This window comes from Mesoplodon mirus (genome assembly GCF_964341445.2).
Source record: "Mesoplodon mirus genome assembly, chromosome: 5".
NCBI classification, from domain to species: Eukaryota; Metazoa; Chordata; class Mammalia; order Artiodactyla; family Ziphiidae; genus Mesoplodon; species Mesoplodon mirus.
The window spans coordinates 179,928,532-180,000,620 of record NC_138980.1 but is presented as its reverse complement, the minus strand read 5'-3'; positions in this window follow the sequence as shown (position 1 = coordinate 180,000,620).

The following is a 72,089-nucleotide window of genomic DNA, read 5'->3' as shown; positions in this document are numbered from 1 at the left end:
CAGAGGCTGATGTAACTTTGCAAAGAATGAGCGAAGGCTAAAGCCATTGGGGTCTCTGTCTGTCTCAGTCTGTGTGACTGTAATAAAACACCATAAACTGGGTGGCTTATACACAAGACATTTATTTCTCACAATTCTGGAGGCTGGTACCAGCAGATTCTGAGTCTGGTGAGAACCCACTTCCTGGTTCATAGACAACTCAACAATCTCCCCTGGTGGAAGGGATGAGGAAGCTTTCTGGGGTCTTTTACAACTGGGGTCCTCAACCCCCAGGCTGCAGACCAGCCAGTTAGGAACTGGGCTTCACAGCAGGAGGTGAGCGGCAGGTGAGCGAGCAAAGCTTCATCTGCCATTCCCCACCGCTCCTCATCGCTTGCATTACCTCCTGAACCATCCCCCCTACCCCTGTTCATGGAAAAATTGTCTTCCACGAAACTGATCCCTGGTACCAAAAAGGTTGGGGACCGCTGTTTTACAATGTAAGGGCACTGATCCTATCATAAAGTCACCACCCTCAAGATTGAATCACCTCCCAGAGACCCCCACACCCAAACACCATCACATTGGGGCTAGGATTTAGCATGATTTTTGTGGAGACACAAACATTCAGTCTACAGCTCTCTGGTAGAGCACCTGTCTCCAGATGATCCCTCTGGAAATGTCAGAACAAGTTGCCCTGGTGCTGGGTACTCCCTTCTTCCTGTGGACAACTTGTAAAATGCAGTATTTCTGAGCAGAGAGACAGTTTGGATGCCCCATCCTTGTTTCTTTCTTTACTGAGATGAGAGAGAAAAGCCTCTCTCTACTCTGGGTGCTAGGCTACTTCAGTTACCTCCTGGGCTTGGAGAGCTCACACATGTTCATTTGCTCAGCATCATATTTCCAGTTCTGAAGAATTTGGGAAAGAAGAGATCTGAACTGAATGCAGGGATCAGGAACTGCAGTCCTTCACTTCCCTCATATCTGCTTCCCACAATCTCTGTGTCCGTTTTATGACCAAGACACTGCGAAGGTGTAGGTTCTAGAGGTTGCAGCTTCCTTTCCCTCATGTGCTTCCCTTAGGAATGAGTATAATTATTTTTCTTTTCTTTTTCTTTTTTCAACTGAAGTATTGTTGATTTATAGCATTGTGTTAGTTTCAAGTATAGAGCATAGTGATTCAGGGTTTTTTTCAGATTATATTCCATTATAGGTTATTACAAGATATTAAATATAATTCCTGGTTCTAAACAGTAAATCCTCATTGCTTATCTACTCTATGTACAGTAGTTTTTATCTGTTAATTCTATACTCCTAATTTGTCATTTCTCCCCTCCCTTTCCCCTTTGGTAACCATAAGTTTGTTTTCTATGTCTGTGAGTCTATTTCTGTTTTGTATATAGATTTATTTTATTACTTTTTAAATTCCACATGCAAATGGAATATAGTATTTGTCTTTCTCTGTCTGACTTACTTCACTAAGCATAATATTCTGTAGGTCCATCCATGTTGCTGCAAATGGCATCATATCATTCTCTTTTATGGCCGAGTAATATTCCATTATATATATATATATATATATACCAAATGTTCTTTATCCATTCATCTGTTTATGGACATTTAGGTTGTTTCCATGTCTTGGCTATTGTAAATAGTGCTGCTATGAACATTGGGATGCATATACTTTTTTGGATTAGAGTTTTTGTCTTTTCCAGATATATGCCCAGGAGTATGATTGCTATTTCATATAGTAACTCCATTTTTAGTATCTTAAGGAACCTCCATACTGTTCTCCATAGTGGCTACACCAATGTTCATTCCCACCAACAGTGTAGGAGGGTTCCCTTTTCTCCATATCCTCTCCAGCATTTATTATTTTTAGACATTTTGGTGATAGCCATTCTGACAGGTGAAAAGTGATACCTCATTGTGGTTTTGATGTGCATTTCTCTACTATTTAGCAATATTGTACATCTTTTCATATGCCTGTTGGCCATCTCTATGTCTTCTTTAGAAAACCATCTATTTAGGTCTTCTGCCCATTTTTTGATAGGGTTGTTTGTTTTTTTCAATATTGAATTGTATGTGGTGTTCATATACAATACTTTGATATTAACCCCTTATTGGTCACAGCATTTGCAAATATTTTCTCCCATTCTGTAGTTTGTCTTTTCATTTTGTTGATGGTCTCCTTTGCTGTGCAAAAGCTTTCAAGTTTGATTAGGTTCCATTTATTTAGTTTTTCTTTTTTTCTTTTTATATTTTTTGCCTTGGGAGCCTGATCTAAGAAAATATTGCTATGATTTATGTCAAAAAATATTTTGCCTATCTTCTCTTCTAGGAGTAATATACTGTCATGTCTTACATTTAAGTCTTTAAACCATTTTGAGTTTATCTTTGTAAGTAGTGTGAAGGAATGTTCTCATTTCATTATTTTATATGTAGCTGTCAAGCTTTCCCAACACCACTGTTGAAGAGACTCTTCTCCATTTTATATCATCACATCATTTGTCATAGTTTAAAGGACTGTAGGTGGGTGGGTTTATTTCTGGGCTCTCTATTCTGTTCCATTGACCCATACATCTGTTTTTGTGCCAATACCATACTGTTTTGATTACTGTAGCTATGTAATATAGTCTGAAGTTTAGAAGAGTTATACAGTAAGTTCTCAAAATATGAACCTTCAAGTTGTGACCTTTCAAAGATGCCAACGTGCGTTCACATGTTTAATCATGTAAGTTAGTTCTATTTGAGGAAGCACTGTTAGTTTTTGAGGCACAGGACCTGAACATAGAATGGTACATGAAGGTTGAATCACCCATTCAGAATGCAGTTCAGTGCTACCGTGTCACCTATAATGGGGAAAAAAAGAACTACTACCCAGACATAACTGGATCTTTTTTTCAAGAGGGTAGAAAGAATTGAATCCAGCAAGAAACCAGAACCTGTGCCATCAACGTCAGGCATGAGTGAAGTTGCAGCCTGCCCTCCATCTCCTATTGCTGAGGATCCTTCACTCTCCCATGTCCCACCTCCTGTCCCTCCTCCAGTCAGTAACTCTTCTCACCTGTTCACATGATGCCAGCCCCTGTATGCCAGCTGTTGTACTGCACTACTGTACTTTTCAAGGTACTGTACTGTAAGATTAAAGATGTTTTCTTTATTTTTTTGTGTTTGTTTTCTCTGTATTATTTGTGTCAAAAGTATTATAAACCTTTACAGTACAATACTATATAGCTGATTGTGTTTGCTGGATACCTAAGCTAACTTTGTTAGACTTATGAACAAATTCGACTTATGAATGCACTCTTAGAACAGAATTCGTTCATACATAGTGGACTTACTGTACCTCCAGGGTTGTTCTTTTTTCTCAGGATTGTTTTAGCAATTCTGCATCTCTTGTGGTTCCATATAAATTTCAGGATTATTTGTTCTAGTTCTGTGAAAAATTTCATGGGTATTTTGATAGGAATTCCATTAAATCTGTAGATTACTTTGGGTATGGCCAAAGTATGGCCTTTTTAACAATATTAATTCTTCCAGTCAAGAGCATGGGTTATCTTTTAATTTTTTTGAATCATCTTCAGTTTTCTTTATCAATGTTTATAGTTTTCAGCATATAGGTCTTTCACCTCCTTAGTAAAGTTTATTCTAGGTATTTTATGCTTTTGATGCTATTTTAAATGGGATTTTTAAAACTTTTCTTTCTGATATTTCACTATAAGTGTAAAGAAATGCAACAGATTTCTGTATATTAATCTTGTATCCTGCTACCTTGCTGAATTCATTTATTAGTTCTAATAGTTTTTGTGTGGAGACTTTAGGGTTCTCTGTATAAAGTATCGTATCATCTGCAAATAGTGCTAGATGTACCTCTTTCCTTCCAATTTGGGTGCTTTTTCTTTCTTTTTCTTGTCTGGCTGCTGTGACTTCCAATACTATATTGAATAGAAGTGGTGAGAGTAGGCATCCTTGTCTTGTTCCTGATTTTAGTGGGAAGGCTTTCAGCTTTTCACCATTGAGGATTATGTTGGCTGTGGGTTTTTTTGTAAATGGTCTTTATTGTGTTGAGATATGTTCTCTTGATATGCACTTTGGTAAGAGTCTTTATCATGAATGGATGCTGAATTTTGTCAAATGCTGTTTCTGCCTCTATTGAAAAGATCATGTGTTTTTTTGTCTTTTCTTTTGCTGCTGTGGTGCAGCACATTGATTGATTTGCATATGTTGAACCATCCTTGTGACCCTGGGATGAATCCAACTTGATCATGGCGTGTGATTCTTTTTATATATTGTTGGATTCAGTTGGTAATATTTTGTTGAGGATTTTTGCAACAATATTCATCAAAGATATTGGCCTGTAATCATCTTTTTTGTAGTGTCTTTGTGTGATTTTGGTATCAGGGTGATGGTGGCCTCTTAGAATGAATTTGGGAGTGTTCCTTCCTCTTCAATTATTTGGAAGGGTTTGAGAAGGATAGGTATAAATTCTTCTTCATATGTTTGGTAGAATTCCCCAGTGAAGTTTGGTTTGTGGAAATTTTTTTTTGTTGTTGTTTTTGTTTTTGTTTTTACAGATTCTATTTCACTTCTAGTGATCAGCCAGTTCAAATTATCTGTTTCTTCTTGACTCAGTTCAGGTAGGCTGTATGTTTCTAGAAACTTGTCCATTTCTTCTAGGTTGTCCAATTTGTTGGCATATAACCAGAAATAGATGTTATTAAACAACTCCTCCTCTATCACGCAGGCCTTGCTGGTTAGCTGTGTCCTCATATTCCATGGTGAGGGGCTATAGACACAACACCAGCCTTCCATTGACTATGTGTGCTATCTGGGGGCTCTTTGGGAAAATCCATTTCCTTTCCTGCCTTTTCTGGAGTCTAGAGCTGCCTTCCTTGCATGCCTTGGTTCATGACCCTGCCCCATCTTCAAGGCCACCATAACATTTTCTCTCTCTCTGGTTTGCCTCCTCTCTGCTTCCATCATGTGGTCTTCTTCTCTTCTGTCTGTAGTCAAATCTTTCTTTTACACTCTTATATGCACCACTGATTACATTTACCACTCATCCAGATAATGCAGGATAATATCCCCATCCCCAAATCCTTAATCACATTTACAAAGAAGATTTTTCCATGAAAGTAACTTTCACAGGTTCCAGGGATGTGAACCAGGAAATATTTGGTGGGTACTTTACCCCTACCACATTGGGGCTCTGATTCTGATTCCCAGGAGCCCTGAACTCCAGTACAGGTTGTGAGAGTCCTATGACATCCTTGAATCTCTTGACATGACATGGACACTTGAAAGACCTGGAGTATATTTTGGTCTTTTTTTTTTTTTTTTTTTGCTTTATTTGTGCTCCTTTGGCTGCAAGAAAGAAAATAAGATTAAAAATTGAAGTGAAAAAAAGTGTTGTGATAAATATAATTGCATCCTTGAATTTTAAATATTTCTGTTAGGAAATTTTAGACCCAATAAAAATTGTATGGATTGGCAAGACATAAAGTAAATATACCTAAAATCAATTATATTCTTCCATACCAGGAGTAACTTGGACTAAATCATTTATAAGGAATTTCTATTTACTATAGAAACAAAAACATAAAATATTTAGAAACAAATTTAAGAAGAGACACATGACCTTTATACAGAAAATGACTAAAGTTTGTTGGGAAATATAAAAGCCTTGAATACAGCGATCAATAGCCCACTTTCTAGGTGGGAAGGCTAATTATGATATGTCGGTTTTTATCAGATTAATTAATGGATTCCACTTAGTTTGGGTATAATTTTTCACGGAACATTAGGGAAAGGTTTTAAAATTCACCAAGAAGATAAAACTAAAGAGTGCTTTGACAGAAAGAAGTAGAGAAACAGTAACAGGATGGCTTAGAATATGACCAGGAAGCAAGTCCATCATGTTGGAGCTTAACCCTGGGCAAGCTACCCCACTCTACGGAACTTAAGTTACCTTATCTGTAGAATGAAGGCATGCCAGCATCCATAAATGAATTCTTCAAGGCAGTATCACTGAGTATTTAAGTCGAGCTGAATACATTGTGTTCTGAAAATCTGTCTCCAGCGATACAGGAAGCATTTCCTGTGATGCTGGAAATGATGTTTCAATATGAATATTTGAAATAAAATTGTTCTTTGTCAACAGAGCGCAGGGAAAATTAACATTTTATATTAATCTTTTGGCTTCCTTCATGTAAAATTTAAATGTATGCAAAGTACATTTAATAAGTAAGAATCAATTTCAACCATGTCCCCCAAAACACTTAATGCATTCAATTTAGACAAAAGCAATTTTAAAATATTCTCCTTGGAAAAATGGCAAAATAGCATGATTTTGGGATCCTCATTATTCCAGCACTTTCTGTAACTTGTCTTTCAACAGGAAGTGGTTGGAGCCAGGGTGGGAAAGGAAGCATGTGGCGTCCCCATGCTTATCTAAGCTCAGAAACAGGTTTGCACATGACTGAAAGCAAGTAAGAGGGTAATAATGTGCACTGTTATTTGTAAGAATTTGAAGTATGATGACTAATCACAAGAAAATAATAAACTAATGAAGCAATAAGAAATAAGGTTTAACTAAGAGTTGTTACTGATATAAATAAATAATTAGGTCTCTTAGAAAAATCTCACTTTACAAAATTCACTGAAATAGAAAGCAAACTGCTCAGATGCCCTTGAATCCTTTTTATTCACCCTTGGACTCCTGAAGATGTGTGTCCTGCACATGCAGGTGGTTGAACATGCCTGGGCGTTTGTAGTTCTAAATCCCCACTTAAACTGCCAGGACTGTGGACGTTGGCTCCCTCGCTTTAGGGTCAGATGGCTCTGAGGTGTAGCTCCCTACAGAGCCCCCGGGGCATCCAAGAGCCAGACCTCACCTGAAATCACATCCATTCCCTGCTCTGTTTTCCCACGTCCTTACCTTTTCCACTGCAAGCAGGAGTCATAAACAAATTTGAAGAATAAATTAAAAGCAGTAAAAATTAGAAATAAAAGCTGCTTGATACATTGGGATATACTTGCAGTGTATGGTACAAAGGATCACAAAACTGAATCAACACAAACACTTAAGAAAAAGATAAGGAAGAAAATGGAAAGAACAAAGAAGTATATGAATTGGCAATTCAATTAAGGAGGAATACAAGTGGTCAACAAACAAACCTCTGGACCTATGATGCTCAACTGGGAAAAGTAAATAAAATGAAATTTATTTTTCCCATTATTTCAGAAAATCCAAAAAGTTTGATAATAATGAGTGTTCGTGGAGGTGGAGGGAAATTAATATCCTCAAACACTAAGTTTTGATAGCTACCTTGGGGGGCCCTTTGGACGTATTTGCTAAAATGTAAAATATGTATAACCTGTGGCCCAGAAGTTTTAACACCCTTATTCATTCATTCAAAAAAATATATATTTCTTAGCTATGTGAGATAATGTAGAAGGAAACTACAGGTGGATCAGGTTGGCTTGTGGTTGGAAAATGTCAAGTAATAAGATCGGACCCCACCTCTCTTGCCTACCCAGGAGGGATCCTCAGCAGCTCTCCCCTCCTCTCCCCTGCACGCTCACTTTCCTCCCCTCTCCTGAATCTTCCTCAACAGCAAATGCACATGCGCCTGCCATCTAAACACTATGCTCCTTGTCTCTGCCCCCTCATGCTCACACCACACTCCTCTGCTCGCCTGACCACTGAGACGCCCTCACCACATGCCATGCTCTACTTGTCCATCCTCAATGGCTTTCTTGACTCCAGAAGCCTAGGTCCTACCTTCCACTCAGCTCCTCCTCTTGGGTGTCTAATAAGCATCTCAGACTTGGCATCATTCAGAACAGGACTCTTTCCTTTCAGACTGCATCTTCCCATAGCCTAGACCATCTCAGTCATGAGAGCCCATTTAAAACACTTCTCAACAGGCAAACACACAAACGTATTGAAAACAATATTAGACACACATTTTCACATCCATGTTCATTCCTGCTTTCCTCACAGTAACCCCGAATGTCCTTTAACTGACAAATGGATAAACAAAATGTGGTACCTTCATAGAATAGTATCCAGCCATATAAAGGAATGAAGTACTGACTCAGGAACAACATGGATGAACCTTGAAAAAGTTATGCTGAGTGAAGAAAGCCACACACAAAAGGCCACTGATTGTATGAATGTATTTAAATGAAATATCTGGAATCGATAAATTCATTGAAACAGAATGTACATTTGTCCTGGGGCTGGAGGGAGGGGGATGGGTAGTGACTGCCTAATGGGGATACTGGCTTCCTTTTGGGGAAAATTTGGGGAACTAAATAGTGGTATGGTTGCACAGCACTGTGAATGTACTAAATGCCACTGAATTGTAAACTTAAACATGAGCACGTTCATGTTATTTAAATTTTAACTCACTTAAAAGAAAAAGACAAGACAAATAGCCCTAAAACAATTCTCAGTCCAACAGCCAGGAGTCAGCCTTGACTTTTCTTACTCTCTCATAGCCACATTCAGCTTGCAAGTAAGTCCTGTTGGCTGTTCCCTTGAAGAATATCCAGGACCTGACACTCACCTCCCCCCAGTTCCTGCCCTGTTCCTGCCCACGTGACCTCCTGGATGGTAGCAGGGCTCTGAGCTCATGCATGCGCCTGTGCCGTCTCTCTTCCACCCGCGTCAGAGTGGTGCTGGGACTCCCCACTCTCCCCATCACGGGGCCTCCTGTGGATTCCCCTTCTGAACAGAGTGAAACCTTAGCAACACCTTTACTCCTTTCCTGTCTCTCACTTCGCTTAGCTACACTGACCACCTGACCACTCCATGAACGTGTCAGTGAATCCTCTGCCACAGGGCCTTTGCACCTGCCATTCCTTTTGCCCAGAGACTTCTCCCTGTATCTCCACATGCTTTCCCTCTCTCCTCCCTCAGACGTCTGCTCAAATGTCACTTGTTTTCCATAACAAAGTAACGTCAAAGTTAACGCAGCATGAAACCCTAACCCTCCCTTCTGTAATGCACATCCCTCTTCTTTGCTCTGCTCTTCTCCCCCGCACTTATCTTCTGGAATACAGAGTGCTTTTGTCATTTGCTTATTTTCCTTCCCTCAGACGAAAGTGTAAGCTCTGTGAGGAGTGGCATCACTCCCCTCCACCCTCCAGAGGGAGCTGCTAAAGGGACAGTTAGCTGAAGCCTGGGAGGCGGGGGATTGTTGATGCCAGGATCCTCCTCCGTCAGGCTGCTCTCCTGAAGTGACAGAGCAGGGAGGAGAGCTGCAGTGGGACATTCCTGCCCTGACACCACGAGGGTCTGTCCTGAAGGTTAGTTTTTGCTCTGAGACGCCCATGGTGCTGGCTGGCACATTCTCAGGGATACCTGCCTCCTGAGGTTCCTCTTGCCTGGTCCCCCCTCCATCCCTCTCTCCTCTCACAGGTGCCAGACCTTATCAGGATGTGGCCTGAAGGCTCTCCATCTCTCTTGCTCCCTCTCCCTTCTAGCCTCATGGGCTTCTGCCTGTGTTGCCTTTGACCTCTAACTCCATCTTGACATCTGCTTCCCAGAGGATCCAGGTAGGAAAAATTTTATCAATGCTGCTCAATTGTATACTTCTCGTGCTCAGAATTAAAACCCCTCACCTATATAATTAGTAAAGCAACATACATAAAATATATTTAAACCAATGAACAATCAAAGAATGCAGAAGACAACATTGTAATATTTTGTTTCTCAAATTAACCAAATAAATAATGCTGTATTGACTGTGAAGCTGGTAAATCATACCCTGGTAGTATTGATAATTAGCATATCATTTTTCAAAGCTAGCTTGGCAACATGAAGAAGAGACTTTAAAACTTGATCCAGCACCCCCAAGGACTGGTATGAAATCATTTAAAATAAAGCAAAACTAGAAAACAACTGATATATACAAAGTTATCCATTGTGTCATTAAGTATAAAGGGAATAAAGTGCATTTCCAACTGAAACTGGTTACTTGAATGAGTTCTCATATCATTTAAAAGGGAGATGCTGAAATGGAATTGAACTCGAGTAACCTGTTTAAGACACAGAGGAAGGAAGAGAGCTGGATTTGCAGGATCCTGATCCTCTGGAATGGTATTACCGTATTGATGGAGAAGGATTGATGTTGCCCGCATTCTCCTCTGAAGTTGATGCAGTCTGTATTCCTAGATCAGGACACTGCACTTCTCCCCATTTGATGAGTGGGATTTCTATTATGTTCAAATTCATTTAATCTCCATGCTCGATGCTTGGGAAACACACGTAATTTTGTTGATTTTTCAGACGGCAATAATTCTGACACATTTTATGGACCTAACAATAGCTTTCCAGAGTACAAACAGAAGAGAACTACATTAAATGTACAAATCAGTTTTAAGATGCATCCTGCTTTCCAAAATGTTCAGAAGACTACAATTGTACATCTTTGAGTTGGGGACATAGTGTAAAGGCTAAGCCGCTGAGTTGAGAACTTGGTCTGCTCCAAACCGTTCACCTGGCTCTGCACTTCCATTGCTGTGTATCTCCTGACACCAGGTGCAAGAAATGTCCAGGTGGAGCCCAGCCCAGCACCTTCTCACAGCTCACGCACGCACATCATGCATGTGCACCACCAATGGAAGGCTTCCCCAAACCATCTTACCTTTATTATTTGTGATGGATTCTGATGTACTTTACTTTATAATTTATTTTTTAAAATATAGTCAAAGCTCCATCCACATGTGGGTCACCACCACAGCATGGAAACTCTGCTCAGAAGAAAGGCTGCAGATCTCAGAGTGGGGAGCAGTGCAGAGATTCCCACACGCCCTGTCACACAGGAGGGGCTGACTCAGTAAGCATCCTGCTGCCAAGATGCAGGACGCCTGGGTTCATTGGCACACTGGTACACACTTGTACACACGCACAGTGGGTGCTTTCTATCCAGGATGCCGGGTGTTCCCAAGTGGCCACAGAAGACCCAGATCTCTAAGGTGAGTTCAAAGGTTGTATTTAAGTACTACTCCTCCCTACTGTCTTGAATCTTGAATGCTTTTTATGGAATAGAGTTTGTTTGGTGATGGGAGTGGGTATAACTAGGAGTTTCTATATGATGTGGGGATAGATGTGTTTATCACTTCCTAGACACTCAAATCCCTTTAAGACACATCTGGAGGGGAGGTTCTCCTCCTAGTGAGGGTAAAGCCAGCAGGAACTGTCTCCTTGGGCTGGTTCCTTCCCTTCCCATTTTCTGACAGGCAGGCTGATGGGGAGCTGCAGGATTGGTATTGGTGGAGCCCGAGGTGTCCATCCAAATGTCCATCAGTTCACTTCTGTGAAACACTTAGACACCTACATATACCAGCAACTCTCAGCAGAGGTGTCAGAACTGAAGGGAGGCATGAGAACGTCTCACAGGAACTTAAACAAAGTAGAAGAAAGGCCAAGCTTTTCAATTTACCTCTCTCTGAGGGTAACTAAACCTGTGGTCAAGATGGAGAATTTTAAGAGTGGAATAAAAAAGGATGCAAGAGAACAGTGATCTTGCACTTTACATTGGACAAAGCATTTCCTACACTTCCTCTGATTTATCCTTCAGAACCTTCATGTGACGCATGTTTCTGCCTTAATTCATAGGAAACAAAGACCCAGAAAGGTCAGGGAACTTTCAAGTGTCACACAGCCCAAAAAAACATAAGAGGAAGGTTGTGAGATGCCTCTCTCAGGAACTTTGGGTTTGGTTTTGCCATCAGGAAAACCTTGAAAGTTAATTCAGGAAGCTATGTGAATTAGGATGTCACCATTGCCTTTTTTAAAATTAATTTTTATTGTAATATAGTCTATTTACAATATTGTGTTAGTTTCTGCTGTACAGCACAGTGCATATACATATATCCACTCTTTTTTAGATTCTTTTCCCATATAGGTCATTCCAGAGTATTGAGAGTTTTGAGTAGAGTTCCCTGTGCTATAAAGTAGGTCCTTATTTGTTATCTATTTTATATATAGTACTGTGTACATGTCAATCCCAATCTCCCAATTTATCTCCCGCCCTATCCCTTCAGTAATGGTAATTTTTTTTCTACATCTGTGGCTCTATTTCTGTTTTGTAAATAAGTTCACTTATACCATTTTTTAGATTCCACATATAAGGGATATCATACAATATTGTCTTTCTGTGTATGATTACTTCACTCAGTAAGACAATCTCTAGGTTCACCCATGTCACTGTAAATGGCATTTAATAGTGTTAGAGGAACAGTGGTTTCTCATCTATAGTTTACTTCAGGATCTCAGACTAAAGCAATTCTTGACTCATTCTCCATCTAATGAAGAGTTTACTCTGTGCCGTGTATTTATTCTAGCAAGTATGCTGGGCCTGAGGCATCTGGTGAGTAGATTCATGGCAGGTGCTGTGATGATGCCTGCATTTGACTCTCTTGCTTCTGTAATCAGTGGGATTCCACAGTGAACCTACTGCATGTGATTTTTTTAACATCTTTATTGGAGTATAATTGCTTTACAATGGTGTGTTAGTTTCTGCTTTATAACAAAGTGAATCAGTTATACATATACATATGTTCCCATATCTCTTCCCTCTTGCATCTCCCTCCCTCCCACCCTCCTTATGCATGTGATTTTAATTAAGAGACATGGGAAATTGTTTGGCATACGTGAGATGCCACTGTGAGTGTCTATGCAGTAAACAGAAGGAGTAAATGAGAAGCGGTTTTTGGGGTGGGCTCTTATGCAGACAGCCACGGCTCAAGTATAGCTTATCTGCTCACTAATGAATATGGTCTCACCCTGTTCATCATTAGTGTAACCCCCTCTTGGGAGAGAAAAATTACATTGGCTTGTTTTACAGTAAAATATGAAACACCCTATGTTTTATGTTGTGGGGGTTGTGTCATTTTAAATATTTTTGAAGTAAAGCGTCTTTGTAACTGAGCGGGACCCTGTGGGGTTTCCCAGAACAGGACTCCCCCATGTCCTCTGCCCGCCTCTTGTCTGTAGAAAAATTTTAGCCTCCTAGGTCTTCCCTGAGTTCCAAAGAGTAAATTTAATCAGAGAAGGGAGAAAATGCATAAACAAAGGAGAACAGTTAAGAAAGAAAAAATAATAATAGTTTAGCCATTAAACAAAGTCAAGGATCTTTAGTTCCCCCTCAAGAGCTATAGATAATACTCTGATCCATATCTTTTAGCTGTTTTGTAGATACTGAAACCCCCAGCAGGTGGGAGAATTTAACTGTATGCTGCCCACAAGCTTGTAGACCCCAGACTGGGTGGAACCAGAAGGTTGATGATGTTGACTCCCAATTACCTCACCACCAAAAAATCAGAAGAATGTCCATGAGCTGATCATGCACCCCAAAACATACCTCCCTCACTTTGCCTTTAAAAACCTTTTCCTGAGAGCCTTTGAGGAGTTTGGGCCTTTTAAGCACTAGCTACCTGGACTCCTTGCTTGGCGCCTGCAATAAACATGGCACTTTCCTTCACCACAATCTGGTGTCAGTAGATTGGCTTTACTGAGCATGTGCATGGGCAAGGGGACCCAAGTTTGCTTCATTAACATTTTGAGTATGAAATGAATTAATGCTGATCTGATGTCAGATTAAGGAGATTTGGAATATTTTGTTTACTCTTTTGACATAGAAATAGAATGTGGAAGAGATCACACGATATTGGGGTAGTCAGTGTATCATTAACAAGAGACTTAAAAACTAAGGAAGGAATGACATATTAGAAAAAGGAAGCTCCATTCATCTCAGAACAGAGTCAGCTGATTTTTAACTCAAAACTGTGCTGTAACATAGGCAGAGAAGATGAGGAGTGAAGAACAACATTATTAGGAGATTGCTCTGTGCTGTGGGCAAAATCCATGATAAAGGGGCTTTGTAACAACCTGCCCCATTGCCTTGATATTTATAAGAAGAACTGTTTCACACACACAAACACACATTCACAGGCTCTGAAAAAACATTGATGTGCTGTCTCACTAATTCCCAAAGATGTGGTTCTAACTGTATTTAAATAGTCAACATTTGCTAAAGAAGTTTTATAGCACAATTTGGTATTAATGTAATAACAGTCAAAGTTGCTCACTCACTGAACATACCAGAATTCTGATGGATTAAAGTCCTTTAATATGTACTTTTTCTTATAAGCACATTTATTTTTCAGAACTGCTTGGTCAGTGACCCATCTCCACAGTTTTAAAAAACAAAAACGGTCTTAACAAAAATATTAGATGATCCTACATAATGTTGAATGCTTAGCAACTGCTTTTTGAGATGCCTGGGTCCCCTACAACAACTCATAAAAAATGTATATAAATACTTTCTTAAATGCTAGGAAAATAAGGGAAGAGAGAATAGATTGTCTCTTCCAATCGTGGCTGTAGGTTTTTTAAGATGTGTAAATTCCATAATAGTTCCTTTAGAGATTTAGCTATTATTATTAAAATCAATCTTAAAGAATGTCAAACTATATCTGTTAATCTGTTTCATTTATCAAAACATATTATTTATATTATTTCTTTCTTCCTATTCTTGTAAAATAACTAATTTTCCAGAAATATATCTCAATTGACATAATTTATCAAAGCAAAATGACAAGATGAGGTATGAATTAGAATTTCAGCAGTGATGTCAAAATGTAATGACTTATATGGGAAAAGAATTTAAAAAAGAGTGGATATACATATATGCATAACTGATACACTATGCTGTACAGTGGAAACTAACACAACATTGTAAGTCAACTCTACTCTAATAAAACTTAAAAAAAAATACTATTCCAAGGAGAGTTTTTGAAATGATGTATATAGAGCAAGCCATTTGCCAATCTGGCCTCTGCACACATCTTACCTCTGTCACAAGGACACTACAGGGGGTTACAGAGCAAAGTCTACTGTAGGTAGATACACAAAAGGAAAGCTAATGTGCATGTGTTATTATCTCCCTGGAAGCTCACTTGTAACAAGGCCACCAGCCTCCCTCTTGTTAATGAGTCAGCCATGCATACTGTTTTCGGATCCTTGGAGAAAAACTGTTACACAAACACCAATTTTTGCTAACTACTGATGGCTATTCCTGGTAGCAACTATTGGCTAGAGGTCTGAAGTCTTTGCATTTCAAGGAAACTCCACTGGCAAACACTCACTATAGCTGAACTGAAATGAGGTGACCTAGACCTCAGTGAAAGCTGTGAACCAAAGGGCTCATCTCTGATTTTTTTAAACTAACTTTTGATGTGTGATCTTTTATTATGCTTTGTAGATTTAAATTTCCCCTTTTCCTATTCACATAGATTTCATGTGACTTATTTTTTAATGATTAACTATTGCAATGAGAAAAAGATAATTTCTAACTTATTGGGGCATTGTGAGTATCATTTAAGAAAGTTGAACAATCACAGCAATCGAATGCATAATTAGGTGGCTGTTTCATATGTGTGATGTGTTTAGGTCATGCTTGGTTTGATTTACTTTATTTGAAACAAACCACATTTTCATCTTCATTGTGATGCATGGAAACATGGCAGAAAAAGATGATTTTTTATCCTGCTTCCTACAAAGGAGGTTTTGTACAAATCTGAATTTCAAATAATTTCTCTATTCAAGCACTTCAAAGGGAGTTGGGTAGAGTCATTTGTAAAAATATAACATAAAATGCAGCTTAGGCTACACAAAGCACTTTGCTGTGAAGGAGAAAAGGGAGAGAGACAGCACTCATCCCTTACCCTCATGTTGAGGACAGCTGAGATGCTACTGTGGGTTGAATTATGTCCCCCCAAAAGACATGCTGAAGCCCTAATCCCTGGTACCTGTGAATGTGAGTTTACTTGGAAATAGGTTCTTTGCAGATGGAGTCAAGTTAAGATGAGGGCTTACTGCATTAGTAGCATCAATCCAGTGACCAACGTCTTTCTACTTGTAGGGGGGACGGAGACTCAGACACCCACAGGGGAACATGAAATAATGATGGAGGCAGAGATGAGAGTCATGTGCCCACAGCCAAGGAAGGCCAGAATGGCCAACAACACCAAAGCTAAGAATGAGGAGAGGAAGAACTGTCCCCTGGAGACTTCAGAGAGAGCACAGCCCTGCCAACACCTTGATTTTGGACTTGTAACCTTCAGAGCTATGAAACCTCCAGAGCTATGAGGCAACAAATCCTTGTTTTAAGCCACCCAGTTGTGGTCAAGAGTTATGGCAGCCCCAGGAGACTGACATGTAGGCTGGGGAGGAGCTTCCTCCAAGCGACCTCCCTCCATGATCTAAGTCAGAACCAAGGGCCACAGAGCCATTCCTGGTCAACCTTTGAGGTCTCTGTCCAGAAAAACTATGCTTATAACTCACAGAACACAGAGTGCCCAACATGAAAGAAGCACTGCGATCAGCGGGGAGAAGAGATGATCTTGGGCAATCATGACCATTTTATTCTGCTCTTCCAGACCCTTCAATTTCTTTTCCTTGCAAAGTTTCCCCCACATTCTATTGCAGCTCCTGGCTACTTGCCATCCGTTCCTCCAGCTGCCCCTCCTCTGATTAATGTGGCAGTGAGGCTGAGTTCACCCACTGCTTGTGATAAGGCTCCATCACTGATCTGGGTGCTGATCAGTGACTGCAGAGTCCTGACACAATGGCTCTGTTACTAAACCAAACGTGGGTCCACTCCCCTGCATGCAATAGAACCAATCTATTGACAGCAGATTGTAGTAAAGGAAAGTGCAGGGTTTATTTCAGGGCCAAGCAAGGAGTACAAGCAGCTAATAGTTAAAACACCCAAACTCCTCGATGGATTTCAGGGAAGGGATTTTAAAGGCAGGATGAAGGAAATGGTCACAAGCGTGCCTGCTCAGCTTTTGGACATTCTTCTGATTGGTTCGTGGTGAGGTAATTGGGAGTCAACATTACCAACCTTCTGTTCCAACTGGTTTAGGGTCTACATGCTGGTCGTCAACATACAGTTAAGTTTTCCCACCTGGTGGAGTGGGTTTCAGTATCTGCACAACAGCTCAAGGACATGGCTCAGGGTATTATCTGTAGCCCTCAAGGAGGAACCAAAGGTCCTTGACTTTGTTTAAAGGCTGAAATATTTTATTGTCTTGCTCGATGGTTTTCCTATGTTTTTACATTTTCTCACTTCTCTGATTAAATTTGCTCTTTGGAACTTGAGGAATGCCTAGGAGGCTAAATCATTTCTACAAACAAGAGACAGGGGACAGGGCTTCCCTGGTGGCACAGTGGTTGAGAGTCCGCCTGCCGATGCAGGGGACACAGGTTCGTGCCCCAGTCTGGGAAGATCCCACATGCCGTGGAGTGGCTGGGCCCATGAGCCATGGCTGCTGAGCCTGCGCGTCCGGAGCCTGTGCTCCACAACGGGAGAGGCCACAACAGTGAAAGGCCCACATACCACAAAAAACAAAAAACAAACAAAAAAAAGAGACAGGGGACATAGCAGGGTCCTTCTTGTTTTCAGCTCTCCCAGGGCCAGCAGAGAGACTACCTTTGACCTTAACATGATTAAATGTCTCAGCTGGAGAGGAAATGTCCCCTGGGTACAGTCCTGAAATCAGTTGGCACTGATGGCCACAACTCTGCCCTCCTCGGGGTCCCACATGGGGTCCTAGGTCTCATTCTGTCTCCTGCCTGATGCAGTCAGAATTACCCCTGGAACGCGGCTGGTCTCTGTGCTGACCAAGGGCTGTTGACTGGCATTGTCTTTGGAGGCCAATTACATAACAGTGACAGGCCAGGATCAGAGATGTGCTCAGCTGAAAGTTAAAGCAGAAGGTTAGTCAGAGAAGGGACAAGAGGGAGGGCCAGGAGAAGGAAAGGAAGGTCAAGAAGAAGTGGCAGCCTGGTGGAAGGCCTGCATGGTGTCAGAGGTTGGTAAATGAGGCTTTCATTTTCTAAGAGGAAGGAGGTGAGTAAAAACCTCCTACCATTTGGTGAAGTAGGAGCATGTAGGCACATTAACAGGAGTTGATTAAGAAGTGAGGTTGATTTTGGAAAGCTGGCAAACACCTCTCACCACTTTACATACCTCTTACCCATCCCTGCCTTTTTCACCCATGCTTGGCTCCTTTACCTACACCCAGAGTGAGAGTCATAGGGAAGTAAATCTAGAAACAAAAGGGAAATCAAAGAACTGTAACATTTTTTAAACTGGAATAAAGCTGAGATAATTTGGTCTAATTTTCTCATTGCATTGATGAGGAAATTGACTCAGAGAAGTCCATTCATTTGCCTAAGGTCACATGGCTAGTTAACATCAAGTTCAGACTCCAGGGAAAAGACAACATACCTATGTAATGACCTTCCCTGTTTCCTGAAAGTTTTAAGTAACACCCTTGATTACTAAACCTCACCAACCAAGCTATTCCCTGTTTACAAGATCTTTTCTTAAGAAAAAAAAAAAAGGGGGGCTCCTTAATATTTATGCAGAAAGTGTTTCTTTTCACACTGTCTTCACTTCATGTATCATGTTTTACTAGGATGTACCATTTTCCCTCACAGATAAGGTAAATAGTAAAAGTGAATTTGTTATGAAGCTAAAACTGGAATAACAGACTAATACAAAATGCTTTTTTCTTAGTTATAGTGCGGTGATCATTTCATAATGTGTAAAAAGATCAAATCACCATGTTGTACACCTGAACCTAATATAATGTTGTATGTTAACTATAACTCAATAAAAGTAAAATGCTCATATTAAAAAAGATAAATAATGACTTTTTTCAAATTATATTTTATTAACAGGGGTGTTTATACTGTCTTCTACAGGGAAGCCTCTAGAATGATGCATAAAGTGATGGAAAGTTCATGCCCAGGGTTAGAAAACAAATACTGGACACTCCACCAAGCACAGGATAAAAATGAACTTTACTGGTCACCCAGACCTTTCCTAGCCACTCCCAGCATCTATCTCTTCTGCAGAAAACAAGGAAAGAACCGTGTTTAGATGCAATTGCTCTAACACCAGAAGGCTGAACAAAGACACTGGGCAGTTGACATTGTAACATGTCTGTGGTTCCTTCCTCACTCATCTCCCAGCCAGGAAATGGCAGGTTTCCTTTAATAGAAGGTAGGAATTTTATCTGTACACAGACTTCTCTATCATCACATCAGAGATAATACACAATATTAGCGTCTGTAAAATAGACTCAGTTATCAGCCTGAGAGAGCCAGGAATGTTAGATTTCACATTTACATTTGTGTGTACTGGCTTCAGTGCCAAAACCATCCACCAGAACCTCCCAGGAACCATCTGCATCCCTGGCTGACTAAGCACAGAGTGATGCAGACCTCCTCTTACACTCTCTTCTCTGTTAACCCAGAGAACCCACCTTAGTGAGACGATGGTGCCCAATAGAGTTGCCTTTCTACGCTTGCTACTGGGTGTCTTTTTTCTTGTACCCCGAGTGCATGCAGGTCAGAGTTTCCTTCCTCATCCATCGGGGTCTCTTCCAGAGCCCAGAGGTGTGTGTGGGGTGGAGGCCTGGAGGTGTGGATGAACACATATATACACATATGTGTCACTAGGTATGGAAGATGGGAGAAAAGTGAAATCAGCCCACTATATGATGCATTTTATTACCAATGTGTGTCCTGGTTTAACAAGTATGTTTAAAGACATTTTATTGTGAAAATCTTTAAACAAACTGAGAAGAAGAAGAAGAAGAAGAAGAAGAAGAAGAAGAAGAAGAAGAAGAAGAAGAAGAAGAAGAAGAAGAAGAAGAAGAAGAAGAAGAAGAAGAAGGAGGAGGAGGAGGAGGAGGAGGAGGAGGAGGAGAAGAAGAAGAAGAAAAGGAGAAGAAAATGAGAAGGAGAAGGGGAAGGGGAAGGGGAAGGAGAAGGAGAAGGAGAAGAAAAGGAGAAGGAGAAGGAGAAGAAAAGAGAAGGAGAAGAAGAAGGAGAAGGGGAAGGAGAAGGAGAAGAAATGAGAAGAAAAGGAGAAGGAGAAGGGGAAGAAAGGAGAAGGGGAAGGAGAAGGGGAAGGAGAAGAAAGGAGAAGAAAAGGAAAAGGAGAAGAAGAAGGAGAAGAGGAAGGGGAAGGGGAAGGAGAAGGAGAAGAAAAGGAGAAGGAGAAGAAAGGAGAAGGAGAAGAAGAAGGAGAAGGAGAAGGGGAAGGAGAAGAAAGGAGAAGAAAAGGAGAAGGAGAAGAAGAGGAGAAGGAGAAGAAGAAGGAGACGGAGAAGGGGAAGGGGTAGGGGAAGGAGAAGGAGAAGAAAAGGAGAAGGAGAAGAAAAGGAGAAGGAGAAGGGGAAGGGGAAGTGGAAGGGGAAGGAGAAGGAGAAGGGGAAGGGGAAGGAGAAGGGGAAGGGGAAGAGGAAGGGGAAGGAGAAGGAGAAGGAGAAGAAAAGGAGAAGGAGAAGGGGAAGGGGAAGTGGAAGGGGAAGGAGAAGGAGAAGGGGAAGGAGAAGGAGAAGGGTAAGGGGAAGGAGAAGGAGAAGGGGAAGGGGAAGGAGAAGGAGAAAGAGAAGGAGAAGGCGAAGGAGAAGGAGAAAGAGAAGGAGGAGAAGAAGAAGAAAGGAGAAGAAGAAGGAGAAGGAGAAGGGGAAGGGGAAGGAGAAGGGGAAGGAGAAGAAAGGAGAAGAAAAGGAGAAGGAGAAGAAAAGGAGAAGAAGAAGGAGAAGGGGAAGGTGAAGGGGAAGGAGAAGGAGAAGAAAAGGGGAAGGAGAAGGAGAAGAAAGGAGAAGGAGAAGGGGAAGGAGAAGGAGAAGAAAAGGAGAAGGAGAAGGGGAAGGGGAAGGCGAAGGAGAAGGAGAAGAAAGGAGAAGGAGAAGAAAAGGAGAAGGGGCAGGGGCAGGGGAAGGGGAAGGAGAAGGGGAAGGAGAAGGAGAGAAAAGGGGAAGGAGACAGAGAAGGAGAAAGAGAAGGAGAAGGAGAAGGGGAAGAAAAGGAGAAGGGGAAGGGGAAGGAGAAGGAGAAGGAGAAGAAAAGGAGAAGGGGAAGGGGAAGGAGAAGGAGAAAGAGAAGGGGAAGGGGAAGGGGAAGAACAAGAACAAGAACAAGAAGAAGAAGGAGAAGAAGGAGAAGGAGAAGAAGGAGGAGGAGGAAGAGGAGGAGGAGGAGGAGGAGGGAAGGAGAAAAGGATAATATGAAGGTAGGAAGGGAGCCGACATTTCTTTTGATTAAGTCAAGCTTCCTTTAGTCCAAAAGCTGTATTCTTCAAAGTGCAGTTAATGAAACTCTCAGTAGCACATTCCTATTAAAAGTCCAACACTATTGTTCAGTGTATTATTGATCAATGTTAGAGTATAATTAAATTATTCTCTTGTTGACTCTTTTAAGGGACACTTAAAAGGATATAAAAATAAAAGTCAAAGGGTAAGCTGTGACAAAGTGAGAGAGTGCCATGGACATATATACACTACCAAACGTAAAATAGATGGCTAGTGGGAAGCAGCCGAATAGCACAGGGAGATCAGCTCAGCTCGGAGATCAGTATAATTCCAATTATAGTAAGGACAAAAAGGAAAGAGCAAGTGCTCTGAGAAACACTAGCAAGGAGGCTGTACCACATATTTGTCGGTGATGGGAGGAGGTGTGACTCTCTTCTGAGAAAGTGACATATAAGCTGAGACCGAGGGTGATAGTGCAGCTGGGATGAAACATGAAGATTTCTAAGTCATCTGAGTGTAGAAGGAGTAACTTGTGAAGGTGGGTGAGTGGGGTTAGCCTCAGCTAGTGTGCACAAGTATGGTTACGCCGAGATAAAGAAATACCTAAGTACAGGTGGTAAATGTCTTCTGCTCTGGGCCCTCGATGTCCCCCATTACCCTAGCCCCTCTCCAGGACTGCCCTTCCACCGTGCAGCATGAAGGGTTAACAGCTGGCACGGGATGATGCCGCCAGAACCCTGCACCAGCCTGTGGCCAGCATCTATCTGACTAGTCAGTCTCCTTACACTGTGAAATGCTTTGATATCACCCTGGGTTTGGCAACAAGGTGAATAGTATATGTGAGTAAAGTATTGAGGGGAAGTTATGGGTTGTGCTGGAAATGTAGTCCCTGACTAGGTTAAGGAGTTGGATCTTCCCTTTAATGAGCAAAAGGTCAATGCTAGATCATAATTCAGAAGGTGACAAGCACAGGTGTTGGATCTGGTCAAATCTTCCAGGCAGCTGACCTCAGTGCAGAATACAGTTGTGTGGGACAGTGCTTGAGTGACAGCAGAACCCAGCTGATGAGGCTTTTGCAGAGGCCAAGACACTGAAGAGTAAGGGAGAGGAAAATGCAATCAGTATATGAGAGGTAAAACTGGTGGGATTTATTTGTTGGCTGGATATAGGGTAAGTTAAAAGATCAGCTCAGGATGCTCCACAGATTGCTAACGGGAGTGACTAGTTAGGGCAGAGTCACAGTTGGTGAAGAAAGGAGATGGGCTCCATTGTAGACATTTCAAGTTGGAGAAGCCTGTGTTTTATCCAAGTGGAGTGAGTGTCATCAACCAATCAGATAAAAAATCTGAAACCCAGAAGAGAGGTTTTAACTGCAGGCACATGCATAGGGTCATCAGCACATGGGTTTTAGTTTTGAGCTTTGAAAAGCAGGTGTAATTACCCAGAGTAAACATGTTGAGTTAATAGAGAAGGGAAGGCAGACCTTGGGAAATACCAACACTTAATTTCATGGGCAGAGGAGGGGTTCAAAGGGAAGCCAAGTTAAAGTGGTCAGTAGACACAAAGGAGAGTGGGGAATGATGTGTCCCAGAGGGAATGGAGCAGAGAACTCCGAGAAGCAAGGGGTGGGGGGCAGTGTCAGTGAAACCCAAGACCCAGCAAGATAGGGATGAAAGGTTGCCATAAGGCATCAGTGACTTTGCTGGGAGCCATTTCAGTACCGTGATAGAGTAAAGCCAGCTGTGGACCAAGAAGTAAACAGAGGTAATGGGAGTGGAGGCAGAGGATGGAGAGGAGGTAGAAACCAGAAGGAAAGACAGAGGGACTTCTCTGGTGGCGCAGTTGTTGAGAGTCCACCTGCCAATGCAGGGGAAGTGGGTTCGATCCCTGGTCCGGGAAGATCCCACATGCTGCAGAGCAGCTGGGCCCGCAAGCCACAACTACTGAGCCTGCACTCTGGAGCCCTCGAGCCACAGCTACTGAAGCCTGCACAGCTACAGCCCGTGCTCGGCAACAGGAGAAGCTACCACAATGAGAAGCCCATGCACTGCAACGAAGAGTAGCCTCTGCTCACTGCAACTAGAGAAAGCCTGTGTGCAGCAGCAAAGACCCAATGCAGCCAAAAATAAATTTTAAAAAAATATTAAAAAAAATAGAAACCTTATTTTAAAAAAGAAGGAAAGACAGAAACGTGACTTTCTTTCAAATTTTGACTGCACAACGTACCATTTATATGCTTTCTTTATCTTACAAGGCAGGATCCCATCCATGATCATGGAAATCAGGTGGGGTAGACAGAGCCCAGGGTGCTGTGTGGTTGAGAAGTGGAGCCCACAGGTCACTAGGGAGACAGAGGCAGCAACAGAGAGGGCTTCCTTTCTGCCCAAGTTCAGAACATTTAGGATGAGCGACTGTCATCTGGGTGTCCCTAATGCACCTCCCCTCCTCCCCCTTAAACATCAGCATTGGCCCAGTTTGGGCTTTGGTTGTTGGGAGTGGAAATGACATGACACATGGTCAAAATCCTACAGCTTGAATTCACTTCTTGTTGTCATTTTATTCTTTATTCAGGGCTCTGCTTTCCCTTCATTTCTCCAGTTGCTAGAGTTAGGACAAATTAGACATGATTTTCAGTAAGACACCCAGATGTGAAAAGTCAACGGAGGAACAGTGAGTGATTGTACCATTGTAGAACATAAAAATGAGAATGTTTGAGAAGATTTTGCTGTAGAAGATATTATATTTCACAGCTCTTCATATTTATACCCCTGGAATACAATTTAAGTCTGTGGTATGAGGATTTATGTGGATTTTAACTACACAAATTTAGAATAAGTGGGATCTAGTTTTCTTTTCCTTAGGACATGATTAATTATATCCATGACAAAATGAGGGAACAGTGGGTGTCTTGGACCCACTGCTCTTCTTTAGGAGGGTTTCATGAAGATGGATGTCAGATTCTGACTTGGTCCTTCTCTAGAGCCCCAGGGACAAGAAATTACCTCTTCACTCCCATTCACATCACCAAGTCCACTCCTAGCCTCCCATCTGTGATGAGGATGCATCAGGCATCTAAAACTTGGGTCTCCTTACAAGAGGCAATGGACAAATCTATACAGGCTTGTCCTGAAAGCAACAGTCTGTAGCACATAGGAGAGCAAATTAATCCACGATGCAATTGATCCACCACAAGGCGGAATTTGAAAACCGATGCAATTTTCAAATGCTAAGTTTAAGTGCAAGAGAAGCCATCTATAAATTTCCCTTTATGACTTTTACATTCACAATTTAATTCCTGCCAAGAATCTAGTACCTGGCCATGTAGCTGGTGCACAGTGTAGAGACCTTGGGAACAGAGTTAAAAAGCACAATGCACATGCTTGACTTTCCCACCTCTGAAGCCCTTGGGATGTTAAAATTCAGTTCACATTTCCTGAGACCAAGAATTTCAGGCTCTGTGGTTAACAACCGAAGCCTAGTAATGGCTCAGTCTAAAACAGTTTTTAAGAGCATGTTTAGCATATGTTCTGTGTGTCTTAAGACTGAGCTGACTGCCCCAGAGAGGGCAACATGCCCAAGGGGGAGCTCCTTAGATGTAGGTCCTGAGCTGAGAACAAAGAGAAAGACAGTCCCCTGGGGACCCAACCTACTGGTAGAGAAAGATGAGCAGCTTATGAAGAAGTAAGATGTACTGCTTGGGTGATCGGTGCTCTATTCTTTATTAAGGTAAAACAAAGCATAACAAAAAGCAACCACCAGTATTAGATCCTTGCTCCTCATAGGGAGGTCTGAAGACCAGCAATATCAGCTTCTCCTGGGAGCTTATTAGAGATGCAGAAAGACTCTCAAGCCACAGCCTAGACTAATTGACTTGGAATCTGAATATTTATAAGATGTTCTGGTGATTTGCATGTGCATTCAAGTTGACGAACGCTTCGTCAAAGGTCAAAAACCATTTGAGGTTGAGATGAGGGTCCCTCGTGACAGAGGCCGGCCCCTCTGATGACGCTCCCCCTCTAGCCACCCCTTATGCCTGGTCTCCTGGTCTTCTCCACTGTTCTGCCTCATTTTACCCTGCAAGTTTCTTCTATCTCCTCTCCAAATGGTGGAGGTGTTCCCGGTTTCCTCTTTTTCCGTTTGCTATTCTCACTCATTTCTGTCTCCCATTGCAAATTCTTCATGCCTGTGCCTTTAACACCCACAAGTAAAACTAATAGGTGCACTTGAGAGCTGATTTTGGCTAGAATTGTGTGAATGAGCATTATATAATGCTGGCTGTCATCAAACATAACTGAGCACTTCTTCCTTCCAGCCCTTGCTCTACACACCTGGGTCAACTCATACATCAGCCTTCATAATGATTCCATTATTGTCATCACTTCACAGATCAGAAACTTGGAGAAGAGAGAGGGTAAAAGCATGCTAAGTTCCCATAGGGAGCACGTGGAGGAGCGAGGGTCTAAATCCGTATTTGCAGACACTGCAGCTTGTGCTGTGACCAGCAGACTGTCCTGCGTCTCCACAATGAATCCCAGCTGGCCGCTCCATCACAGACCACAAGCTCCAGCCTCATGCTCACAATGCTCTGATGCCAGCTCAGGCACCTGGACTATTCCAAACCTGCCTGCCCCCTCCGCTCCCCAAGCACGCTGTCTCTGAGGATGCGGCCATCTGTGGCCATCTGGACGTCTTTTTCCCAGGGACCTGGAGCCACGCTTGACCTCCCTCTCCTCCTCCACACCTGCATTAAACACTGGCCAAGGCTTATGGATCTCACCACTGGGGTGCGTTTGGGGGATCCCCAGTGTGTGTCCTCCCCTCTGTTTTTACCACATGGCTTTAGCCCAGCCCCAGGTCTGTCTCGTTACCAACAACTTCAACAGCCCACTGATTTGTTTCACCTTTCATGGTCTTATTTTTCAAGTCCAAACACAGCCACATAGCTGACCCCAAGCTGCCTGAAGTGTGAATTTCATGTAGTCGCTCATTTGTCTAGCACAGGACCATTTTCTAGAAGGCAGGTCCAAGTTCAGCAACAATAATAACAGCCATTATGGGACAACTGAATGAGCTTCACATATGAGACTCACATGAACACATGCACACCTCCTCATGTGTGCATGTATCCCTGATGTATATTCCCATGTGTACACAGATATATGCACTTACACATATCCCATCTGAACACACGCGTACATCTCATATATGCACAAACCTATACCTGTGTACACCCACAGGTGTATGTTCCCACATATATGCAGACGTATCCCCATTTATACACATACACATATCCTCATATAAACACATACATCCCATTGTGCACATACTTATATATCTGTATGTAGGCAGACACAAACTCTGTCTGTCTATCTATCTATCCATCTATCTATCTACCTATCTATCTATCGATCTAATCTATACACAGGCAATATCACCATATGTACACAGATGCATACCCTCATATATACACATAACTATATTTATATGTATATGGAGACATAAGTGCCTATATGTTCACAGACATATTTCCCTGTGTACACAAATTAATAACCCCACCCATGCACATGCATCTATATCTCTTTGCACCAGACATCTATTCCCATATATTATACAAACACATATATGTCTCTCCCCATATCCCCATACATACACGTCCATATACCTCCATAAATTCACACGTCTATGTCCCTACATATATGCATATATGAAAATTTATTTATACAAATGCATGTATCACTTAGCTTCTTGTGGTCATTTAATGCTTGTACACATCCTGTAGGTGGGCATCATTAGCTTTTTTCCAGGCAAGTAGACTAAAGCTCAGCAGGGTAAGTGTCAGCCTCAGGTCCTGCAGCCACTGAGAGGTGGAACCAGCATCAGGCCCAGGTCCTCCCGATCTGCCTACCTCTCTGCTCCACCTACCACTCCATCCTGCTTTAGGACCACGTCGGTCTTTTCTGCCCTTGCATAGTACCAGATGACACTTCACCATTAAAGCAGTGTTTTTTTGTAGCCTGTGGAAACGTTTATGCATCCTCAGATGGCGGAGCACATTAGCTTGCTGGGGCCGGATGCTAAAACAACTGTGTGCATCCCTGCTCCTCCACAGGAGGCTCCTCTGGCATTGGGGACGGGCCACACGACTGATCGCAGCCTGTCCTCTGGAGGGTGTCCCTGTGTGTAAAATATGACTTTCACAGGGACAAGTCAGAGGCAGGGAAACCACAGCACATGCCCCCTCTTGACGCAGTCCTGTAACTTAACCAACCCTTTCCTCTGAGCAGCCGTGCATTCCCCACAGCTTTGATTGATGAAAACGATTTGCTGGTTTAGAGAAAGGTCATCTGGGTAAGCCCACTTCACTGGTCAGCAGACCTCCTTCTCAGTGCTGACAAGGGCGATGTAATTAACCCCTGTTTCTCACTCTCTGCATCTGAGTAAATTTGACGATAGTTTTCTTGTTGTGTAACAGCTATGGAATTCATGTAATACTTATATATGTAAATACACAAAAGGTATATATAAATTATACAACTGAATAATTTTCATTACTTCTTACACTAGAGACATACCTTGACCTTCAGAGTATATTTTATTTAAACAATGTTTGAAAAATTTTATAGCCAAATATTCTATATTAAATGTGTATGTTGCATGAAACCATGCATTCATAGTCTCCCACGTATAGCCTTCCTCTGATAGAACTTGCCAGTTGAGTCTTGGCAGTGTGTAGGATCTGACCCTTTTCTGGCCACACTTACACTGTGAACCTGGGTGGACCACGTGGCAGGTGTTTGAAGAATGGTTCCGTATCAATTCAGACATGTGAAATCACAATACAAACATTCAGAGCCTTGACCACTCTTTACTGAGCACATGTGACGGTGAGCAGACTCCAAGGCGGCCCCATGATCCCCACTTCCTTCTGCTCAAGACTTTGTGAAATCCCCTCCCCGTGAGTATGGATGGGGTCTGGGGCTTGCTTCTAACCATAGAATGTGTACCAGGTGATGGAGTCTCCTGTTATTACACCACGTACGTTTGCTCTCACTCCCTTGCTAGCTTTGAAGAAGCAAACAGTCACATCGTAAACTGCCTCTGGTTGGGGGTGGAGGAGGAACCCATGGCAAGGAGCTGCAGGTGGACTCTAGGAGGTGAGGGCAGGCTCCAGCCAATGCCCAGCAAAGCTTAAATCTCTCAGCCTTACAGCTGCAAAGAACTGAGTTCTTCCATCTACCTGGGGGCTCTCAGAAGCAGTCTTCCCTGGTCAAGCCTTTGGGTGAGAAGACAACTACAGACACCTTAACTGCAGCCTGACAGAGGACCCACCTGACAGAGAATCCAGGTAAGCTGTGCCTGGACTCCTGGCCAGATAAATGGTGAGCTAATATATGCATGTGTTTCTAAGCCTCTCAGTGTGCAGTCATTTGGTATGTGGTGATAGAAAACTCATACACACACAATATGGTAGGACTTGTCTCAGTATTCAGTGTTTCCCAGGTCATGTCACAAGCTTCTGGAGGAAACCCTGTTGTTCCCATTTTGAAGATGAGCAGACTGAGCTCAGAGATGTTCAGCAATTTGTCCAGAACTTCACAGCAGAGACGTGGCCAGGCATACAGCTGGGCTGACGGGGTCCAGGCCTGGGTACTTATCTTAACAGGATACCTCCTCAGAATGGGAGTCTTCCTCTGTTTCATTAAAGTCTCCCTGGCCTTGTGTGGGTTTGCACAGTTAATCCCTTATATCTGCCAGGCATAAGGTATCAGGAGGTCTGGTTGTCCCACCAATGTCTACACCTTTGTCTCCCACATCCTATCAAAGTACAAAGGTTCCAGAGGCTGGGTTGGGCTGGGGTGAGGGGTCCCACACCCTTGTGCTCCACGATGGTTTGGCGTTTTATTTTTCTCACAAATGGAGCACTCTTTCTCTCTCCTACAGCTCCTCTGCCTCCATGGGCTCACTGACGCTTCTTCAGAGGAACAGTGAGGCATACATTTGGGTGAAAATGACACCAATAAATAGGATCCCTCTGCATGCGAGAACTGAATAAATACCAGGTGATGATGAAGGTGCAGAAAGTAGATGTGGCATTGATCAAATATGTGTGTCTCTTGCTCGGTCCAAGCCCACATCCGTTTAAAGCGCCATATTGCCCCCACCCAATTCTACCCACACGCCCACACCAAAGTGGTGGTGATCTCCTGGCCAGAGACATGGAGTGGCCATGCATGACCACAGCCTGGGTGCACTGCCTAGAACTTCCATTAATTTATGAGATGCTTAATTTTTTTATTTTTGCCCTTGTGTTTCTCAGATGCTTGAATCATGTAACAAAACAAGAAAATGTAATGACTTTTATGTGTGTCAAGGGTTCTTGCTTGGCCTTGCCTGTCTGTTTATGTAATTTTGGACAAAAACAACCCAGCTTTCAATTATAATAATGTGTGTCAGGAAAGAGGGCAACTTTGGGAGCCCTCATTCTCAAATAATGCTATTTTGTTCTAGGGAAGAAATTCATGCATAACTCTGTTATAGTTTAACATGAAATTGTACTGAAAATACTGTATTTGCTAAAAGTTATATTTCAGGAGTATCCAACCCAAGATTGAGTATTTGAAATTTCAGCATAATTATTATGCTGAATAGCAAGGGGTTGTGGAGTGGCTGGTGGGAACATTCAGAGCATGTGATGGAGGAAACCAGTAGTTTCCCTTAAACATACTGCAGGAATACTTCTAGGTGGGCATTGTCATCCCGATTTTGCAGTGGAAAGATGGGACGCATGGAGAGCATAAATAATTAACTAAGTTACAAAGACAGGAAGTAGCAGAACCAAGATTTTTTACCCTCTGAAAGGACCACTGTCACTTGTGGTTATTTTACTACACCATGATAATTTTCTCTACAAAGCTAATTGCCACAGGGATAATAATAAAACACTAATACAATACTCTACTTTATTTTCGTTATATGCATTCTTTATTCCTCTTAGAAGCTTCAGTGATAACTTGTAGTCAAATAGGTCATCCTAGTAAATGAGTTGCTTTCAAGAAATAAATTGGTTCATTTTAGATTTTGGTGCCCCATCAAATAATTACAACTAGCAGAGTTACTCATTGCTTTCTCAATAACTGTTTATTGGGTGGAGGAGATAGTTGCCGAGTCTTACATGTTTAAGGATGCAGTACCCTCTTACACATCTGGGCTCTCATTCTGTTGGAGAGAACCCAGTTATGGGCTACACCTAACACCCTTAACACGTGAGGTCAGGCACTGTGGATTTGGTATGTGCCGACAACAAAGGAGATGAATTCTGGTGGACAGCAAATGGTCACCACCATAGTCATCCATTTGAAGTTGTGTTTAGGGTCAGGGGAAGAGAGAAAGCTCAGTATAAAGCCATCCCAAGTCCTAGAAAGACAACTTCAACTTCCAGGTCCTTCTGCGGGGGCTCAAGGACATATCATGTCTTTTTCATCATGTCTGAAAAACTCTAAGTTCCAGGTGATTATTACATGTCCAACTGCTTTCATGTTATCTCCATCCAGATGACTGAGTCTGGAGCTGACACAAGGTGAAGACTAGACTCAGAAGTATAAGTGTGATTAACAGGTGATATTTCAAGTCAGCAGAAGAGATGAACTCATTTAGGCAAAAATTGTAGAGACAAGAAGAGAGAAGAAGAGGGTTCAGGACTAACTCCAGAGATATCTAAATATTTAAAAGCCTGGCAGGAAAGGAAAAGCCAGCAAAAGAGACTCTAAAGAAGTTGCCATTGAGGAAGGAGACAAATTACCAGTGAGTGGCTGAGAAGAAGACTCTGGTTGGTCAGTCTTGCTCAGCATTACAGAGGTCAAATAATTCATATGGATGGAATTTGTGACTTGGAGATCATTGTTGACCTAGAATCGTGGAGAGGTTGGGAGGGAACCTATTTGAAATGTGTTGGAATGACCAGGAGTTGAGAAAGCTCTTCTTAATTCTACTCAGTATAACTTTCTTTGAAGAGTTTGCTTCATGGTTCATTGGTGATTCACCAACTTATTCCATCAAAACAACAATTATGTACTGGAAATTCCTTAAAATGCCTTGTCATCCATGTAAGATGTGGCCTTTGTATTTTAAGTTCTGGGAGCCCATGATTAGCAGCTTTTCTTTATCCCCATCTTATGTTACCGTGTACCCTAACCAAAACACTCATCTTGCCAGACAAGTAAATTGCTATTTTGAAGCATGAAAAACAGGCAAAAGTATAAAAATATGAATAATTGTCATTGTGAGTGTACTAAGTACTATGGGATTGCATGAATAAGGCATTTTTCACCCTGTTATGTCTCCCTTTTTCTTGCTTTCATAATTATTGAAACACTTTTCAGATCATTAACCCTGTCAAATACAAATTAGAGAAAAAAAAATGCTTCCAACTAACATAGACTTTCCCTTATCCCAACTCCAGCCTCCAAACCACTTTTCTATGTGAAAATAATCTTTTAACTTTTGCCTCCCAGCTGTATTACAAATTCTTCCTTTTTAAAAAAAGTTGAAGTATAGTTGATTTACAGTATTGTGTTAGTTTCAGATATAAAGCACAGTGATTCAGTTATATATATATATACACGCACACACACACACATATATCCCTTTTCAGATTCTTTTCCCTTATAGGTTATTACAAAATATTGAGTATAGTTCTCTGTGTTATACAATAGGTCTTTGTTGGTTACCCATTTTATATACAGTAGTGTGTATATGTTAATCCCAACCTCCTAATTTATCCCTCCCACCACCACCCTTTCCCCTTTGATAATCATAAATTTGATTTCTATGTCTGTGAGTCTCTTTCTGTTTTGTAAATAAATTCATTTGTATCATTTTTTTAGATTCCACATATAAGTGATGTCATATGATATTTGTCTTTGTCTGGCTTACTTTACTTAGTATGATAATCTCTAGGTCCATCCATGTTGCTGCAAATAAGATTATTTTATTCTTTTTTATGACTGAGTGATATTCCATTGTATATATGTATCACATCTTCTTTACCCATTAATCTGTCAATGGACATTTAGGTTGCTTCCATGTCTTGGCTATTGTAAATAGTGCTGCAATTAATTCCAAAGTCTTCCTAACCTCTACCTGTTTGTAAATTCCACTAAATGCATATATTTGAAACAAATAAAAAAAAAACTTCATTTACTCTGAATTTCTTAATGGCAGAATAACAACATAGTTTTTTCTTCTTACTGTGAGAATAGGAAAATGGTACGATGGTGGTAGTATAGACTGATTCCAAAGATAGTAAACTACTCAGATGATACATCACTTACAGAATGAGAGAGTTGAATCATTTGAAGTTTCTTCCTCATTTTCATTAATAAATTGAGGATTCTTTGGAGTCACTTAAAAGGTATTGGCAAGGGCTTCCCTGGTGGCACAGTGGTTGAGAGTCCGCCTGCCGATGCAGGGGACACGGGCTCGTGCCCCAGTCTGGGAAGATCCCACGTGCCGTGGAGCGGCTGGGCCCGTGAGCCATGGCCGCTGAGCCTATGCGTCCGGAGTCTGTGCTCAGCAACGGGAGAGGCCACAACAGTGAGAGGCCCATGTATCACAAAAAAAAAAAAAAAAAGGTATTGGCAAGCTTCCTAGACTTTGAGAACATTAGCAGACAAGATCAGAGAAAGAAGGAAAACACAGGAGTAACCCCAAAACTTAGCATCTTGTTTTGCATCAAGACTTTTGCTAATTAGTAAGGGTAACCAGTGATCTTGAAGTCAAGGAACAGAGAAGCCAAATGACAGAAAGAGCAGAGAAGATCCAACATAAGCAAAGCTTCAGGCAGCCCCACTGGCCTAGAGAAACCCAAGTCAGAATTGAGAGCTTGTTAAAAGGAGCATCCTTGACAAATGCCACGGATCTTCAGTCAGGATCTCTGAAGCAAAATAGCCAGAGAGTGAGGGAAATCAGATAGACCAATGTTTTCAAAGACTGATACCCAGCTCTGAATACAATCCATCCAAGAGGACAAACCAATATCAAGAAGAAAAACTTGGCATAGCTAAGAGCCAAATAATAACAGCAAATTATTATGTCTTTGCCTTTTAACATACATTTTCAAACATACTGGTATATAATTTTTTTAAAACACACAATTTATAAAAATTAACATAAGAAGAAACAGAAATAAGAATAGTCCTATATCATTTAATCCATAATTAAAACTTTATCTAAAAGAACTCTAAGCCTGACCGACTTCACTGTTATATTCTAAGAACATTTAAATAGTAGTAACACCAACCTTGCATAAAAAATCCCAGAGAAGAGAAGAAAAGGTAATGATTTCCAATCAATCTAAGAGGCTAGACTAAACTTGATACCAAAACCTAAAAAAGGATATGGTGAGAATGGAAAATTACAGATTGCCTCATAAACATAAATGGAAAGCCCTAAATAACATATTAGCTAGTTAATGAGTTAGATAGATATAAATAAATGAGGAGATATATCAGATTAGTGCATCTGAAAATTCACTATCGGAAAAATGGCAATTTCCCCAAATTGATCTATAAGTGTAATATTTGCCCAATCAAAATCTTACAGACAAGAGTTTTTGTATGTAAATTGACCCATTCTTCATAACCCAGCAGCACAGAAGACCAGCCCAGAAACAGCTACTGTGCCAGTGTGTCTCTGGGGGTCCCTGGCAGTCTCCCTGGGTGGTCTCCAGCAGCAGCAGTCCATCCGTTTACATTAATGGAAAAGAAATGCACTTGGCAATGAATGCAATGCCTTCTTCTCCCTTGCCAGCCCTTGAATCCCCAGGACACCTTCTAAATGTCTCCTGTGAACATGGGCTTTGGTTGAATTTGAATTGGCCCAGCTCAGCTGCACTCTCTAGTGGCCAGCACTGTCTCAAACCCAGCCCGGCAGCAACACCTCAGCTTCAAAGAACACGGGCAGCGTGGCTGTCTACCCATCACAGAGGCAGCTTGTGGGGAGGCGCCCTCCCATTCCTGGTGCCGGGCTCCCTCTGAGCTTTCCAGCTGCATCTCTCTGCTTGGTTGTGTAGCCAGAGCCAGGATCACTGCCTGGGATCAAGGATGCACCCTCAGATTGAATCCAGTGTCTTTTTTAATCCAACTGTACTAAGCAAACTCAAAATAAACATTTTAGCATATTTTCACAATACACATGTTAAATATTTTTATTTCACTTAATGATAGAGGACCAAAAATGGTAGAAAACTTGAAAAATACTGGAAAAGCATAGATACTCCTCTTGATAAATAGTTGCTGAGCACCTTCCAGTGCAAGCAGTGGGCTGTGGCTGCAGATCTGATGCTTGATCAGGCACACTGCACACCAAGAGAGAAGTCCATAACCAGGGGCATTTGTTTCATACACATATTACATATTCATGTAAAAGTCACATACATATATGCATGTATATATATGAATGGATATTAACATATTTACAAATTGTCACATTATTTACCTTATTCTATTTTTTTAGTTCTGTATCAGGATTTTGTCACTGAACATATAATCCTCATTTAAGCCAATCTGCCAGGAGCCTCTTGAAACTTTCAAAATAAGACTATTTTTCTTTTTTTGTTTGTTTGTTTGTTTGTTTTAAATGTATAACATCAGAAAGCTCATTGCTTTAGAAGCCAAAATACATTAACTTCCTTTTATAAATGCATGATTTTCTTTAAGAAAACACATATAGAATGCCACTGAAATCTATAAAATCAACATTGTCAATAACCTATTTTTTAATGCACTCACTGATCTTAGAAATATGCTAAAATGCCGTCCTGTTCTTTTCCCCTGCATTTATCTCACTGTGTTGCTCTGTGTTACTTCACCATTATTACTGCACTGGGCCCGTCCCTGCATTTTGTGAGGTTATTGAATTAACACAGAATATGAGGCACTTCAAAATTACTTACAGATAAGAAAAAACAGTATCTTGTGATTTTTTTTTTCCTGAATTAGGGTGCTGTATTAGTCAGTGTTCTCCAGAGAAACAGAACTGTAGGATGTGTGTGTGTGTGTGTGTGTACAGAGATTTATTGTAAGTAATTGGTTCACGGGATTATGGAGACTGGCAAGTCCAGAATCTGCAGAGTGGGCCAGCAGGCTGGAGACCCAGGGAAACTGGTACTGCAGTTCCATTCTGAAGGCCTCCATGCTGGAGTCCAGAGAGCTGGAGTTCCAGGTCAAGTCCAAAGGCAGTCTTTCTTCTGTAGAACCAGGAACAACCAGTGTTCCACATGAGGTCTGAAGGTCATCTGGGGGAGAATTCCCTCTTGCTCAGGGGAAGGCAGTCCTCTGTTCTATTCAGGCCATCAACTGATTGGACGAGGACCACCTACATTATGGAAGGTAACTGTCTTTACCCAAAGTTCACTGATTTCAATGTTAATCTCACCCACAACACCCTCTCAGACACTCCCAGAATATTGTTTGACTGAATATATGGGCACTCCATGTCCCAGCCAAGTCGACACATAAAATTAACCATCACAGGTGTATAACTTCATTTACAATAATTTTTAATATAAAAACACTATGTGTTATAATTATTCTGCCTAATAGCCAAGTGTTTCTGGCATTAAAGTGAAGAATGTAAGGAGAAAGCCATGAGACAAAGCAGAGCTCTCCCCTCACTAGATATATTACAAAAATAAAGGCAGATGTAGGGAAGGTGGCACAGCCCTTAACATTTAATCAAGATTCAGAGGAGAAATTAAAATATATTTTCATTTAAAACTGTATACAAAGCTATGTTTTCTTAGCAAAGAATTCTACAATTATAAAAACAGATGGTGCTTTGTTTGCATTCAGGGTTGTGTATGAAGGTTGAAAAACCATGTAAAAGGTAAAATGGGAATATTAATTCTGGCACTGAATCACTATGAAATTAGAAATTGTTTTAACAAACACCACCACTTTCAATACAATACTTTAAGGCAAATATTATCATATGTATTATACATTTATAGATTGGTAAATGATTAACTCAAATCATACAGTCAGGAAGTGGCAGTGCTGCATTGCCAGCCCCAGCGTACTGAATCTAAGCCTTGTTCTCCTTCTCATTCAGCTGAATATCTCAATTAAAGAACAGAACTACCATATGCCTTAAAGAAATGGAAATAAATGATAGGTGGGATCAAGAATGATGGGAAAACTCATCTTTGGATTCCTCTGCAATTCAAGCTAGGTTACCCTGTAGGTGTTAGGCTGACACAAATCTTCACCTGTCTAGAATTGTTCTTTAAGGTGACAATGTGTATCTAATCTCACAGATGAAACTGTCCCCTTATTTTCCACTGGACCCAAGCTCTTCTCATAGGCAGTAGGGTAGAGCTCATCAAGAATGGCTTTGAAATGAAAACACAGAGAAATTCAATAATGTCCATGAGGTCATACCACAGAACCCAAAATAATATACAATTCTTGTGTTTCGTAGCTCGGTGCGCTACCTTCCAGGTAATGTCAGCATGGGCACGCCAAGGTGCTATAGTATCTGTAACCTCTCATCCATAAAGAAACAATCATTTATTACCATCCCCATGTGGCAGGTGATCCACTACTTGCAGCATTTCAGCAAGTGAATTTGTCACCATGAAGTGTCTCAGCCTAACTCTGGCATTCCCTCAGCCTCACAAACCCAATCTTCCCCAATCCTCCCCTAATTCTTAGTTAAATGTGGCCTCTACATCATACCATTCAGAGATCATAGCAAGGTGAGAGGGGGAAAAGGTTTCCCACTTTTCTTCGATGCAATGAAAATAACTTTGAATGCTGAGTCTCTGCTTCCGAGTCCTATATGGGATGACATTGATGGATATCTAAGAATGTTGACTATAGTTTTAACTAAAAGTAAAATTCTAAATTCCTTTCATGTTTTCTGAAAAGTTATTTTAAGGGAGTGAGGTGAGGGGCAATAGAATGACTCTTCAAATTTTGTTTAAAGCTGAAATGGTTTTCTATCACTAAGATCCAGAAATGATACCTGATATGGAAAGTAGGAAGTCAACATTTCCATGATCTAAAGATAGAAATATTCGTTGAGTGTCTGTTTCATGAAAGAGAATTGTACTTTAGGACTTATCAGATAGGCTACATTTTGAGATGTTTATTTATTTATTTATTTATTTATTTATTTATTTATTATATTTGGTTCTTCAGTCTAGTTCTTTTCTGTTTAAAATTGCAGTTTTACATGCATTTATGTAATGCAATTTCCATCTTAGAGAAAGGAAGTCCCAAAGTTATTATAGCCTCACAGATTCAAATAGCCTTCACATTTATAGCTCCTGTGGATCAAAACATTGACAAAAACAGGTTCAGTGATGACTCCCTGAAAATGAATCCCAATTCTAGAAGGAGGAGTGATTGGGTCTTAGAAATCCCCCCCCCCCCAGTCTAGGAAAATATACCAAAGAGAAGAAGGTCACACAGTGAGAAGACCATTTTTCTGTATTTCATTCTGGCCCTTTCTGCTGGGCACACCAGGTCCAGTACAATAAGTGGGCCAAGGCTGTTTGACTGGGAGGGTACCCAATCAAATGTATTGGGCAGTCTCTGAATGGGCAGTTAGGCCAACAAAAGGACTGGTAGGGACACCTATGTCAGAATGGCTCTAATCCCAACCAGGACTTAGAAGGGAAAGGGTGGGCCAACCCCTGGGTGAATGGCATCCTGGACATCTCAAATGGCTCCAACAATTTTCCAAAATATCCACCATGAAATCAGGTGTTGTCTTTGGCATCAACATACCTATATCAGTGCCTACACCTGTGGGGGACAGAATCATGGCCCCCAGAGACATCCAGGCCAGTATCTGTGAATATATGACCTTATGTGGAGAAAGGGACTTTGCAGATGTTGTTAAGTTAAGGATTTTGAGCTGGGAGATTAGCCTAGATTCTCCAGGTGGACCCAGTCTAATTGCATGGGTCCTTAAAAATGGAGACACTTTCCCAGTGAGGTCCGTCAGAGGGAGATGTGACATTTCTGGCTTTGAAGACAAGGGAAGGGGCCACAAGCCAAGCGATGTGGTGGCCTCTAGAAGCTGGCAAAGATGGGAAAAGATTCTCCCCAAGAGCCTCCAGAAAGGAAGACAGCTGAAGCCACCTTGATGTTGGCCCAGTGAGATCCACGTCAGACTTCTGACCTCCAGAACAGCAAGATGATACATTTGGGTTGTTTTAAGCCACAGAAAGTGAGCAATTTGTTATGGCAGCAATCGAAATGAATACAGCACCTAAATTCACCTTCACAGGAATGAGCTATGACAGAAATCCCAAGTGGTCACTTAGGTGGCATGGGGCCACATGGCATTCCAAAGAGCCCCCTTTCTAAAACATTTCAGCAGCTAGGATCCTGGGTCCAATCCAATTGACAGCACTCTCCAGAATGGGTTATAGAATGTGGCTGGCATGTCAGCAACAGTCACGATGCACAGCGTTTAGGGTAGTGCCAAGACAGAGGGGAGAGGTCTGGGTCTGACCAGGATACAGTAAAGTGCTCTGGGAAGTGGATGAAAGAAGGAAGAATAAACAGCACTTGTTGGCTGCTTGCTGTGTCTCACTGCTAACTGCTTGACGAATATTATCCCAGGATCCTTGCAACTCTATAAGGGATGCACTATTTTTATCCCTACTGTACAGCAGGGAAACTGAGGCTGGATGACTTTCCCACAGTCACACAGTTAGCAAGTGGCATTGTGTCCCTAGAGTCAAAATCCCAACAGTAGTCCTGCAGGTCCTGATGTTGGGAGATGCCACGGAAACCACATAATGAGAAAAACCCCCAGGGTGTGGGGAAAGTTTGCTAAGTTATGTTGGCTCTTGGAACTTCTTAAAAATTCTAATGATGATTTTTTATTATTAATTTTATTTTTTAATTATTGATTTTACTATTGTTAGAGTGTTATTAACATGGTTAGAGCTCCATTATGTGATCAGATTATTCATTTAAGCATTAATTTTTTTTTTCATTTTAAGCATTTTTTATATCAAAATTTACTTCTAAGTTCCTTGGGGTACTGCTATGACTTTTCAGTGCAGACCACATCATAATTTATCATCCTCAAGGTTTCCTTCAGATACTGCTTCTAAGACCACCATTGCTTTGTCCTGATATACCTTCTTCCTCCTTTTTCCCTCTGTGCAGAGGAGAAAGTGAACAGCTCTCATTATAAGACCCACCCCCAAGCCCATTCTCATGCACAGTGTTTCCAATTTAGGCCCTGGGAGCCTCACTTAGCACACAGGGCTACAGAGCTGTGAATAATTCACTGCAAGTGCCTAAGATGAGAGAAGTTGCCATGTTTTCTGCCAGCCAGCCTCATGCAATATCTAGCTGCACATGGAAATAGATGGAGAGGTGGCTGTGGAACAGAGGTGGTGGATAGGTTGCTAAAATAAATTGGTGAGGAGATGAATTAGATAAACAATAAGGTTTTACCCACAGTCTGTCTGGAGGAGAGCCTCCACGATCTGCTTCTGTGCAGAATTTAATCAGAAGAAGGCATCCAGAAAGGCACTCGGATGGACGCTTTGAGTCTGAGTAGTTGATGTTTGCCCACTTCATCCACAGCAAGCACATAATTACCTGTCATGAGCTTTCTGTTAGGATCCAGGGGAAGTGACAGGAAAACTGACTGAGAGATGTGAAAACCAGAGTTACCTTTCAAACATATACTTTCCTAATAACAGAGAGACTCTAGGAAAAAAGTAATTTTTTAAAAAGACTAGTTTTGCTGGAAACTGCTTTCCAACCACTGTGGAGAGAGGTCCCAAAGCACTTGTGTGACATCTCCTCATAGGGAGGGATGCCCGTTCCTGGTCTGCTGGTTGGAGAGGAGAAATGGCAGCCGTCCCCAAGGACCGCAGTTCCACTCAAGTTCTTTAGCTGCAGGTGCCTGGCAAGGGCTGGAGGTAACCAGAGCCAGTTTTCCTGTCTCTGTGGCAAACATGCCAAAGCAAAAGCCAGGAACAAGCGCAACTAGTGAGCAAGGAAGCACAGGCATAAATCGATGGATTTCCTGCCAGACGTACAAAACGTCTCCTGGTTCAAATGATTAGAAGGTAAGTCTCTCATGGCATTTCCCTTTATTTTCTGTTGCTAGATTAAAAACAAAACAAAACAAAACAACCAAAAAAACCTACCTAGCCGTAACTGTTACCAGAAGAGCAGGGCCTGAGAGCAAGCTCTTGTCTAACACTGGGAAATGAATTGTCTGAAGAGACGCATGTGCTGACAAACCAAAAGACTTTATTGAGAAGGGATGCCCAGGTGGGGAGCATCAGGGTAAGGGAACCCGGGGGAATGGCTCTGCCACATGGCTCGCAGTCTCTGGTTTTATGGTCATGGGGTTAGCTTTCCGGGTTGTCTCTGGTCAGTCATGTTGCTTGGCCCATATTTGTCCTTCCTGGCGGTGCACCCATCTCTCAGCCGAGACGGTTTCCAGCGCCAGGATTTCTGGGAGGTTGGTAGGACATATTATGGGCTGGCATTTTCTCCCTCCTCTTGGTCCCTCCTGAATTCTCCCAGTTAGTTATCCACAGCAGCACCATGTTTATCAGGACCTCCAGTTGTGAGACAACCCATGCAAGCGGTTATTATTGTGCCTGGCGACTTTGGTCAATGGTTCCCTAACATAACCACTGGTCCACACATGCAGTGATGTCAAGATGATTTCTATACTGACCTCCCTTTCCTTCTCCTGTTGCCTTCCGCCCTTTCCTCCAACTGCGTCTTACCTCTTTTCCAACAGCCTCTGGCCCTGCTCCATCCTCCTGCAGTAGGGGGTCATTTTTGGTTTGGGTCCCCATTTCCCAGGCTGGCTCCACTGGCAGGGCTCCTAGAATTCCAGTTAAACCCCAAGCCCCACTTCCCATGCCTGGTGCACTCAACACACAGGCTACTTTTGTTTCATTAATTGCTAGTGTCTGCTGCCTTATCTCTGCTCCTTTCTCTGCTCTCTGCTCTCTCCTTTTCTGGTCTCTGGGCTGAAAGTTGAATCTGTTTCTTCTGTCCCTGTGCTTTCCTTTATTGTTTAGATCACTCCTGGGAGAGATGCCTGGATGGGCTTCGTAATGAGCAGCTGTGAGGGCTGCCTTGGAGGGGAGGTTGTGGTTATCTACCTGCAGACGAGGTCCTCCTACCACCAGCCTTCACTGCCCCTCAGGGGATGGGGGAGAGATCTTGGTTTACAGGGCTCATCGCACTGTGAACTCCTTGAGGTCAACGGGAGAGTTTTATGGATGTTGATTCTCCAGTACTGTGCCCAGCGTGTCATAAGCTTTCAAGGGACATTTGCTAAAATGGCTGAATTAATGAATCAGTTTGTAGATCAGTGTACCTCTGTCTACACACCCTCGGCTGCAGTGGTTTTGCTGTGGTGATACAGCTTTTGGAAGTGCTAGAAGGTTGGCTAAGATTTCAGAATTTTCCTAAGGCCCAAAGCCTGCTCCATCAGTTTGATGTTTATCTGCTCTCCCTAGAGGACCTAGGTCCTGTCCCATGAACCACCTGGTGAGGGCGCTGGTTCTCTCTCCCCACAATCTGTGTAGACAGAGGACTGTGCAACTATGCTTGGCGGACTGTGTCCTGGATGGTGGATCTTGCCTCCACTATCAGGAAATGCATGAGTTTGGGAAAATTTATTTAAACTCACTAAGTCTCAACTGTAAACTGTAAAAGGTACAACTGTAAAATAAAGACCATAAAAAGACCTAATAAGATAACCCATATAAAGCAGTTAAAGTAGAGCTGGCACATAGTACGTGCGCAAAAGTATTAGCTGATTTGATGATGATGATGATGATGATGATGATTTATTAATTACTCACCCATTGCAATAGAATCCATCTCATTCTTATTAATGTAGGCTTGAGTTTCTGGATGTAGAGTGAACTTTGAGAGGATCTGTCTACCCCTGTCCAGCCTTAACTTCACAGGAACTAAGTGCAGAAATAAGCATCTCAGACCTGCAGAGGAAAGCTCTTCCTTCCTACCACATTCTCTGCACCTTTCACCATCATCTCTATTTTAGTGGACACTGAAATCTACCTTAAGGCGATAACTATTCAGATCTTTCTCAAGCTAGATGTGATCAGCCACATGGTGACCCTCTGAATGTCACTTCCTCCCCTTATCCTTTGTAGAGGGATGACCTTCTCTCATCTCTGCCCGTTCCTCCAGCTGACTCATACTTGTGCTCTGCCCATACTACCCAGACCCATTACCTCCCAACTACTGAAAATAATACTTTTCCTGCAGTGGTCATCTGCTATGTGAGAGGACATATGTCCACTTTATCTCATTTAAGTCTACAACCCATTAATTGACTAAGGTATTGCTATCCCTCCAACTATTTGCTACTTGAGAATTGAGAACTCTAGGAGTATACTCAACTCCCTTTCTATCACACAGCTAAGAAGAGGAGGGATAGGTTTGAACCCAGGACAAGTGACTCTAAAGATTTCGATGTCCTCTCACTATGTACTATCGACTGCAAGTTCCAGAAGGTGAAAGACTATGTTTTATTTGAATTTTAATTGCAAGTACCCAGCCCAATGCTTAGCATAGAGCCTTGCATAAGCAGACTGTTAACTGTGCTATTTCACACCTATGCACAGATGTTCACTAAATGTCTGGGGAATAAATAGGTGAAGTTAGCAGTCCAAGCTTATCCATCTCACTGGATGGCATAGAGTGGGGAACAATAAATGAGGGTTGAATTTAATTGAAATAAGACTGAAAAGAAAGGTTTAGAAATGATTCAAGAACAGTGAAAACCTGCTGTGGTTTTCAGAGTCTCCTGGCATTAAGGAAAGTTGCAGTAGGAATAAAGTGCTGAAGATCTGCCATTGACATGCAGAACAACTGGAACTTCTTAGTGGTCATCGAACCCCAGCCTCTCCCCAGATCATTTTAGAGAAGAAATGAGGGATTAAAATGCTAGACTGTGGATTGAACCTAGCTTGTTATGACCCGCTGGTAAACCACCATCTCTCTGCCTTGTTTAAAATAACTGTGCTGAGAATGTATTGTTTCCCCTTCAAGACTTCCACTCTTCACCAGCAGTGCACTCTGTGATGCCCCGGCTAAGCCCTGCATCTTGCATCAGAATGGTTCCATGGTCCTCCAGCTTCATGTTGGGTCTGTCAGTGGAATGAGGTGCAGGGCACCCGCAGGTGGGGGGAGTGAGGGAGGTGCCCCTAGTCCCAGCTCACTTCCTGCTGTTCTCTGGAGGCTTCCTCTTGCAGCCACAGATCTCTCCCAGTTCCAGTAACAGCTCCCTCCCCTGTCCTTCACATCAAGACGAGGTGACAGCTTGCTTCCAGGGGTTGTGAACTCTGGGATGCAACCCTTAAGCCCTCAGTTTTCCTTAACCCTGTCTTACCTTGTAAGTAACCCTTATCAAACTCTCTTTGTTTAGGGTTTTAAGAGTGCCATCTGTTTCCTGCAGACCCTCACTCATGCAGTAATGGCCAAGACCCCCAAATCTTGGTGGCTTAACCCAAGAGACATTGACTTTCATTCATGGGAAGTCCAACCAGATGTTTCTGTGAGCTGGCACTCAGGCTTCTTCGATCTGGGGGCTCTACCCTCCTTGGAGCATCTAAGGATGGAGATTTTATGGGTCAGCTCTGCAAGTGGCATCTATCACGTTCTGGCATTCTGTTGGCCAGGACTTTGTCACCTGACCATACCTAAATTCAAAGGAGGTTGGAAACTTTATCTTGTGCTCTAGAGGAAAGAAGATGGGCTTGGGGAAAACTAAGCAACATCTACCACACTATTTCAAGACTGTAGCCACATTTAATCAGTGCAGAAAATGTATGCTTACTCCAATGTGCAATATCCTTTCATGGTGCTGTTTGCATCCATCAGAGCAGGTCTTGGGATATGGTATAAAAATAGGCTGGGTGTCCAAAGATGGAGGCATGATTCTACACCAAGCCAGCAGCAAAGACCTTGTGATTCTAAAAACACAGCACTACTTAGCTTGTTGAGCCTGTAGGAAAACAGGTGTAGAAGGGTAAACTGATCTTTTGGAAGACACCTCAGAGAGAGGTGATAGCCAGAGGATCACAGGATCACTGTGGGTGGTGCAGATGTTTCTACAGAGAAGTGGGGTAATGCTTGACTGTAGAAGTGACTTTCTTGTATTTCTTTTTCTGTTTTTTTTTAATGTTTTAATTCTCTAAAAGTGGCAATACAAATTCTGCAGTCTGAAAGTGTGGCAGAAATGGAAAAGAAGATCTAGAGAGGAAACTCAGAAAACCAGGAAGAAATGAACTTTTGGGGTGCAATATATAGAGTGTCTTTAGAGGGGAACTGTTCGGTGGTTTTATGTTCAATGGATTTTCAATAAATTTCAGAGGTGGAAAGACCCTGTGGTCTTTCCCAAGAGAAAGCTGTGACCCTGGAAATCTGGGTGATTTGCCTGTAGCCCCTGACAGCTAATGGAGAAGCTGGGGAACCAAGGTGGACAGCTTTCCCCAGGCCTAGCACACTGTAGCTGCGTGGTCAGTGTCAGCCAATTGTTCAAGGCCATACCTCCCCAGACTCCTCCAGCTGGCCTCATACTCCTGGAATATGCATCTTGTTGACCCAGAGATCCTTCCAAAGTGAAGGACAATCACTCTCCACACAGACTGCAAAGGGCAAGGAATTAACACTCCTTGGGAATATCCTCAAACAATGGCTGCTGGAAGTCAATGAATGAATCAATAATGGTGCAGAGTTTATTGACTGCCTTCCTTTCCTTCTCCCACTTCCCCTACCTGTACCATCAATTCCTGTTCCTTCGAAATAGTTGATTTTCTGAAAGGAGACATAACAGTTGGGAAACTACACTAATAAAATCTAGTAGAGAGAACCAGACCTATGGACTAAAGGAAAAGCTGGGAGGAGAATCCAGATGGAAGCCCCACTGTGTGGTGGTCAGGTGAGTATGTGTGAAGTTTTGAGCAAATTTCCATTTTTATATTATTCTGGTGCAAAGGCCACTGCACCAAAGGAAGCAGTAGCTCTGGGGCGAGGAAACAGCATTCAGAGCTGGTCACACTCGATCCCAAGGAGGGATCATAGACTCTGTGGAACTGGGTGTGTCCCTATGGTGAATGGAAATTTCAGCAAAAAGAGAACATGAGAAGCCCAGGTCCTTCCAGACATCCCTAGGTTGACATGAAATCATGTTTGTCATGTGATAGCACGAGATGCCTTAAAGATTAGAATGTTAAGCTATTAACTGGAACATAAGTCTTGCATCTCAACCTTGCAGTCACAGAAGCTCACCTTTTGGCTTTGGCTCTGCCCTGTGCTTGAGTTTGTGCCCTTCCTCTCCACATGCCATGCTCACCTCTTTGTGCCCGATGGTCTCTTTCTTTCTAATGAATGATATTCATTCATCAAACCTCATCCTGAGGCAAATGTCAGTTTGAGCCATTTGTACTTACATGGAAATTACTATAAAGGCAATGTGTGACCCTCCTGGGCACCAGCCTCAGAGCCCCATGTGCAAGGAAGAACATGAGGCGTCGACCACTCCAGAGAAGGCAGGACTGGGATCTAACTTGTTCTTAGCACTCAGATGAGCCCTTAATTCCACCATCATTCCTGATCTGGTTAGGCACTGGCCCTAGAGGCTCCCTGGGACCCTGCACTCAGCTTTGTGATAGTTCTGGAGACAGCTGGTGTACCTGTCCTCTCACCTGTCCATGTATTCCTGTGCACTGTGAACACCTACAGGACAAAGGCTGATTTTCATAATAAATTTTGTATCTTAGTGCTTAGTACAATGCTTGGTACTCAGTAAAAGCTGAGTGAGTGAATGAAGACAGGGCTATGTGGCCCATCCACTAACTCCAGACTTGTAGCCAGAGACCTACACAGTCTTTGTTGGCCTCCATGGAAAGTCACTGTTTTCTTCCTGGACTCTTGGGACTTTGAGTGATTTCTCTCTCCTTAACCCACTGCTCTTGACTCCATGTGTCTGTTTGGTTGTTTATTTTTAAGCATCTTTCATCTGTATCCATTTTTATGGTCAGCTGGTTTTTTCCCCAACTTCCAGCTTCTACCAGCTACTATGGTGGCTTTTGAAACACTTTCCTGTTTCTAATATTCCTGCAGTTCAGTCGACATGGCAGAAAACAGAAAGAATTACTTTCAACAGGCCTCATTTTGATCTTGATTTCTTTGGAAGGAATTTCATAGTGTCTCAGTACTGTCTCTAAAATTTAGTAAAACCCCAATATTGGCCTTAAGTTGGCTTACTAACTGATCCTCCATTACCCAAGCTGAAATCTTTGGTTAAATGCAATTAAAGTTACTTGATTCCAACACAGAAACCCACTGTGTAATCCTCTGCTCTAGGTTGCCTCTCTCCCATCTGCATGGCATAAGCATCACTCCAGGGATTTCCAAATAGGCTTCAACTGAACCTAGCTCCTCCCCTTTTCAAAACTCACTTCTTCAAAAGTTTAAAGACAGACCAAGTCTACCCTGTAGAGTCATTGCAATTATTCTAAACTCTGTCCCCATCACTGCAAGTGACTCCCAAACTCACCTTTGTCTTTTCCTCCTTCTGTGTTGTTTTCCTTGGTGAAATGTGAGTGCTTGATGCATTTCTCCCACGGACCTGCATACCTGTCACTTGGGTTCTGGATATTCAGGTCCCTTCAAGGAAGACACTTGGTCTCGCTTCCTGTGGTGGTTCCCTCTGAGCTTCATCCCAAGTGTGTGCAGATGAAGGAAGATGAAGAGGAAGAGAAGACAAACGGACCTGTCCCACAGGCCTTAGAGCTTTCCTTTGTCAAGAATGTCCATCTACCCCAAATGCAGGAAGATGTCCTTTGTACAGCAACCAAAGGAGACTAAATGTCCAAGTAGGTTTTATTCAAGCAAACACCCAGGTATTTACTTTATTTTTTTAAATCTATTTTTAAATTTTTTTTTAATATTTTTGGCCACACCACTCCGCATGTGGGATCTTAGTTCCCTGACCAGGGATCAAACACACACCCCCTGCAGTGGAAGCATGGAGTCTTAACCACTGGACCACCAGGGAGTTCCCCAAGTATTTAATTTAGAATAGCTTAAAGAATCAGAATAGTAGGGTCATCTGGACCCTTACAAGCTCTTGACTGGGATGTGTCCCAGTTGTGCAAGAAAACAGTGCAAATGTTTATATGTGGAGCTTCTGAATATGGGGGAGATGAAGTTCCTGAGGAAGAATTGCCCTTCTCCAAACTATCTCTCTGGACTCTGTGGAGGAAAACTGTCTTCCCCACAGAATTGACTGAAGGCCAAGTAGCTAACCTAAGAGAAGGAGTCCCTCCTTCCTTTGGAAAGGAAGTCATGACTCTGTGTGTGTGTGTTTATTGGGGCGAGTTGGGAGGAAATCTCCCTAATCCCAAAGAGTATGAAATTTATTGGTGTCACTCTCTGGAAGGAACTAAAGACATAAGTTAAGGGCCTTGAGGGGAAATCGTTTTAAGAATCAGGAAATAGAGTCTGCATCCAAACACCATTTACAAACCTTGAGAGAGTTTTCCGTGGTATAATAGTTAGGGTGCTGCGAGCAGACCTAGTGGTCTGAGGGATTTCTGTGATTGAATCAATTTGAGAAATATTACATTTTCTCCCAATTTTTTGTGGTAAAATACAGAAAATGTAAAATTACCATATTAAGCATTTCTAAGAGTATAGTTCAGTGGTATTTAACACCTTTATAATGTGCGACCATCACCACCATCTGTCTCTAGAACTCTTTTTATCTTGTAAAACTAAAACTGCATACCCATTAAACAATAACTTCCCATCCTCCTCTCCACAGCCCCTGTGAACCATCATTTCATTTTCTGTGTCTAGGAACTTCATATAAGTGGAATTATATTATATTTGTCTTTTTGTGACTGTCTTATTTCACTTAACAAAATGTCCTCAATGTTCATCCATGTTATAGTATGTATCACAATTTCCTTCATTTTTAAGGCTGGATAATATTCCAGTGAATGTACAGTTGACCCTTGAACAACACAGAGGTTAGGTTGCCCAACCCCCATGCAACTGAAAATCCAAGTATAACCTTACAGTCAGCCCTCCATATCTGATGTTCTGTGTCTGCAGATTCAACCAACCATGGATTGTGTAGTACTGTACTATGTATTTAGTGAAAAAAATCCACATATAAATGGATCTGCACAGTTCAAACCTGTGTTGTTCGGGGGTCAACTGTATATATTATATTTTGCTTATCATTCATCCATCGATGAACAATTGGGTTGCTTATGTTTTGGCTATTGTGAATAGTGCTGCTATAAACATGGATTTATTTATTTTGGGTATATACACAGAGGTGGAATTGCTGGATTACATGGTAAGTTTTTAATTTTTTGAGGAATCGACATACTGTTTTCCATGGCAACTGTACCATTTTACATTCCCACCAAGAGTGAACTAGAGTTCCTACTATCCCACATCTTCACCAACACTTGTTATTTTGTGTTTCTTTGATAGTAGCCATCCTAAGGGTGTGAAGTGATATCTCATTGTAGTTTGGGTTTGCATTTTCCTAATGATTAATGATTTCAAGCATCTTTTCATGTGCTTGTTAGACATTTGTATATTTTTTTCTGGAGAAATGTCTATACAAGTTCTTATCCAATATTTGAATCAGGCAAAACATAAAGAATTTGAAAGTACAAGGCTAAAAAATGTTAAACCAAGTTTAACCAAACCAAAGGAATTATTAAGCAAAGAAAAGTTATGTTAATTTAAGACAAAGTAGGCTTTAAGACAAAAATCATCAGCAAAGGAAAAAAAATGTCAACATAATGACAATAGGTAACTTTCTCCAGGAAATGTCTAAAGATATACATATAAAATTCAATACGTGTGTCTCTATCTCAGAGCTGCAGGACATATAAAGAAAAGAGCTGACAGAATTACAAGTGGAAAATGAAAAATGCATTACTGTTGTGGGAGATTATAAAGACAATCTCTTTCAGTAACTGAGACATAAATATATAGAAGGGAAGTAGGATATAGAATAGCTTAATGCTGTAATTATAGAACATCTTGATTTAAAAAACATACACGGGCTTCCCTGGTGGCACAGTGGTTGAGAGTCCGCCTGCCTATGCAGGGGACATGGGTTCGTGCCCCAGTCCGGGAGGATCCCACATGCCGTGGAGTAGCTGGGCCCTTGAGCCATGGCCACTGAGCCTGCATGTCCGGACCCTGTGCTCCGCAATGGGAGAAACCACAGAGTGAGAGGCCCATGTACTGCAAAAAAAAACAAAAAACAACAACAAAGAAAAACCACAAACACTTCACCCCAAAACACTGACTGATATTGGACCTTTATTAATATTGATTATATCTTAAAACAAATTATAATAAATTCCACAGACTATTTAGTCTGACCACAGTACAAATAAATTATGACTTATTTTTAAAAAGTATTGCATGTTAAGAAATTTCAAAGCAAATTTCTGTACAACTCATAACTCAAAGGGAAAGTATAATAAAAACTAGACCATACCTAGAAATGAATAATACTACTTCTCAAAAAAAGAACCATGAGGATATTTAGAATTGTACTAACACTAGCGAAGATGATTAATAGAAAATACATGGTATTAATATTGAACTCAAAATGTTAGAGAAAAAGCAAAAGAATAAGCATGAACTAAGAAAAATGTTGCAAGATACAAGCAGAAATTAATAAAGCAAATGGTAAATGCATTTTTTAAGAGAGACAAAAACTCAAGAGGTTACTCATTTTAAAAAATCTAATAAACTAGAAAAATATTTGCCAAAACTCGTACAATAAAATGTTTAAAAAACCCATAAATTTGTAATGCTTTTTTAAGCAATAAATTACAAGATACAGTATGGAAAGTAAATTTCAAGGAAAAATTAAGTAGACAATGTGCTGGGTGGGGAATGATTATATTAAAAGTGATCTGAGGAAGAACAACTTGTGTAGAAACATAACTATCTGTATTTAAAACTGTATCAAAAAAGTAAAGCAAAACAAAACAAACAGCTCCCCAGGCCCAGGCAGTTTTAATTGAAAATTCTAACAAAATTGAAAGAACTAAAATTCTATTGCAGAAATTGTTTCAAGGAGTGGGAATTCAAATGCTGGTCTCAAATCTAGTAATGAGTTTGTTCAAAACAGAGACAAAGACATTATTTACGAGAGGAATGACATATACTAATCTCACTGTTGAACATAGAATCTGAAATATTAAATATTTTAGTAAACTAAATCCAGTGATACATAAAAAATAATACATTATGAACACAGTGGCTTTATACCACAAAGACAATAAACATTATAAAATCTACTATTGTGATTCAAAATATAAGTGGAAAACAATCAGTTTAACAGTAACTGTATTTAGCTAAATGAAAACATATTCAAGCGTAAGTTCTTCTAAAAACTAGAAAGAGGAGAAACTTCCCTTATTATAATAAGAGGTATTTACTAAAAACTATAATGAATCCAGTATTTAAATGTGAAACCAAAAAATACTTTTCTTTAACTACAGGAAGAAGAGCAGAATGCCTACTCTCATTACTTCTGTTCAATTATTTTTCTGGTTGCTTAAGACAATCTTATTAAACAAGAGTAAAGAAACAAGTATTCAGGTAGAACAGTTGATATGTTTGTGTGCATAGAAAACCCTAGAGAACCTATTGCTAAATTACTGTAATTAATAAGAAAACTCAGAAGGTTGCTAGATGTAAAATCAATGTATGAAATTCGATTGTATTCCAATAACCATCAACAACAGGTGGAAAATCTAATTATAAAAAGACCATTTAGGGCTTCCCTGGTGGTGCAGTGGTTGAGAGTCTGCCTGCCGATGCAGGGGATGTGTGTTCGTGCCCCAGTCTGGGAAGATACCACATGCCACAGAGTGGCTGGACCCGTGAGCCATGGCAGCTGAGCCTGCACGTCCAGAGCCTGTGCTCTGCAGCGGGAGAGGCCACAACAGTGAGAGGCCCACGTACTATAAAATAAATAAATAAATAAATAAACTTTTACAAAACAAGAAATATATTACTGAGGATTAAATCTAACAAGAGATATGCAATAACTTTATGGGTAAAAATATGAAACATTATTAAAAGACATAAGAGCTAACTAAATGAAGAGAGATAACATGTCATGGCTAGAAAGACTCAGATATCAAGATTTTTTTATAAAATAAAAGAGACTGAGAGTGTAATGTTAGCACTGAGATAGAAAAACAGATGAATAGAGCATGGCTGTGAACATAGAAAGAGCCCAACAAACATAGATACAGATAATTGGTTTATGAAAAAGGCAGCTTTGCAAATCAGTGCAGAAATGCTGGCATGGGGGAACTTTCAAGATGTTGGAGGAGTAAGACGTGGAGATCACCTTCTTCCCCACAAATACGTCAGAAATACATCTACACATGGAACAACTCCTACAGAACACCTACTGAATGCTGGCAGAAGACCTCAGACTTCCCAAAGGGCAAGAAACTCCCACACGTACCTGGGTAGGGCAAAAGAAAAAAGGAAAAACAGAGACAAAAGAATAGGGATGGGACCTGCACCAGTGAGAGGGAACCGTGAAGGAGGAAAAGGTTTCCACACACTAGGAGCCCCTTCACAGGCAGAGACGGTGGGTGTGGCGAGGAAGATTCAGAGCCACGGAGGAGAGCACAGCAACAGAGGTGCAGAGGGCAAAGCAGAGAGATCCTCGCACAGAGGATCAGTGCCGACCAACACTCACCAACATGAGAGGCTTGTCTGCTCACCCACTGGGGTGGGTGGAGGCTGGGAGCTGAGGCTTTGGCTTTGGAGGTCAGACCCCAGGGAGAGGACTGGGGTTGTCTGCGTGAACACAGCCTGAAGTGGGCTAGTGCACCACAGCTAGCCGGGAGGGAGCCTAGGAAAAAGCCTGGACCTGGCTTAGAGGCAAGAGACCATTGTTTCAGGGTGCATGAGGGGAGGGGATTCAGAGCACCACCGATACAAGTTCCAGAGACGAGCATGATCCACAGCTATCAGCATGGACACCAGAGACAGGAATGAAGTGCTAAGGGTGCTGCTGCAGCCTCCATGAAGCCTGTGTGCAAGCACAGGTCACTATCCACACCTCCCCTCCCAGGAGCCTGTGCAGCCTGCCACTGCCAGGGTCCCGTGATCCAGGCACAACTTCACCAGGAGAACACACAGTGCGCCTCAGGTTGTTGCAACTTCACGCCAGCCTCTGCCGCCTCAGGCTCACCCCACATTCTATACCCCTCCCTCCCCCAGCCTGAGTGAGCCAGAGCCACAGAATCAGCCACTCCTTTAACCCCGTCCTGTCTGGGAGAAGAACAGATGCTAGAGGGCAACCTACATGCAGAGGTGGGGCCAAACCCAAAGCTGAACCTCAGGAGCTGTTCAAACAAAGAAGAGAAAGGGAAATCTCTCCCAGCAGCCTAAGGAGCAGTGGATTAAAGCTCCACAATCAACTTGATGTACTCTGCATCTCCATAATACCTGGATAGACAATGAATCATCCCAAAATTGAGGCAGTGGACTGTGGGAGCAACTGTAGGCTTGGGGTTTGCTTTCTCCATCTAATTTGTTTCTGGTTTTATGTTTATCTTATTTTAGTATTTAGAGTTTATTATCATTGGTAGATTTGTTTATTGATTTGGTTGCTCTCCTCCTTTTTTTAAATTATTATTTTTTATTTTTTTAATATATATAGATTTTTTTACCTTTTTCCCTTTTTGTGAGTGTGTATGGGTATGCTTCTTTGTGTGATTTTATCTGTATAGCTTTGATTTTACCATTTGTACTAGGGTTCTGTCTTTCTGGTTTTTTTATTACTTGTTAATTTTTAATAATTTATTTTTTATTTTAATAAGTTTATTTTATTGTTTTTCTTTATTTTTTCTTTTTATCTCCCTTTCCTCCTGAGCCATGTTGCTGACAGGGTCTTGGTGCTCCAGCTGAGTATAAGGCCTGTGCCTCTGATGTGGGGGAGCTGGGTTCAGGACATTAGTCCACCAGAGATCCCCAACTCCATGTAATATCACATGGGGGAACATTTCCCAGAGATCTCCATCTCAACGTTAAGACCCAGCTCTACTCAACGACCAGCAAGCTACAGTGCTGGACACCCTATGTCAAACAACCAGCAAGACAGGAACACAATCCTCCCATCAGCAGAGAGGCTGCCTAAAATCATAATAAGGTCATAGGCACTGCAAAACACACCACCAGATGCAGTCCTGCCCACCAGAAAGACAAGATCCATCCAGCCTCATCCACCAGAGCACAGTCACCAGTCCCCTCCACCATGAAGCCTGCACAATCCACTGAACCATCCATAGCCACTGGGGGAAGACACCAAAAACAAAGGGAAATATGAACCTGCAGCCTGAGAAAAGGAGAACCAAAACACAGTAAGTTAAGCAAAGTGAGAAGACAGAGAAATACACAGCAGATGAAAGAGTAAGGTAAAAACCCATGAGACAAAACAAATGAAGAGGAAATAGCCAGTCTACCAGAAAAGAATTAAGAGTAATGATAGTAAAGATGATCCAAAATCTTGTAAATAGAATGGAGAAAATACAAGAAACATTTAACAAGGGCCTAGAAGAACTAAAGAGCAAACAAACAATGATGAACAGCACAATAAATGAAATTTTAAAATTCTCTAGAAGAAATCAATAGCAGAATAACTGAGGCATAAGAAAGAATAACTGAGCTGGAAGGTAAAATAGTGGAAATAAATATCACAGAGCAGAATAAAGAAAAAATAATGAAAAGAATTGAGGACAGTCTCAGAGACCTCTGGGACAACATTAAATGTGCCAACATTCGAATTATAGGGGTCCCAGAAGAGAAAAAGAGAGGGACTGAGAAAATATTTGAAGAGATTATAATTGAAAACTTCCCTAATATGGGAAAGGAAAGAGTCAAGTGCAGGAAGCACAGAGAGACCCATACAGGATAAATCCAAGGAGAAACATACCAAGACACATATTAATCAAACTATCAAAAATTAAATACAAAGAAAAAATATTAGAAGCAGCAAGGGAAAAGCAACAAATAACATACAAGGGAATCCCCATAAGGTTAACAGCTGATCTTTCAGCAGAAACTCTGCAAGCCAGAAGGGAGAGGCAGGACATATTTAAAGTGATGAAAAGGAAAAACCTACAACCAAGATTACTCTACACAGCAAAGGTATCATTCAGATTTGACAGAGAAATTAAAAACTTTGCAGACAAGCAAAAGCTAAGTGAATTCAGCACCACCTAACCAGCTTTACAACAAATGCTAAAGGAACTTCTCTAGGCAGGAAACACAAGACAAGGAAAAGACCTATGATAAAAAACCCAAAACAATTAAGAAATTGTTAATAGGAACATAAATATCGATAATTAAATTAAATGTAAATGGATTAAATGCTCCAGTCAAAGGACATAGACTGGCAGAATGGATACAAAACCAAGACCTGCATATATGCAGTTGACAAGAGACCCACTTCAGACCTAGGGACACATACAGACTGAAAGTGAGAGAATGGAAAATGATATTGCATGGAAATAGAAATCAAAAGAGAGCTGGAGTAGCAATCTCATATCAGACAAAATAGATTTTAAAATAAAAACTATTACAAGAGACAAGGAAGGACACTACATAATGATCAAAGGATCAATCCAAGATGAAGGTATAACAATTGTAAATTTTTATGCACCCAACACAGGAGCACCACAATACCTAAGGCAAATGCTAACCACCATAAAAGGGGAAATCGACAGCAATGCACTGATAGTAGGGGACTTTCTTTCTTTATTTCTTTGCAGTATGCAGGCCTCTCACTGTTGTGGCCTCTCCCACTGCAGAGCACAGGCTGCAGACGTGCAGGCTCAGTGGTCATGGCTCACAGGCCTAGCCGCTCTGTGGCATGTGGGATCTTCCCAGACAGGGGCATGAACCTGTGTCCCCTGCATCGACAGGCAGACTCTCAACCACTGCGCCACTAGGGAAGCCCCTAGTAGGGGACTTTAACACCCCACTTTCACCAATGGACAGATCATCCAAAATGAAAATAAAAAAGGAAACACAAGTTTTAAATGATACATTAAACAAGATGGACTTAGTTGATATTTATAGGACATTCATTCCAAAAACAACAGAATACACTTTCTTCTCAAATGCTCATGGGACATTCTCCATGATAGATCATATCTTGCATCACAAATCAAGCCTTGGTAAATTTAAGAAAACTGAAATCATATGAAGTATTTTTTCCAACAACAACATTATGAGACTAGATATCAATTACAGGAAAAAAACTGCAAAAAAATACAAACACATGGAGGCTACATAACACACTGCTAAATAACCAAGACATCACTGAAGAAATCAAAGAGGAAATCAAAAAATACCTAGAAACAAATGACAATGAAAACATGATGACCAAAAATTTATGGGATGCAGCAAAAGCAGTTTTAAGAGGGAAGTTTATAGCAATACAATCCTACCTCAAGAAATAAGAAACATCTCAAATGAACAACATAACCTTATACCTAAAGCAATTAGAGAAAGAAGAACAAAAAACCCCAAAGTTAGCAGAAGGAAAGAAATCATAAAAATCAGATCAGAAATAAATGAAAAATAAATGAAGGAAATGATAGCAAAGATCAATAAAACTAAAAGGTGGTTCTTTGAGAAGATAAACACAATTGATAAACCATTAGCCAGTATCATCAGGAAAAAAAGGTAGAAGACTCAAATCAACAGAACTAGAAATGAAAAAGGAGAAGTAACAAATGACATGGAAGAAATACAAAGGATCATGGGAGATTACTACAAGCAACTCTATGCTGCTAAAATGGACAACCTGGAAGAAATGGGCACATTCTTAGAAAAGCAGAGCCTTCCGAGACTGACAAAGGAAGAAATACAAAATATAAACAGACCAATCACAAACACTGAAATTGAGACTAGAATTAAAAATCTTCCAACAAACAAAAGCCCAGGACCAGATGGCTTCACAGGCGAATGGCTTCACAGGCGAATTCTTCACCGCTAGAGAAGAGCTAACACCTATCCTTCTCAAACTCTTCCAAAGTACAGAAGAGAGAGGAACACTCCAAAGCTCATTCTATGAGGCCACCATCACCCTGATACCTAAAGCAGACAAAGATGTCACATAGAAAGAAAATTACAGGCCAATATCACTGATGAACATAGATGTAACATACATGCAAAAATCCTCAATAAAATACTAGCAAACAGAATCCAACAGCACATTAAAAGTATCATACACCATGATGAAGTGGGTTTTATCCCAGGAATGTGAGGATTCTTCAATACATTCAAATCAATGTGATAAACCATATTAACAAATTGAAGGATAAAAACCATATGATCATCTCAATAGATGCAGAAAAAGCTTTTGACAAAATTCAACACCAGTTTATGATAAAAACCCTCCAGAAAGTAGGCACAGAGGGAACCTACCTCAACATAATAAAGTTCATATATGACAAAACCACAGCCAACATCTTTCTCAATGGTGCAAAATGAAAACATTTCCTCTAAGATCAGGAACAAGACAGGGTTGTCCACTCTCACAACTGTTATTCAACATAGTTTTGGAAGTTTTAGCCACAGCAATCAGAGAAGAAAAAGAAATAAAAGGAATCCACGTCTGAAAAGAAGAAGTAAAGCTTGTCACTGTTTGCAGAGGACATGATACTATATACATAGAGAATCCAAAAGATGCTACCAGAAAACTACTAGATCTAATCAATGGATTTGGTAAAGCAGCAGGATACAAAATTAATGCACAGAACTCTCTTTCATTCTGATACACTAATAATGAAAAATCTGAAGGAGAAATTAAGGAAACCCTACCATTTACTATTGCAACAAAAAGAATAAAATACCTAGGAATAAACTTACCTAAGGAGACAAAAGACCTGTATGCAGAAAACTTTAAGACAATGATGAAAGAAATTAAAGATGAAGCAAACAGCTGGAGAGATATACCATGCTCTTTTATTGGAAGAATCAACACTGGGAAAATGACTATACTACCCAAAGCAATCTACAGATCCAATGCAATCCCTATCAAACTACTAATGGCATTTTTCATAGAACTAGAACAAAAAAATTCACAACTTGTATGGAAAGAAAAAAGACCCCGAAAAGCAAAAGCAATCTTGAGAAAGAAAAACAGACTTGGGGCTTCCCTGGTGGCACAGTGGTTGAGAGTCCGCCTGTTGATGCAGGGGGCACGGGTTCATGCCCAGGTCCATGAGGATGCCACATGCTGTGGAGCAGCTAGGCCCATGAGACATGGCTGCTGAGCCTGTGCATCTGGAGCCTGTGCTCTGCAGTGGGAGAGGCCACAACAGTGAGAGGCCCGCCTACCACAAAAAAAAAAACAAAAAACAGAGCTGGAGGAATCAGGCTCTCGGATTTCAGACTCTACTACAAAGCTACAGTAATCAAGACAGTATGGCACTGTCACAAAAACAGAAATATCAATCAATGGAAAAGAGGTACACCCACTCACATATGGTCACCTTATTTTTGATAAAGGAGACAAGAATATACAATGGAGAAAAGACAGCCTCTTCAATAAGTGGTGTTGGGAAAACTGGACAGCTACATGTATGGAAATTAGAGCACCGCCTTACACCATACAGAAAAATAAATTACAAACGGATCAGAGACCTAAATGTAAGGCCAGACATTATAAAACTCCTAAAGAAAACATAAGCAGAACACCTTATGACATAAGTCACAGCAAGATCCTTTTTGACCCAACTCCTAGAGAAATGGAAATAAAAACAAAAATAAACAAATGGGACCTAATGAAACTTAAAAGCATTTGTACAGCAAAGGAAACCATAAACAAAACAAAAAGACAACCCTCAGAAGGAGAGAAAGTATTTGCAAATGAAGCAACTGACAAAGGATTAATCTCCAAAATATAGAAGCAGCTCATGAAGCTCAATATCAAAAAAAAAACCAAACAATCCAATCCAAAAATGGGCAGAAGACCTAAATAGACATTTCTCCAAAGAAGATATACAGATTCCCAACAAACACATGAAAGGATGCTCAACATCGTTAATCATTAGAGAAATGCAAATCAAAATTACAGTGAGGTATCACCTCAACTGGTAAGAATGGCCGTCATCAAAAAATCTACAAACAATAAACGCTGGAGAGGGTATGGAGAAAAGGGAACCCTCTTGCACTGTTGGTGGGAATGTAAATTGATACAGCCACTATGGAGAACATTATGGAGGTTCCTTTAAAAACTAAAAATAGAACTACCATATGACCCAGCAATCCCACTACTGGTCATATACCCTGAGAAAACCATAATTCAAAAAGAGTCATGTACCACAATGTTTATTGCAGTTCTATTTACAATAGCCAGAACATGGAAACAACCTAAGTGTCCATTGACAGATGAATGGATAAAGAAGATGTGGCACATATATACAATGGAATATTAACCATAGAAAAAAATGAAATTGAGTTATTTATAGTGAGGTGGGTGGACCTAGAGACTGTCATACAGAGTGAAATATTTCAGAAAGAGAAGAACAAATACCATATGCTAACACATATATATGGAGTCTTAAAAAAAAAATAAAGTGGTTCTAATGAACCTAAGGCCAGAACAGGAATAAAGACGCAGACGTAGAGAATGGACTTGAGGACATGGGGAGTGGGAAGGTTAAGCTGGGACAATGTGAGAAAGTGGCATGGACATATATACACTACCAAATGTAAAATAGATAGCTAGTTGGAAGCAGCCACATAGCACAGGGAAATCGGCTCAGTGTTTTGTGCCCACCTAGAGGTTCAGGATGGGGGTGTGGCAGGGAAACGCAAGTGGGAGGAGATATGAGGATATATGTATACGTATAGCTGATTCACTTTGTTTTAAAGCAGAAACTAACACACGATTGTAAAGCAATTATACTCCAATAATGATGTTAAAAAAAAGAAAAAGAAATGCTGGCATGTTTATTAAGGAGTTTGGGAAAATCTAGTTATCCCCCAAATATATATATATATATATTTATTTATTTATTTATATGAAATACTATAGTATACTGTAAATAAAAACCAAAGCTAAGTGGGATAAAATCTAAAGATGAGGAATAAGACTTTAAAAATTTACTAAAACGATTATGTTTATGTCCACATGAAAGTAACTGGTGTGGGATGTGCCCACCCACTGTAAACAACTAGATATAAGAACTAGATAAAATATTGAAATTATGTTTAAAAAAATAGGCAATATGCAGCACAGAATTCTGATCTCTAACAGAAGGAAATAAACAAGTGATCCCTCCCTTCAGTTTGTGCCTCTAGGCAATTTCTAAACTTCAGTTCAGGGAGGGCAAACTTAAGCAGAACACTGTGGTCTTTGGTGTTACTGAGTTGAAGAGACAAGAATTGTACTTGAAAGAGGCAGAAGTGGCTTGAATTTAGAGGGTAAAGTATCAGATTGGAGAGAGAAAATGTCTCCTGAGTCTTTGGCTTAATTCTCATACACTCATAAAAGATATGAAACTCCACGAGGCTGGGGAAAGAACTGCTACCAGGTTTAGAATAATTAGCAGGGAAGCTGAAAAATCGCCACACAGAGGTGAGAACCACTTCAGCTCCTACCAGCTAATACGGATATATCAATATCTTGTTGAATACATGGGGCGTTATGTAGAGATCCCAGAAAATAACTAAGTATTTTAAGTAAGTGTCCCAAACAAAAGTGGGATAAATATTCGTCGAGTAAAGACTACTCTACATATGTCCAAAAAAGTACCTAAAACCAAGCTGCAAAATGTTCAAGCTGATGCACAAGTTGTGTAAGTGTCTGCTTATGTGCCCACCCAAGTCCAACATGCTTTCAAACCATAAAACAACCTTTGGAACTCAAAATCAGAAATATGCAATGTCTAGAATCCAACCAAAAATTATTTAAAAAGAAGAAGCAGGAAACAGTGCTTCCCATTACCCATTACCAGGAGAAAAATAAATCGATACAAACAGACCTATAAATGAGAGAGATTATAAATTATCACACAAAGACTTTAAAATAGTATTTATAATATGCTCAGAAAGCATGAATATGAGAAAAAAGTTGAAGATATAAACAGGAACCTCACGTAACTTGTAGAGATGGAAACGTTATATCTATGAAAAGTCCCATGTACCCATAAAATCCTCCACTTTATTAGAAAAATTTCACTGGATGGTATTAACAAAAAATGGAATGTAAAAAATAAGTGAATTTGAACATAGCCGTAACAACTCTGCAAAATGAAGCATAAAAGACAAATCGACTGGAAGAAATTGAACTCACTAATATTTATTTATCACCCCCAAATCAATACTTGCAGCACTTTCATGGTCGAACAAGACAACATTCATCTTCTTGTTTTAGCTCACCTACTGTCAACAAGCTGCCTTTTTGTGATCCATTTCATGTAATGTTTCTGCATTTTTGTGCTTTTTGTTAGTGAGTAACTGTTTAAGATGTTTAAAATGACCCTCAAGCCTAATACTGAACTTCTGTCTGTGTTCATGAGCACAAAAAAGCTGTGATGCACTTTATTGTTAATATATTGACATTACATATCAAATAAGGTGTCTTTAACAGAAACACAAATTATGCATTGATTGACTGATGAAAATGTAGGCTCACAGGAACTTAACTCTGTATTTCCCCTTGGAACAATGTTCAGTATCCACTAACTCAGTATTTGTGGACATTTTATAGAAGATGACTACTGAGAATAATGAGAATTGACTGTATTTCTTATATCAATACAATTGCTACACTTTAAAAGCAGAAATATTATATGGTGGAAACTATATTAAGAAGCTATGCCTTCTCATTCCGTCTTAGAATTCCTTCTTAAAGGAATTCCTTTCATTGGACTAACTCTCCAATCAATAGTAATTATAAACTTTGTGTAAAATATAATAAACATTTTGAAGACACTACAAAGTGACTAAAATTGGCTTAACCAGAGGGAATTTGACTCTCCGGATGAAGAAAACCACACTTAGTGAAATCCACATTCATGTATTTCACTTCAAATGGGAAAGGTAGAACAAACATCCCTACAGGGACGTTGCAAATAGATGAGCATATGCTAAGATAACATGCAGATGTCTGGGAAAGATTAGCTACAATCTGGTCCACAGAAAGAGGTTTGTAATATGATACAAGTCAAAGTAAGTAATCTTTGAAACATTGCTGAGAATAAGTACATTTTTGTAGTAAAGTTAAATTCCTAGCTTAACAGATTTTTAAAATTGTAACTATTCCTTGAAAAGTTCTAGAAGAGCTAATAAATAAATAAGGACCAGCCAAGATTACAGCAATGAGGAGTAATCATTAGTACTAGTTAAGACTAGTATTCATTGGTTTTAATAGCTAATAGTTATTAAAACTCAGAGGAGCAAACTCGCAAGCTGGCTTTTTGGTTTTTGTTTTACGACGGGCTTACTGAAATGGAATATCTTGAGAGAGCTGTCCATAAAGAATATCTTGATTTCAGCAAGGCATTTTGAACTCAGTGGATTAAAGAAGAAAAAAGAAAGATGAAGCGGGAATAAATGTAATGTGTATGCACGTGGGGAGAATCTGTTTGGAATGTTGTGCTATTCTCTGATGGACAAGAAGCAATTCTAGCATGTTCTCATTATTGCTGAAAAGTGGATTGTGTCATCCCCAAGTGCTCACGTGGAGCCTGAGCATACACAGGGGAAGATGTTTTAAATGTGTTTTGTCACAGCTGCTTTTGAGTGGAAAAATGATAATCAATAAACAATGGGCATATTCCTTGCTCATTTATTTGTTTTTTAAAATTGCATTTCCACAAGAAACCTAAGTAGAGTATCTTCACATCTATAATAGGAGGTTCATTTTCTGTTCGTTTGCAATTTTTATTTTTAAAAATAATCACGAAAAGTTGGAGTTGTAGAAGTAGGGGTGAATGTGAGCCACACATTCATGATCTCTTAGCTTTGATTAAAAGACAAACAGGAAGGGTTAACACTATGTCTTTTTATATAGCATTATCAATGGACATGGGTGCCCTTACACATGGAAGAATTTAAAAAGTCAGATAAAGACTCATGCAAGATTACAAAAATATCCATACAGAGTCCACTAGATCTGATGCAATGCACATGGAGGATGCTTTGCTCATTTAACAATGCCCCACCAGCCCAGGAGGTTTGTTCTAAGAGGTTTCATCCACTGTGCTGTCTTCACTTCCCAGAAATAACTGCTGTATCTTGTTATCTGAGGAATGCAGATGGGATTGTGCCATGCACAGGCTGACTTCTCTCCAAGGCTGCCACTGCTCACAAGCTCACTGTGTGATTGCTTTCCCAGTGTCCCATTTGTACATCCAAACTTGGGTTAAAGCACAGCTAAGATCCATCCAATTCTAATAGTCTGAACTTCTGCTGCTGCTTCAGATCTTCCAACCCTGTAAGCAAAGAGCTAAAGAATCTCAAACACAAGATTACAGAAATGGGTATTATATTTAGAAAACATTTCTAAAGAGTATTTTTATAATCATAAAGATAATGCAGATATATTTTAGGAAATTTGTGAATTAGAGAAAAAAACCTTGTAATAATAGTTAAAACTATTTGACATTTGTTAAGCACTCACTACAATCTGGGAACAGAATACTTTGTATACTTTTTTTCTCCCCAAGCCTCACAAACTAGGTAAAATTATATTACTTATATTATAGAGATAAGTAAAGTGAGGATTAGAGACTGTAATTATTTATTCAACCACAATATGATTCCACAGCTAATAAATGGGATTTGATCTCAGATCAAATTCTAAAGAATATATTTTTACCACTGTAATAAACTGTGAATTGTTAAATGCTTATTTCCTTCCATCTTTCTTTGTACAGATTTACATTCTGAAAAGAAATTGAGATTATACTACATATATTGTATGTACATATACTACTACAATTCAGTAATTGGTCAGCTTGTGTTGCTAATAATGTTGAGTGTCTCCATATCATAAATTAATCTTATAAAGTATTGTTTTCAATAACCCCATGGCATTCTGTTGAGTGGAATATTGTAAAATGTATTACAATCTGTTATCTACTGGTGTATCACAAATTATTCTAAAAGTTTAGATGCCTGAAACCACGAAGATTTACTGTGTTGCAGTCCCTAGGAGTCTGGAAGCAGCTTAGCTGAGCTGCTCTGGTTCACAGTCTCCAGTGGGAGGTGGAGCATTGCAGGCATAATGCAGTTAAAATGGCAGTGGGGCAGTGGGCAACTGAAGGCTTGACCTAGCCTGGAGGATTTATTTCTAAAACAATTCCATCACTTGGCTGTTGGCTGAAGGCCTCAATTCCTCACCAAGTGGACATCTCCCCATAATAGGGCAGGTGACTTCCTGCAAAGAGCGATCCAAAATAGAGAAAGCAAGGGGTAAGTCTCAGTGACGTTCATGGTGTAGTTTCCAAAGTCAAACAGATCACTTCCCATTTATTATACTGCGTGTAAGCGACTCAGGAGGCCCATCACACACTCAAGGGGAGGGGAATTAGGTTCCATCTCTCATAAGGAAGAGCATCAGAGAGTTTGTAGGAACACTTTTAAACCACAACATGACATAACTCTACTTCTATATTTGCATTTACATATTTTCTAATTGATTTCTAATTATTACCGTTGTTAACAATATTGTTACAAATAGCTCTATACATAAATCTATGAGATCTTTGTCATAATTCCCTTAGAATAATATCCAAGTGAGATGACTGGGATAAAGGATATAAATATTTTTGAGGTTTGGGATGTATATTGCCCTGCAGAAGGCGGGCACCTCTTGAGCCTCTGTGGCAGGTTGTATTTTTCCAAAGATGAGCAACAAAATCACTATATTCTACATATTATTCTTACTATGTGATGTTAAAAATATTCCCTTTGAGTAGTAGAGCCTAAGTCCTAGTTCCCCTACACTTGAACCTGGGTGAAATTTTGTGACTGTCTCAACCAATAGAGTATGGCAGAAATGACACTATATACTTCTGAGTAGGTAATAAAAATGTCATGAACTTTTATCCTCCTGGGACACTTGCTTTTGGAACGAGTTACCATGGTGCAAGAAAACCAATTGTCCTCAAGGAGACCACATGTAGGTGATATGGATGTCAGCCCCAGCTAAGGTCCTGGCCACCAGCCAACATCAACCACCAGGTAGAAAGTGAGTGAGCCTTCTGATAATTTCAGACACAGGGCACTCCAGGTTTCAAGATGCCCCACTTGACATTGCATGGAGCAGAGATAAGCTGCCCGTTGAATGTGGTCGAAACTGAAGATTCATGAGCAAGATAAGTAACTGGTAATTCCACTCCAGTGTATTGACCCAAGAAAAATGAAAAACTATGTCAACGAAAGACTTATATAAGAAAGTGAATAACTACCAAAAAATTGAAAAAAATCATATGTCTGTAGACAGAAAAATAGATAAACAACTGTGCTATACTCATAAAATGAATATGCAGCAATAAAAAAAGCAAACTACTTACACATGCAACAACATTGATAAACTCACAAAAGAATACATACTGCACGATTTCCTTTGCATGAAATACTAATACAGTTTGTTGGAGGACAGAGGGAACAAAAAATGTCCATCGAACTGAGAAGGTATCTTGAGACCAAAAAATGAAGCAGGCAGCTCCATGTAATCAGCAGATCAGTTTATTATAGGGTAACTTACTCACAGGGTGGGATCAGACAGACAATGATCTGTAAGCATTTGTAGCTGTACTTGGCACTGCTGAGGAGCCACTGGGACAATTTTATAGTTAACCTAGTGTATGGGGGTACATGCTTGGAAACAGGATGTGCAGTCTTAAGATTTATGAATGGTTAACTAGTCTCATGGGTGCCAGGAGTACGTCAGCGAAGGTCTTCACCATTGTTTGGGGACTAACAGAGCATGGAGGCCACCTGGACCTAACGATCATTAAAGGTATCTATTAACAAAGCCCTTGATGATAGAGAAGAGATTTACTACACGGTGCAGCCCTAGATAAGGTCAGCGGAAGGACAGAAGGGACTAAATGGGCCCAAGGTGGCATCAGTTATGCCAGCAGCCATACACAGTTAAAACTAAAATATGGTGATAAAAATGGATTGTGGTTATGCAGACAGTAGAGACAGGAGGTTGACTGGAAAGAGTACAGTGGAATTTTCTGGGAGGATGGAAATGCTGTATATCTTGTTTTGGGCATGGTGACACAGGTGTTTATAATTGCCATTATTCATCAAGCTGAACACTTAAAATCTGTGTATTTTATTGTACAGTAATTACAATTCAATTTTTAAAACCTGCAACCATCTAAAATACTTTTACTCTCTCAGTCCAACCATGCACATTTAATATTATCATGGAAGACACTTTCTATTAAACTATTAGAGGATGGAAAATGAGAAACTTTATTTATTGAAGGTCATTTTCTGTGACAGAGGTTTCATCAATTCAACTTGGGGGCAGAAGATGACAAAAAATAAAGCTAACCACTTGGTGAAAAATGGGGTCTGAAGATAGGAACTCAAGCATTAAAAAAAATCTAGGTGATGAAGCTTAGATTGAGCATTCCTGCTACTCATGTTCTCACATGAATTTATTAAGAGGAAATTAGCACAAGCAGTGGGCTTATAACTTAGCCAACACTATTTCTGACAAGTTGTAGGAAATAATTTCAGCAAAAGAAGGGTTATATTAACACAATCAATATTTGCATTCAAGGCCCTGAAATATAGTTCTAATTGATAAAGAAAAAAAATAAATAGCATCTTAGCTGTGTAATGGGTTCTCATGCAGAGTTCACATTCAGTCCTGAGTCCAGGGAAGAATCCCGAGTGAAAATGAATCCTGTAGTCTGTCATCTTGATCTTTGAAAGTTAGGTATAATAAAGAAAAGGTTTTGCATAAAGGCAAGTTGTCTCTTCACCTGATAAAGTGCAGAAATGTTTGTGTACTGCTCCCAGGAGAAGCTAAACAAATGTTACCTCCATCTCTCTGTGTCCAATGAGATTTAGGAACTGGACCCTCAGTTCTCCGTGTCTCAGAGTATAAATGTGGACAAAATACTACCTGGAACATTGAAGAGGTGCCAATGGTTCCTGTGAATACTTTTATTTCATTTCCAGTGGTTTTCTCAGTGATGTATTAGTAAGTTAGGGATTCTGATTAGGGAGCCAATAAAAGAAAAATCCCTCAGTCTGGGTTTATCCATAGATATGCTTTCAAAGTCAGATGTGGGGCCCAAGAATGGTAAAAAGATGAGCCACTGGGCCATGAGAAGGAAATTTAAGAGTTTTTCATTATATTAAATTATAATTAGAAAGGAAGTATGCAACCCTAATGTTCAATAGCAGGTCTCTAATCGAGTCCTGGATCTGTCTGCAGGTCACTGCTGATTGATTGGTCTTTAGAGAGGAGATATTGGCAGTCCCACCTCACTCAGTTACCAGCTTTATTGCCATGCTTTGCAGCTTAAATGGGCCAAAACAAGTAGATTTAAAAATTGTATTACCTAATTTCATTTAACTGTCTTTTGCAAAATAAAAAAAACTGGCTTCACATATACATACACAGAGATACCAGTTGTATCTCAGTGGTCACTGGTCCAGAGAGCAGAACAGTCTGGTCCAGTGACACCCTAGCAGAACTCAGTGGGCAAACAGAGGATCCCAGGTGTATCTAGGGACACCTACGTCCACACCCCCATGAGGACACAGATTCTTGACTTCTGCTTATGGTGAATGTGGAATCAATCACAGGGACTGAATACACCCTTTCTCTTGAAACAACGAAAAAGTGGACAAAATATAAGAACTGATTTTCAAGACACTAGACGTCAGTTATCCTTGGTAGGGAAGAAAGGAGTGAGATGAGCTTTACAGTAGCCACAGCTTACTACCTGTAGGGAGAAACAGGTGTAGCAGAGCAAACTGCCTGAAGTGAAATATGGAGCCCAGAGCCTGGAGACCAAGGTTGTCAGGGTGCATGACAAAAGAAGGGAACAGAGCTGTGCAGAGAGACCTGCAGAAGGCCTCCCTCAAATATTCGGCTGTGTACTAACCAACTCATGTGTCTGAGGAAAGAACCACCCAACAGGATTAGAGAATCGTACCCCGTGCTCAGACAGGACCAGGATGGTGCCTGTTCCCACCAGCTGGGCTGGATTCACAGGACACTGGGCAGGGTAGTCGGTACACTTTTCCCTCCATGGAGGGGAATATCATCTCTGAACTGAGCATTGCTCCAGTCCTGCCTAACACATCTTAAGAGCAAGACCCAAGAAGATCAAGCCGTTTGCAAGTGGCTTAACTGTGCCTCAGAGCAAAGCTCAAGAACACTTATAGGAATGCAAAAATGTCCAGGTACCAGCAAAGTAGGATTCAAAATGCATGTCCTCTTAAAGATGACCAAGTGTGCAATGAATCAGGAAACTACCACCTTACTGAAAACTAGGAGAAAAAGATAAATCTTCTATTATACTCAAATATTGCAATATGTCTCTCTCCTTCAATAACAGAAAATCAGTTATGATATAAAATGTTTAAACAACAATATCAACCAACTTGACCTCATTGACATTTATAGAGAAACTCATCCAATAAACAGCAGAATACATTCTCTTTTCAAGTGACACAAAATTTTTACCAAGACAGACTATTCAATTCCATAAAACAAGTCCCAATACATTAAAAAATAAATGAATTTCTACAAAATATGTTCTTGGATCACCATGAATTAAATTAGAAATCAAAACCAGATAGATCTCTGGAAAATCCATGGATATTTGGAAAGTGAATGCATCAAATAAAATATCAAAATTAAATTGTAGAACATTTTGAACCAGACTAAAATAAAAACATTAGGTAATAAAGTTTGTGGAATGCTACTAAGGCAGTACTTAGAGGAGGGTATATTTAGCTCTGTATGCTAATATTAGGGGGAAGAAATCTCAAATAAATGAGTTAAGTTTCCAACTTATGAAACTAGAAAAAGAAGGGCAAATAAAGTTCAAAGTAGAAGAAAAGAAATAGTAAATATCAGAGCAGAAATCAAGGAAATAGAAAACTTTAAAAAAGGGAAAATCAATGAAATTAATAGCTAGCTCTTTGAGAATGGTACTAAAACTAATAAAACTGTAGCCAAACTGATTAAACAATGAGAGAAGATACATTTTACTAATATCAGAAACGAAAGAAGCAGTATCATTACTGGTTCCATGGATGTTAAAAGGGTAACAAGAGAATACAATGAATGACTTTATGCCAATACATTTTATTTGTTTTATAAATTTATTTATTTATTTATTTTTGGCCGCATTGGGTCTTTGGTGCTGTGCATGGGCTCTCTCTAGTTGCAGTGAGCGGGGGCTACACTTCATTGCAGCACACAGGCTTCTCACTGCAGTGGCTTCTCTTGTTGCGGAACACAGGTTCTAGAGTACAGGTTCAGTAGTTGTGGCACACAGGCTTAGTTGCTCCGTGACACGTGGGATCTTCCCGGACCAGGGCTCAAACCTGTGTCCCCTGCATTGGCAGGTGGATTCTTAACCACTGCACCACCAGCGAAGTGCCCAATACATTTTAAAACTTAGATGAAATGGACAGATGCCTTGAAAAACACAACTTATCAAACCTCACTCAAGAAGAAATACGTAGTCTGGAGAGCTCTATATATCCATTACATTTTCAAATTTGTTATAAACTTTTCAAAAATGAAAATTCTAAGCCTGAATGAATGGCATTATTTGTAAATCCCACCACTAATTCCATATAAACTCTTCTAGAAATTGAAAATGAGAGATAGTTTCCAACTGATTTTATGAGGCCAGGATTACCTTGATACCAAAACAAGACAAAGACATTACAAGAAAAGAGGACTATAGCCCAGTAATCTCTCATGCAAGTAGATGCAAAATTCTTAAGAGAATTTTAGTAAGTAGAATCCAAAATACAGGTACTTTCCTGGTGGCACAATGGTTAAGAATCTCCTGCCAATGCAGAGGACATGGGTTCAAGCCCTGGTCCAGGAAGATCCCACAAGCCACAGAGCAACTAAGTTCATGCACCACAACTACTGAGCCTGCACTCTAGAGCCCGTGAGCCACAACTACTGAGCCCACATGCCACAACTACTGAAGCCCATGCACTGAGAGCCTGTGGTCCACAACAAGAGAAACCACCACAATGAGAAGCCTGCACACCTCAACAAAGAGTAGCCCACACCCACCATAAGAAGAGAGAGCCTGTGCACAGCAACAAAGACCCAACAGAGCCAAAAATAAATAAATAAATTTATTTAAAAAAGAATCAAAACTACATATTAAAAATTCATCATGACGTGAAAATGACTATACTACACAGAGCAATCTACAGATTCAATGCAATCCCTATCAAACTACCAATGGCATTTTTCACAGAACTAGAACAAAAAGTTGCACAATTTGTATGGAAACGCAAAAGACCCTGAATAGCCAAAGTAATCTTAAGAAAAAAAAAAAAAAACGAGCTGTAAGAATCATGCTCCCTGACTTCAGACTATACTACAAAGCTACAGTAATCAAGACAGTATGGTACTGGCACAAAAACAGAAATATCAATGAATGGAACAGGATAGAAAGCCCAGAGATAAACCCAGGCACATATGGTCATTTTATCTTTGACAGAGGAAACAAGAGTATACAATGGAGAAAAGAGAGCCTCTTCAATAAATGGTGCTGGGAAAACTGGACAGTTACATGTAAAAGAATGAAATTAGAACACTCCCTAATATCATACACAAAAATAGATTCAAAATGGATTAAAGACCTAAATGTAAGGCCACACACCATAAAACTCTTAGAGGAAAACATAGGCAGAACATCTTATGACATAAATCACAGCAAGATCCTTTTTGACCCACCTCCTAGAGAAATGGAAATAAAAACAAAAATAAAGAAATGGGACCTAATGAAACTTAAAAGCTTTTGCACAGCAAAGGAAACCATAAACAAGATGAAAAGACAACACTCAGAATGAGACAAAATATTTGCAAATGAAGCAACTGACAAAGGACTAATCTCCAAAATATACAAGCAACTCATGCAGCTCAATATCAAAAACACAAACAATCCAATCCAAAAGTGGACAGAAGTCCTAAATAGACATTTCTCCAAAGAAGATATAGAGATTGCCAACAAACACATGAAAGGATGCTCAACATCACTAATCATTAGAGAAATGCATATCAAAACTACAGTGAGGTATCACCTCACACTGGTCAGAATGGCCATCATCAAAAAAATCATCAACAAACAATAAATGCTGGAGAGGGTGTGGAGAAAAAGGAACACTTTTGCACTGTTGGTGGGAATGTAAATTGATACAGCCACTATGGAGAACAGTATTGAGGCTCCTTAAAAAACTAAAAATAGAACTACCATAAGACCCAGCAATCCCACTACTGGGCATATATCCAGAGAAAACCATAATTCAAAAAGAGTCATGTACCACAATGTTCACTGCAGCACTATTTACAATAGTCAAGACATGGAAGCAACCTAGGTGTCCATAGACAGATGAATGTATAAAGAAGATGTGGCACATATATGCAATGGAATATTACTCAGCCATAAAAAGAAATGAAATTGAGTTATTTGGAGTGAGGTGGATGGACCTAGAGACTGTCATGCAGAGTGAAGTAAGTCACAAGGAGAAAAATAAATACCATATGCTAACACATATATGGAATCTAAAAAACAAATCGTTCTGAAGAATGTAGCAGAAGGACAGGAATAAAGATGCAGACATAGAGAATGGACTTGAGGACACAGGGAGCAGGAAGGGTAAGCTGGGATGAAGTGAGAGAGTGGCATGGACATATATACACTACCAAACGTAAAATAGATAGTTAGTGGGAAACAGTCACATAGCCCAGGGAGATCAGCTCAGTGCTTTGTGTCCACTTAGAGGAGTGGGATAGGGAAGGTGGGAGGGAGATGCAAGAGGGAGGAGATATGGGGATATATGTATATGTATAGATGATTCACTTTGTTATAAAGCAGAAACTAACACACAACTGTAAAGCAATTATACCCCAATAAAGATGTTAAAAAAATTAATCAATGTAGTTCACTATATTAACAAACTGAAAAAGAAGATCCAATCATACGATTATCTATTGAATAAACAAATACAGGAAAATATTTGTCAAAATCCAGTAACCTTTCTTTAAAAAGCTCCCAACACAGTAGGATTAAAGGAAACTTCCTTAAATTGATAAAAGTCACCTATGAAAATCTATAGCTAACATCATACTTAAAACACTGAATGATTCCTCCCAAATATCATGAACAAGACAAGGATATCTCTCTCAGCATTTCTATTTAACTTTATACTGGAGGTTCTAGACAGTACAATCAAGCAAGGAAAAATATAGTACCCATCACAAAACATGATCATCTATGTGGAAGATCCAAATGTATGTACAAGAAAAAAAAAAATCCTACTGGAACCAATAAGGAGTTTAACAAGTCTAAAGTATATAATCAGTATACTAAAATCACCTATATTTTTGCAACAAATAATTGAAAATTATAATTAAAGCAACAAAACCATTGGCAATAGCATCAAAAATTTAAATAATTAAGGATAAATCTGTCCAAAGATATGAAAGATCTGCAGACTGAAAAATAAGAAAATATTGTTGAGAGAAATTAGAGGAGAACTAAATAAATAAAGAGCCATACCCTGTGAAAGGGTCGGAAAACTCAATAGTGTTAAGATATCATTTTGCCTGAAATTGAACCAAAGTAATCCCAATCAAAATCCTAG